This window comes from Humulus lupulus, chromosome 2 (assembly GCF_963169125.1).
Source record: "Humulus lupulus chromosome 2, drHumLupu1.1, whole genome shotgun sequence".
NCBI classification, from domain to species: Eukaryota; Viridiplantae; Streptophyta; class Magnoliopsida; order Rosales; family Cannabaceae; genus Humulus; species Humulus lupulus.
In genome coordinates this window covers 31,676,328-31,748,416 of record NC_084794.1, presented here as the reverse complement: position 1 = coordinate 31,748,416, position 72,089 = coordinate 31,676,328, and the positions used below count along the sequence as shown (strand labels likewise).

The window sequence follows — 72,089 nt, the reverse complement described above, 5'->3', positions numbered from 1 at the left end:
ATTTACATAACTTTTAATTTCAATAAAATCATATTTTTAGCATTCAAACTAACAATACTAATTTTAAATAATTAAACTACAACATATTATAATAAAATATCTATAAAAACATATAAAAATCTAGAAAACTACAATAAGACTAATAAATTAAAAATTACATAAAAACTTAATAAGTTAATTAAAAACTCAAGAACTAAGCAACAATTAGCATGTAAAATATGGTAAAATAACTCTATTTTGTAGAGTTATCACCAACCCGAATGCAATCCTTTTTCCCAAGCCTCGCGGAAACCCTAATCACAACGTAAATGATACACTTATTGATAACTCTACAAAATAGAGTTATTTTACCATATTTTATATGCTAATTATTGCTTAGTTCTTGTGTTTTTAATCGATTTATTAAGTTTTAAAGTAATTTTGAATTTATTGGGTTTATTTTGATTTTATATATTTTTGTGTGTTTTTATAGTTATTTTGTTGTAAAATGTTGTAGTTAATTATTTGAATTATTGTTGTTTAATTTGAGGTAAAAAAAAATATTGTTTTAGTGAAACTAAATGTTTAATTAAATTAAGTTTTAATTAATATTTTCAATAAATTAATATGATTTATTTTATAATTGAAAATATTTGATTTTAATTTAATTTATGTTTATTTTGTAGGGAGTATGTTGTATTTTTTTGGGCTTTGAAAAGTAAGGAAAAGAAAGAAAAAATGGCAAAATTGAAAGAAAATAGCAAAAAAAACTCACCAGCTGTTGGGCCCGCCTGCCTCTCCAAGCCCACCACGCAGCCCATCAGAAGCTCCTGCCTAGCCACATATTGGGCCTTCCAGGCCCACACGCTCAGCCAACTTACCAGCCTTTTGCCTCAGCTCCCCCAGACCCGAAGCCACCCAAAGGCCCACTGTTTCTCCTCCATCCCATGACACCCATGTTCAGCACTTCCCCAAGCCAGCGCCTGCTGTATCCACCAGGCCTGCGAGCCCAACAACTTTCTCCACGCCAGGCCCGCCAGAGCCCAACCAGCTTCCCCTCGCAGCCCACCAGACACGACCCAGACCGAGCCTCTGCTAGCAGCCTCCTCCCCTGCTTGGCCCAAACACCAAAACCCAAACTTTTTTCCCTTTTTGAGCCCAACAAAAGCACATTGTCCCATTTGTCCAAAAATATCTTTTTTTTTACCCAAACTTTTCTACACATTTCACCCCAAAATCATCATTACACCCTAAAATTTACCCCTATTTCCCATAATATTATTAATTTAAATTGATTATTTTAATACTCTCATTTTGGCTATAAATAGGGAATTTTCAAGACCATTTGGTGTGCTAATTTTAGGAGATGTTACATTACAATTTCTACACTTTCAAGACCCTCCATTCTCTTCATCTTTTTATTCTTTTTGGTCATTTTTCTATGAGTTTTTAGAGGAAAAATTTGGGGGTTCCTCCTCCAAATTTTACTATTTATGTTTGTAATTTTTTGGTTTGCAATTTTTATTCTAGTTATGTGCTTCTAATTTTTTTCAAAAGATTATTAAGATCATGATGAAGCAACTTGTAACTAGATAATATTTATGTTGTATGTTGATTGTCCTTGTAATGCAACAAAGTTTATGGATTTTTCTTCTTCATATTATGTCTTTCATCTTTAATATCTTATATTTTGGATTGTTAGAAAATATGCACTTTGTTTTTCATTTTGCAAAACATAATATTCTTTGTGTAAGATGTATCATTAAATTATACACATCCAATGCTTAGAACAAAAATATTATGTTTTGCCTTATAAATAATATTATTTGATTTTTTGTTGTTTCATTAGGTTGATTCACATTAAATCATTTGAAATTATACTTTTTGAAAAGTGGAGAAAAATCCTATCTTTTTAGAAGTAATTTGTGCTTAAAATTATAAATCTATTTGGAAAATGATAGTTTGATTTATTTTAACTATCACTAAAACTTGGGAATCAATATACTAATAAATATGATTAAACTTACATTTTGTAGAGTCTAGTATCTTAATAATCTTTCCTTTTAACACTTATTTTCAAATCATTATTGGTTTATTTTCATTCTCTTAAATAGCTTTATTTTATGTTCATAACATTAAAACTCATAAATCTTTGGAACTAAGTTAGAATTCATTAATTTTGGTTTAAAATAGTTTACTTTTTTATTTTAGACAACTCCTTTGGGTTCGATCTGGTGCTTACACGAACACTATACTTTATATACGATTCGTGCGCTTGCGAGTTATAAATATTTAAAACATACCCGTTTTGGGTCTATCACTTATCATGGATTAAATCCAGATCTCGAGTTCCAATCCAAACCCTAGCTCTCGGAACTACTAACTCCAGTCAACGAGGTGATGGAATTGTCTCCCGAGCCCTTAAGTGGGCCCCCAAAACAGACCCTAGGAGCCTCAAGTCTTTTTCCCAAAAAATACAAAAGACCAACATTTCTGGGCACATGTTGCGGTCACGCCCACAAAAATTTGGGGCTATTTGGGACGCTAGTGCGGTTGCGCTGGTAGCCTAGAAACCCAAAATCAAACTCGAAAATTCCCTGGTTTTTGGGACATTAGCGCGGTCGCGCTAGGTCGCCAGAAACCCAAAACGAGCCAGAATTCAAGTGTTCTTTCCCAATGCGACAATTGCGATTTTCCCCTGCATTTCATATCCAAATTCAACCCAAAAGTCAATTCCCAGTAGTTTAAACACATATTAAAGACTTCAAAACACTAGCATAATTAATATATAACACTATAATACCCAATATTTACCAAAAACGCATTAAAATCACAATTTGTCATCATTGGGGTTCAAACTCAACTGCTATCCCAAAAATCTGACAATCCCAATTAAATTCACAGAACCAATAGTAATCAAACCTCCTAACAGTTTATAAATTATTCCTAATTCTCAAAACACCCAACTAAGCCTTTTAAAACCACCCAAACTCAAAATTTAGAATCAAAATCTCTAAAACTCAAGAAAAATCCAAAGAAGCTTACCTCTGAGTTGTAATCCGAGATTTTGTTCCAAGATTAACCCCTAGCAGTTGCTAATCCCAATCTTGATGCTCAAATCCTTCCAAAATCCCTAAGAATTTCCAAGAAATTGGCTCCTATCTTGCTAAGTGTATGAGTTCTTAGGATGAGCTTGAGAAGAAATCAAGTAAAGAGAGAAAGTAACTTGAGTTTGGCTTCCCCAAGGGTTGTTGCCCATTTACTTAGTCCTTTGGTCAAATGATCATTTTACCCTCCCCTTTGAATTCTCACCTCAGGGTCCCATAAGGGCAAAATCATCATTTACCTTTATTTCCCACTAAACCTCAAATTTTACCTAAAATTTCCAATTAAATCATCTAATCTTCCAATTACAATTATTTCCCCCAATATATATCATTTACCACTAAATCCAAAAATATATGAAATTACCAAAATAGCCCTTAGCTCACCCCGAGCTGAGTGTGTAATGCCCCACGTCACTATGGCTGCTTCCTGGAATGACGACTGGCCCTGCAAACCAACACGAGTCTTTCCAGCGTGCTTTGTCCTCACTCGCACGCTTCCTGGGAAAACTTCTCAGGAGGTCACCCATCATGAGACTACTCCAGGTCAAGCACGCTTAACTTTGGAGTTCTCAAGTGATGCATCTTGTTGGCATAGGTAGTACCCATCAATCCATTTAAGCCCTCTTCAACTATGTAGTCCCATACCTACACAGTCTTAGAATCATCATGCTTGATCTTCCACAATCGGTGTGGGATTGCACAATTTTTACTCGGTCTTTTCCCCTTGCGGATCACGGGATTCCGACTGTCACAATCACCCTCCCTTAGGGGTCCGACGTCCCCGTCGGCCACACTTCTAGCTGGGTCAAGGCTCTGATACCATTTGTAATGCCCCACATCACTATGGCTGCTTCCTAGAATGACGATTGGCCCTACAAACCAACACGAGTCTTTCCATCGTACTTTGTCCTCACTCGCACGCTTCTTGGGAAATCTTCCCAGAAGGTCACCCATCATGAGACTACTTTAATTCAAGCACGCTTAACTTTGGAGTTCTCAAGTGATGGGCTACCGAAAAAAAGATGCATCTTGTTGGCATAGGTCGTACCTATCAATCTATTTAAGTCTTCTTCAACTGTGTAGTCCCATACCTACACAGTCTTAGAATCATCACACTTGACCTTCTCCAGGCGATGTGGGATTGCATAGCTTTTACTCGGTCTTTCCCTCTACGGATCATGGGATTCTGACTATGACAAGCGTGTGAGTGAGGAAAAAGCATGCTGGAAAGACAATTGTTGGTTTGTAGGGCCAGTCTTCATTCTAGGAAGCAGCCATAGTGATGTGGGGCATTACAAATGGTATCAGAGCCTTGACCCAGCCAGAAGTGTGGCTGATGGGGACGTCGGACCCCTAAGGGAGGGTGATTGTGACAGTCAGAATCCCATGATCCGTAGGGGGAAAGACCGGGTAAAAGCTGTGTAATTCCACATCGCATGGGAAAGGTCAAGTGTGATGATTCTAAGACTGTGTAGGTATAGGACTACACAGTTGAAGAGAACTTAAATAGATTGATGGGTACTACCTATGCCAACAAGATGCATCTTCTTTTCGGTAGCTCATCACTTGAGAACTCCAAAGTTAAGCGTGCTTGACCTGGAGTAATCTCAAGATGGGTGACCTCCTGGGAAGTTTTCCCAAGAAGCGTGCGAGTGAGGACAAAGCATGCTGGAAAGACTTGTGTTGGTTTGTAGGGCCAGTCTTCATTCCAGGAAGCAGCCATAGTGACGTGGGACGTTACCGAGTATTTATCCTTGTTTTGAATTTTCTGCTAAATTGCTCGAAAGGACCGAATCATGCCGAATATCACAGATATCCACATAATAATGTGGTCACAAGCACATAACACATAAAAGTTATAATTATACCATTAACGAGTCAAAATTACGAAAATGCTTTTTGTTGACCCAAGATTTGGCCAACTGACACGGAGTCAAAATGTAATTGATGTGGATGAATGTATAGAGAAGAACGTATGGCAAAAATAGTAAATCACACAAGAACTTTTATAGTGGTTCGGCCCCAGGATCTGGTAATGACCTACATCCACTTAGACTAATATTGATATAAGAATCGGAAGAGTGATCAAAGAACTAGGGTTCAATGAGTTTCACCAACCTCTGAAGAACAATACAAGTTTACTAGGAGGATTACTATAGTTTCGAATGATTCAAAAGCCAAAAGTCCCTCCCTTGAGCTATCTCTTGCTATATATAGGCTCAAGGGGGGTTACAAAAGATTGTTACAGATATTCTCCCCTGAATAATCAGGTACTCAGGAGATTGAGTGAGATAAATGCGGGATTACAAAGATCTTCCCATAAATATTGCTTTGTCCACGGAACCATCGACCAGACTGGTCGTGGGTAAGACGGGCTTACCCTGCTTCTACTATGCCTTCTGGTCGATACTCTAGCAGACGCTTCCAGGTGTCAGCCACGTGTCAGGGATTACTTGCCACGTCATCAATGCTAATTTATTGGATAACATTTGCCCCCCAAAGTTTATTTACTACGAACAGTAAATAAACTTTTGAACAAACGTTGCTTCGGTAACCCCACCTGACGTGTCAGAACTCTTCGTGTGTTCTTGAAAAAAGCAACCCACTTCTGTCTAATCATGCCTTTTCAGTTCCCCAGAAACGATTTCGACGGCCATCCCGTTTCCCCATACTTTGAAAAAGGAAAACTAATGATTACACTTTTTTAATATCAGAGACAAACTTATATAAGACCGTCGAAGCCTCCCTTTTCTTTTTACGCACGCCATTGTTTTTGCAGAAAAACCCTAAAAACCAGAGCTTTAGACTTCTCCAGAGACCGTTTTCCTGCACTTCCAAGACTCAGACCGTGAGCTCCTTGATCTCCGAAGACCTTTCTTCCACCTCCACGATCACTCTTCTTGGTAAGTTTTCGAAATCCCATGCTTCTAATTTCTCGTGGTGCATGCTTCTGATGGTGGACTATTTAAGTTTTTCTGTTTCTGGTTTAAGGTGCTTGTAGACAGAAGGTTTTTTTTAGGCAAAGTAGAGTTACGAGTTAGTTTAAAATCCAGGATCATGCTTTTTAGGACGTAAAATCGAAGTAAAAATTCGATCTTTAAGCCAGTTGAAAAATAAAATTTTCCCGCCCTAAGGGGAGTTGAAAAAGCTTTCCCAGAAAAACTTTTTACTTTCACCCTTTTATCCGTTTTTCAAACTGTTCGTGTAGAAAGATTTAGCTTTTTGTTAGAATGTTGTTGTATAAAAGCCTAACTTTTATACTCGACCAGCGTTATTCTAAAAAGCTTTTTAAAGTTTTACATCCTCACCTCCCCATTCTTCTGTTTGCAGACTTTAATACCAGATTTTTGGGGAGGTGAAAGACCCATCGACGATGACCTTCTCGCCCAGCTGCTCGAGGGAGAAGAACAACCAGTTGAACGTGTCCACGAGATTCCTTTCTCGCGATCCTCTTCCAGACCCCATCCTTCCTCTCCAATGGCCCGCTCCAAGTCTACTGGCAAGAAAAGACCTGAGTCCGAAAGCAACCCAAATTCTCCTGCCCAGCCTGATTCGCAGACTAGGGTTCCCTCAACCAGTGGTCGAGAAAATCTCATTCCTGACCCTAATATCCAAACTAGGGCCCGCCCTCGCCATCGGAATCCGCCTGATGTCGAGTGGTATACTTCCCCAGCCAGTCTAGTGACCCCTCGAATGGTCGCTAACTGCTTCAGGAAATTCCCCTTCACGGGGGTTACTATTATACGCCCTACCGCAGACCAGAGGGCTAACCTCCCAGGAGGTGCGAACAGCGCCTGGTCCCGGTATCACATTGAGGCGGGAGCTTACCTTCCTCTTCATCCCTTTTTTTGTGGGGGTGGCCAATTATTTTGGTGTCGCCCCCTTCCAAATAACTCCAAATGGATATAGGATGCTGGCCGCACTCTATATCCTGTATAAACTTAACAAATGGCCAGAACCTTCGCCCCACGAGGTCAACTATCTTTTTGACCTCAAATCTAACCCACAGCACAACGGGATGGGCTTCTTCCACTTCTGCCACCAGGAGACCAGTCGGACGTTCCTGAGTGACACTACCCATATATCAAACATGGGGCACTACAATAAGGAGTATTTCCTTACTCCAGACATAACCAGCAACAATTTGGCCTTCGTACGAGGAGGTAAGAACTTGCCTTTGACTGGTCGATACTTTAACCTGGGGTGTCTCCTTTCATTTTTCTCAGATTGTAATCTGTTTTTTTAGGCCCTTGGTTACGTCCGACCCCAACACCAGACATGGTGTTGAGGTCTAACACTCTGGCCAGGACGTCTGACGCAGCAAAAAGTGTCAAGACCCTGATAACCGAAACAAACTTGAGGCTGTCTGGCCTCCTGGCTCCTCGCCATGAAAATAGAGGGTCCGTGGTGGACGAAACCACTGCCAAGGGGGTTCCCGAGCAGCAACCTCCTGTGCCTCCTCGGAGGAGGAGGCCAACGGGGGTTACAATCAGGGAACCCACGGGTAGCCCTTCCGCAGATTGGCCTTCTGCTCCCCAAGGCAAGGGGAAATAAAGAGCCTATTGTTGACTTGGGTGAATCTTCTGACGATAATGGTAAAGTTATTTCGCTTTTAAATGGTTTGCCAATTCTTTGTCACTTGTTTGACAGGGATGGTAACTTTACATATGCTCCAAATCTAGGGCCAGACTTCTTCATGCCAGATAATGAGTATATGACTAATAGAGTCAATAGTGTAGCGACCAATAGTTGTAGCTCGGGTATTTACTTTGTGACCTCCTTTCAGTTGTATAACATACTTTCACCTGCCTCTTTTCTTATTAACTTGCTGTGTTTACCTACAAGCAGATATGTCTACTCCCAACATCTTTGACATGTACCAGGCTGAGGATGAAGAGGAGGTTCCTCAACTCCAACGGAAGCCTAAGAAGAGAACTGGTGAATCCAGCCGAGGCCCTCCAGCCAAGAAGGGTCGATCAGAAGACCTTCCTCAGGACGCGCCAACTGGGCAAAATCCTGCACCAACAGGGCAAACTTCTACCCCTCCTCCAGTTCTTTCCGAGCAGCAGACTACCCCTGCCCCGTCGAATCCTTCAGCCGCGCCTGCCAGAGAGCAGCCTACTCGTGAAGAAGCTCTTGGGGCCAAACTTATGAGTCGTACCATTCGATCTGCCAGGGATCGTCTCGATCGCATCGGCAAAAGCGACCGTGTTAGAGGTGCAATGGTCGAAGCTGAAGACATGCCCGTCGATCAGATCCTGAACAGGACTCTGAACGAAATCTCCAGCGTAAGTACTTCTTTGTATTTCAAGCTTTAGTCTTTTAGTCCTCATGATAAGTTCTAACTCCTTTTTGCTTTATTTACAGGCCTTGCTGTCTGCCACTACTGCTCGTACCCGCGCCCAGGCTTACCTCGATCAGGCTAAGGCAAAGGCCATCGAGAGGTATCAAGTGAAGGCGGCCGAGGAGCTTTCGGCTGCTGAGGCTAGGCATGCTAAGGAGTTGGAGGCCATGGTCCGAGAAAGGGATGCGGCGGTGACCAAGCTGTCAGAGGCTGAAGCTGCAAAGAATGCCGTAGTCAAGTTGAGGCAGGAGTATCGAGATTTCAACCAAGCCCATCTTCACGAAATCAAGCATTTGGGAGAAGTAATCAAGTCCAAGGATGAGGCTATTGTCATTTTCGGGGGCAAGGTGAAGCAGTTGGAGCTTGACAACTCCAAGAATCTGGAAAAGTACAAGAGGACGACACTCCGATGTTTCTACAATTTCTGGAAACATAATCAGGGTGCTGACTTTAGTTACCTTTCAGAGGAAGTCAGAACTGCTGAGTTGGCTCGATGCGCTGCCCAACTGGCCGAAGAGGAGGCAAGAGCTGCAATCCTCGCCTCTCCAAGCGTCGCTGGTGAAGAAGAGGAAGTTGTCGAGGATGCGGCCAACCAGGATGCTGCCCAGGACCCTCCGGCCCCGAATGCCTCTTAGAATTTTCTCTTATATTTTTTCTTTCTTTTTGGATATACGACCCACGGGTCGTGATGTAAAGACAATAGTTTCTCTTAAACTTTGCTGCATGGGCAGTAAATCTTTTTTCTTTTACTTGAACAGTTACATCCAAGCAGTGGTGCTTGTGGTGTAAAAGCTTAAATCTTGATGCTATAATATCTTTATTTATAACACTTGTCCGTATGACCGAACTTAGCATAGTACTTTGGCATGATTTAACAAAACCTAAATTTTGAAAAATACTCTAAGTACTGTAGCATGCTTTCACTCATTTTGTTCATGTGTTTACATACCTTGAGAGTATGCTTTGCTATCGATGTGCCTTATATGCCCCCCAAGTGATCAAGGAGCTTTAGGTCCTCGGTCACTTGCCTTGACCGTGGCCTGTTTGAACATTCCTGTTCGTGTAAAAAATGATACTTGTAATACAGCAAAACAACACACGTAATGAACAAATATTTGCAAATGTAAATTCACAATGGTTGGCAAGAATGACTGGCTGCGCACAGTCCCTTATAATCTCGTATTAAAAATGGACTAAACATGTCTTTACGAGTGATTCTATAATAGAACCTTACATATACGAGAAGTTAGCCATACAGCGTGGCTAACCCTCTTTGCAAAACTTGTAAAAAATTGTAAATCTTTACACAAGCCAGTCCTTTAAAAAAGACTGTTTATTGATAATACTTGTGCAGGTGTTCTCCATTCCAGTAACGTGGAACGAGATCTTCGTTTAAGCGTGCAAGTTTGTATGTGCCTGGGTGAAGGACTTCTTCAATCTGGTAAGGCCCTTCCCAATTAGGTCCGAGCACTCCAGCGGTGGGGTCGCGGGTATTTAAGAAAACTCGTCGTAGCACTAAGTCACCGACGTTGAATTTTCTTTCTTTAACTTTGGAGTTAAAGTACCGGGCGACTTTTTGCTGGTAAGCAGCAACTCGGAGTTGAGATTTCTCTCGCATCTCATCGATTGTGTCTAGGGAGTCCATCATTAGCTGGTTGTTCTGATTTTGGTCGTAAGTTAAGCGTCGATGTGAGGGGGATCTAACTCGACAGGCAACATGGCCTCATATCCATAGGCCAAGGAAAATGGGGTATGTCCTGTCGCTGTTCGGTGGGACGTTCTATACGACCATAGGACTTCAGGCAGCTGCTCTGGCCACGCTCCTTTAGCTTCTTCAAGTCTTTTCTTCAGGGTGTCTTTAAGAGTTTTTTTCACAACTTCGACTTGCCCATTCGCTTGGGGGTGTGCGACTGAAGAAAAGCTTTTAATAACTCCATGCCTTTCACAAAAATCGGTGAATAAGTCGCTATCAAACTGGGTCCCGTTGTCTGAAACTATCTTCCTGGGCAAACCATACCGACACACAATGTTCTTGATGACGAAGTCAAGAACTTTCTTGGTCATGATGGTTGCGAGTGGTTCAACTTCGGCCCATTTGGTGAAGTAATCAACTGCCACAACTGCGTATTTTACTCCGCCTTTCCCTGTAGGCAGGGATCCAATAAAATCTATCCCCCATATTGCGAAAGGCCACGGGCTCTGCATCTGTTTTAGTTCATTCGGAGCTGCCCGTGGAATCTTGGAGAACCTTTGACATTTGTCGCATCTTCGTACATACTCCATCAAATCCTCGTTCATTGTAGGCCAGAAGTAGCCTTGCCTTAGAATCTTTTTCGCCAAACTTTGCCCCCCAGCGTGATCCCCGCAGAAGCCTTCATGCACCTCCTTCATGAGTTCCTTAGCTTTTTCTAGTGTAACGCACCTGAGTAGTGGCATCGAATATCCTCTTCGGTACATAACACCATCGACCAGTATGTACCTAGCGGCTCGCCTTCGCAGAGTTCTGGCTTTGTTTCTATCTGCTGGCAGTGTACCATTCGTCAGATACTCCAAGTAAGGCGCCATCCATGTATCTTCTAGACGAATCTCCATATTGGCTTCGGCCGCTTCTATGCTCGGCTTATTCAGTCTTTCTACTAGAACTATGTTCAAGGTGTCTGCATCTTTTGCGCTCGCGAGTTTAGCCAGGGCATCTGCATTCGAATTCTGGTATCGCGGAATCTGCTGGAGGGTGTACTTTGTAAACTGGGCTAGCAAATCTTTCGTTTTATTCAGGTAGGCCATCACCTTTAAGCCTCGTGCTTGATATTCTCCCAGGACTTGATTCACGACTAGCTGTGAGTCACTGTAAATATCAAGCGTCTTTATACCCATATCTTTGGCCATTCTTAATCCAGCGAGGAGTGCTTCGTATTCCGTTTCATTGTTCGATGCGGTGAAGTCAAACCTGATTGCGTAGTGAAATCGATGCCCTTCCGGCGTTATCAATATCACTCCCGCTCTAGCGTGGGATTCGTTGGATGAACCATCCGTGAATAGCTTCCACGAAGGAGTTTTGTCTTGAGGCATGGGCGCATCAGGTTGTTCGCACTGCTCACTGTCTGGGAGTTCGGTGAACTCCGCAACAAGATCGGCCAAGACTTGTCCCTTTATTGCTGCTCATGGTGAATAAGTTATATCGAACTGCCCTAGTTTGACTGCCCATTTTAATAATCGCCCAGCCGCCTCAGGTTTTTGGAGGACTTGCCGAAGGGGCTGGTCGGTTAGAACTGTGATAGGATGGGCTTGAAAGTAAGGACGCAACTTCCTGGAGGCTAGTATTAAGCAATATGCTAACCGTTCGATTGGAGGATATCTTAATTCTGCACCGATTAGCTTCTTGCTAACATAGTAGACTTCTTTCTGTACGCCTTCTTCTTCCCGTACAAGTACCGCACTAGCAGCAACTTCAGTAATCGCCAGATAAATAAACAAAGTTTCTCCTTCGATTGGTTTTGACAAGATGGGAGGTTGCGCCATATGAGCTTTCAAGGCCTGGAATGCTTGCTCGCAATCTCCCGTCCATTCAAACTTTTTATTGCCCCTGAGTAGATTGAAGAAAGGACACATTTGTCAGTTGATTTCGAGATGAATCTACTCAGGGCAGCGATCCTTCTGGTCAAACTTTGTACATCCTTGATCTTCTCCGGCGACTTCATGTCGATCAGGGCTTTTATCTTGTCAGGGTTGGCCTCGATTCCCCTTGAATTTACTATAAACCCCAAAAACTTCCCTGATCCGACTCCAAAGGAACATTTGAGGGGATTCAACTTCATCTGGTACTTGTTTAACACATCAAAGCACTCTTGTAGATCCCTCACATGTCCTTCTGCCTTTTTAGACTTTACCAGCATGTCATCCACATACACCTCCATGTTTGCACCGATCAGCTCCTTAAACATGTGGTTGACTAGCCGTTGGTAAGTCGCACCTGCGTTTTTCAGTCCGAAGGGCATGACTTTGTAACAGTATAAGCCCGTATCGGTCCGAAAGCTGGTGTGATCCTCGTCAGGGGGATGCATGCTAATCTGGTTGTAGCTCGAATATGCATCCATGAACGAGAGGATCTCATGTCCTGCAGTCGCATCGACCAGCTGGTCGATTCTTGGGAGTGGGAAGCAGTCTTTTGGGCAGGTTTTATTGAGGTCCACTTGCCGTTAGGCTTGGGGACCAGCACCGGATTTGAGACCCACGATGGATAAAATGCCACCCTGATAAACCCATTCTCCTTAAGTCTTTCGACTTCTTCTTTCAAGGCTCTTGATCTATCTTTATCGAGCAGCCTTCTTTTTTGTTGCACGGGTGGAAAAGTTTTATCTATGTTCAAGACATGGCTGATCACCGCAGGATCTATCCCCACCATGTCTTTGTGCGACCAGGCGAAAACTTCCTGGTTCCTTCGCAAGAATTCCACCAGTGCATGCTTCGTGGTAGGTTCTAAGTTTTTCCCAACCTTCACGACTCTGGTCGGGTCTTCTTCGTCGAGTTGGACCTCCTCCAGGTCCTCAACGGGTCCAACGTTCTCTTCAAAATCCCCAAAGCGAGGATCCAAATCTCCATCCTCCTTTGGGCAACACCCTATTTGGTGACTTCACCACCTGATTGGGCTTGCGTATCTACCGCCATCTGCAATTGGTCTGGGGTAGTGCTCCTTGACATTCCACTTTTTGCCTTCATGATCGAGGCGTTGTAGCACTCCCTGGCTTCCCTTTGGTTCCCTAAAACGCGTCCTACCCCCGCGTCTATTGGGAACTTCATGGCTAGGTGCCACATAGAGATGACGGCCCGTAGATCAACCAGTATGGGCCTTCCGATAACGGCATTGTACGCCGAAGGACAATCGACCACTACAAAAGTGGCGAGTAATGTCCTTGTTGCAGGCGCTGTACCCGTCGTTACCGGAAGTTTGATCATTCTGGCTGGGGCGAGTCCTTCTCCAGAGAAGCCATATATCATCTGATTGCAGGGCTCCAAGTCCTTTACGGACAATTTTATGCGTTCCAATGTTGACTTATACAGGATGTTCACTGAACTTCCTGTATCGACTAGTACCCTCTTTACCATCATATTGGCCATCTGGATGTCCACGACCAGCGAATCGGAATGTGGGAACCGGACGTGTTGGGCATCGCCATCAGAGAAGGTTATCTCACCTTCTTCTGACCGAGCCTCTTTTGGTGCACGGTCCTCCACAGTCATCATCTCGATGTCCTGGTCATGGCGCAGAGTCCGAGCATATCGTTCTTTGGCCTTTTCGCTATTTCCCGCGAGGTGCGGGCCTCGACAGATGGTTAAAAGTATTCCAGCCACGGGGGCAGGCTGTAATGGTGGCGAGCGTTGGCGTGTGGACGCCTGCTCGTTGCCACCTGGAGCTTCTCGTTGGGAATTTCCCGAGGCCCGTACGTATCTTCTCAAGTGTCCTTGTCTAATAAGGAACTCGATTTCGTCTTTTAACTGGTTGCACTCATTAGTGTCATGTCCGTAGTCATTATGGTAACGACAGAACTTGGTAGTGTCTCTTTTCGAAATGTCCTTTCGAATGGGTCCAGGTTTCTTGTAAGGCACACTAGAGCTTGTGGCTTGGTAAACCTCTCCTCGAGACTTAACAAGGGCAGTGTAGTTAGTGAACCTAGGTTCATAACGATTACCCTTGGCTCGTTTGTTGTCGAAGGTGGAAGGCTCGTTATACGGCCGTTTTCCACCATTCTTGCCACTACCGTTGCCGTTTCCATTGCCTTTGTCGTTGCCATTAGGTTTGGAACCATTGGCGGCTTTGGCGGGCTCGGCGACCTTCTTACCCTTGTTCGAGGGCTTTCCATCATCAGCAATGGCCTCTTCGAGCTTGATATAGCGATCAGCTCGGTCCAAGAACTCCTGGGTTGTTCTAACTCCTTCCTTTCGGAGACTATTCCAGAGGGGAGAGCAATGTTTAACCCCTGTGGTAATGGCCATCATCTTGCCTTCGTCTCCTACAGTTTTTGCTCCAGCTGCCGCTCGCATAAAGCGCTGGACGTAATCCTTCACTGACTCTCCGTCCTGCTGGCGAATTTTGACTAGCTGGTTTGCTTCGGTTGGGTGCACACGACCCGCGTAGAACTGTCCGTAGAACTCCCTTACGAACATTTCCCAGGAAACTATGCTTGCAGGCGGGAACTTAAAGAACCACTCCTGCGCTGCTTCAGAAAGTGTTGCAGGGAAGATCCTGCACCGAGCGTCTTCGGACACTTTCTGAATGTCCATCTGAATCTCAAACTTATTCACATGCGAGACTGGGTCCCCATATCCATCAAATTTTGGGAGCGTAGGCATCTTGAATTTGCTGGGAGTTTCGGCGTTAGCTATCCTTTGGACGAAAGGAGTGCCTTTCCTCCTATCGTGGTCGATGTAAGAAGTCCTTCCTCCGACCAGCTGCTGAACAGCCTGGTTGAGTGCGTCTATCTGGGCCTGCACTGCGGTAGGAATCGCGGTAGCCTCTGTTGCTGGGGGGACGTTCTTGCCGTACTTCTCGCGACGATCATTGAGTACATCTCTCAGGTCCTCTTCTCTTCTTCGTTGCTCGCTACCATCGAGCTGGTTGAAGACATTATTTTGTCTGGGCTGCCCCCCAGCATCCTGTCTATTTGGTTGGTCATCTTGAGGTACTTGGCTCCTGCTTTTACCTCTTTCTCCATTCCTCCCACAGGCATTTCCCTTGCCTGAGTCAGCCTCATTGTATCCGTGGCCATCTCTGAACCTTGAATGGCTATGGTGAGATCGACTGTTCCCTCGATGCCCGTTCCTGGCTGAACCATCCCGAGCGTTAGAGGGTGGTCTGCGCTGGTCGTGGTGTCCACGTGCACCATCGTGCCGTGGGGGGCCTCGGACCGCAGAGCCTAACTCTGAGTCTCTCCTGTTGCCAGGAGGGTGCTGACCTCTGTTCGGTAAGTTTGGCCCATCATCCCTATGGCGTCTAGGGCTGCGAGGCTGATGCTTGGCCCTATTCTGCCTCTGTTGCGGGGGATTACCCCGAGCAGCTTGGGATGGTGGCTGCGCCTCAGGATCCTGTGGGACATCGTCATGGGGCATCTGAGGCTGCTCGGGCCTTTGCGGACTCGAAGGCTGAATCGGTGGGCTCGGATTAGGACCCCTCTGGGGTGGCCCATTCACCGATTGGTCAGGCTGTGAGGCAGGTGCAGCCTGATTTCTAGCCAACAGCAAGGCTGCCTCAAGGGCTGCCATGGCTTCACTCTGGCGGAGGTCAACCTCCGCCTGCCTTTCGCTCAATTCCGCGCGCTGCCGTTCAATCTCCTGCTGCTGCCGCGCCATAACTTCAGCGGCAGTCTCCTGACTGGCCCTCAGATTAGCCAGCTCTTCCTGCAACGCGCCCAGAGTACTCTTCAGCGTCGCATCGTCCATTTCCTCCTCTTCAAAGTCCAGTTGCAGCTCATCTTCCGCCATGCTTACAGAAGGAGGAGGAGGTGGCGGGTCTGACGGTGCAGCGGCGGTCGCCTGCCCAGTCTTCCTTCCTGCTTTCGCCATTAGTTTTCTTATCAGCAGTAAATCAATCTCTCAATGAAAGCACCAAAATGTTGACCCAAGATTTGGCCAACTGACACGGAGTCAAAATGTGATTGATGTGGATGAATGCATAGAGAAGAACGTATGGCAAAAACAGTAAATCACACAAGAACTTTTATAGTGGTTCGGCCCCAGGATCTGGTAATGACCTACGTCCACTTAGACTAATATTGATATAAGAATCGGAAGAGTGATCAAAGAACTAGGGTTCAATGAGTTTCACCAACCTCTGAAGAACAATACAAGTTTACTAGGAGAATTACTATAGTTTCGAATGATTCAAAAGCCAAAATTCCCTCCCTTGAGCTATCTCTTGCTATTTATAGGCTCAAGGGGGGTTACAAAAGATTGTTACAGATATTCTCCCCTGAATAATCAGGTACTCAGGAGATTGAGTGAGATAAATTCAGGATTACAAAGATCTTCCCATAAATATTGCTTTGTCCACGGAACCATCGACCAGACTGGTCGTGGGTAAGACGGGCTTACCCTGCTTCTACTGTGCCTTCTGGTCGATACTCTAGCAGACGCTTCCAGGTGTCAGCCACGTGTCAGGGATTACTTGCCACGTCATCAATGCTAATTTATTGGATAACACTTTTTTTTTTATTTTAAAAATGGGTCTTTAAACACATTTAATATATATAATCATGCATACTCAATCATATAATCACATAAATCAATTAATCAATACATAATTACCCCACGTGTCATCTCGACATGCTAATCAAAACACTTAATTCTATTCGAAGTTTCGGGATGCTACACATATTCCTTAAAAAGAAAAAATTATAATTATACTTCAAAATAAAAAATATGCATACTTTTTACAAACAAAAAAAAAGCATAATTTCGTTTAAAAAAAACACAAACACACACATTAACTTTCTTTACACAATAAAAGATTATTTGTGGCAAAAATACAAATTTATTTATTCATAATAGTTATAGTTAAGTACCAAATTATTTTTTTAGGGCAATAATACAAAATATTTGCTAATAGTTACACTTAAGTACAAAATCAAATATGTTTATTGCAATAATACTAAATCTTTACTAATTTTTTCACATAAATACCAATTTAATTATTTTCTATAGTAAAAATAACTTAAATAAGTATTATTAAAAAATATTTGATATTATTACTACAATAAAAAAATAAAAAATTGATACTTAAGTGCAACTATTAATCCTATAAAAAAATTTAGTTCATTTTTTTAATAAGAGATGTATTTCATCGCAAAGGCTAAGAGTCAACCATAACAAAGTAAGCAATCACACTGGGAAACAGACCAAACATACATGATCATTGTCCATAGAGAGAGCTAAAGAGACCAAAGCATGAGCCACCCCATTAGCCTTTCTAGGACGGAAACTAGAAATAGTATCAAGGAAGTATCAAGGAACGCATTACAACTAACGTTGATATCATTAACCACAACCCCAGCTAAAGATGCATCTCTACTTCGACTATTGAGGAAATTAATGGTGACTTGGCAATCAGACTCTAGTATCACCTTCTTATATCTCAGTCTGAGTGCCAGCATTGCTACAAAAAGTAAGGATTTTAACTCATCAACCTTGGGTTCAAATGTGGCTCTCATGGGGCAGGCAAAGGAATCAATAACAATACCTCTACTATCACGGAGCACCACGCCAAGACCAATGGAATCATTATGACTATCAATAGCAGCATCTGTGTTTACCTTGACAAAGTCAGATGGAGGGGGAGACCAAGCCTAGCATTGTCATTGAATAGGCATACTTCGTGGAGCTTGTTGATTATCCATACGAAACTTTTCCAAACAATCCACTGCCCAATCCAATACCAGATTAGTTGGTGGACTTATAGCATCATGGAAAAGATTATTTCATCGGTACCAAATGCACCAAATAATGACTAAGAACAGCTCAAGCTCCAATTGGGTAAGAGTCTCCACATATTCAAGTAAAAGTTCAATCCATTTTGTGTCTGCAGACCATTTGTTTTGAACCGGAACCAATCTTGCCTCGCAGAGTGCTTGAAGAGAAGAACATCCCCATAGAACATGATAGTTAGATTCATCTGCTAGATCACACAAGGGACAGACTCTAGTCATTGGCATGCCATGAGAAGCAAGGTTCATTCTACATGGTAACCAATCACAAGAAGTCTTCCAAGCAAAATGCTTAATTTTAGCTGGCAAGTTAAGCTTCCATAACAACTGCCACCACTTTTATCGACCTAAGGATGATGATGATTGTCCCAGCCCCACTCTTCCAGTAGCAAGCCAATAACCACTTTTGACTCAATACCAACCTGAAGCACTGTGGTGCCAAACTAGTCTGTTAGGAGGAGCAAAATTAATTTAGTTCTTAAGTGTAACTATCAACAAAAATTTAATATTATTACCGTCAAAAAAATTGATTTAATATTTAATTATAATATTTTAAATAAAGTATTTTGTCACAAATATCCTACTATAAATTAAGGAAAGTACATAGGCTTATTTGGTTTTAGTTTTATAAACAATGGCATGTATCTAATCTAATAGACAATATGAGATTATTTGCCTTGAAGTTTTCAAAATCAAAGGAGACTTTACAATAATATACTAATATAGCAACATAATTACTTAAAAACAAAATATAACCAAATTTATTAAATGATATTAAATCAAACCGAGTTTACATAATAAAATTAAATATCACAACCCACAAATCACCCGCCTTACAAATATAACACTCACCCTTTCTAGCATACTTCCAAAAAATACGAACTTGAAGCCAACAACGAAGAAGCTGGAAATCAGATCATTCCTTCAAAAATAATTGGTAGATCCAGCAATTGTAATTCTTGAAGGAAATTCAAATTTAGGGAAAAATGACTAACATGCAAAAAAAAAAAAAAAAAAAAACCCTTTACCTTCAATATGTCTAAAATGAAGCTCGTCAATAAGAAAATGCTTACCAATCAATTCTCTCAATGTCATTTGGTTAAACATTGTTGTGTTAGTTCCACTTGAGTTAACTTCAAATCAGGAGTCTTGTTGGTGAATTATTAGTTATCGTCGCTTGTTTCTTATTCCCCTCTATAACGTATGTGTTAAACTGTCACTTCTTTACACTTTTTCTCAATGTGACTCCACAAGGTATTAGTCTCACAATTCTTAGTATCGGGTGCATAATCAGCCTTACAATAATTACACTTTACTCTCTTTATCTCTTCTTTTTGACCTATTTTTTTTTTGTCAAAAACAAAATAAAATGATCCCAAATAGATGATGTTTTTCTCCTTGCCTCTTCCTTTTCTATTGTTTCACAATTTCAGCGGGCCCTTCTTCACTTTCTATATATTTAATCCACTTCTCATCCATATTTTTATCTTCATTTCCCCATATGTAATAATCTGTATAAAAATATATCATTCACATTCTAATCTAAATATATATGGGTGAGACCAAAATTAAGTCCTCAACTACTAGTACTACACTATATTGAAACATTCCAAATTTTCAAACAAACAATTATGCTTAATTTTTTTTATATATATTCTGGTAGAAGGTTCAATATCTCTTAATCAATTTAATTTTTTCCCTTTTTTTGCTGTAAAAATCTGCCTATAGCTAAACATACAAAACTTAAGAACCAAATACCTATTTCAGCATTCAATCAATTCAATAATAACAACCAAATAACAGAGAAAAAATTGAACCAAACGATTATGCTTTTTTTTTTTTTTCAGTAGCTCTAAAACGCTCCTTATAAGATTGCGACCAATATCATATGCACCTAACCATTTCATGCATTTTGTCTTGTATGTTATACCTGAAAAATCAAGGATATATTTGTAAAGATAGATATTGTCCCTCCGTATAAATTGGAAAGGAATAATCCAATACAAAGGGCTGTATTTTTGTAACGCTAACCACCTACAAGAAATATTCCATTTTCATGTTCTCTTGCTTTTATAATCCTAACTTGACATTTGCTCAAGAGAATCACCTTAGCTTCCTAACTATCCATTATCCTTATCTAGTATTTTCTTTTTCTTAGGCGAGTTTTAATCAATTAACTAGAAAAATCTGGAATATCATTATTATTCTAATTAATCAAAAGTAAACTCACAATCTTCTACATCAATACTTACTTATTCTTATGTTTAGTATAATTGGGAAATTTAAGTTTTTTTTTTAAAAAAATCGCACATATTTTGCACATAAAATAGTTGTTTATTCACACTTTCCCCAAAATACCATTCCCATAATTTTTCCTATTCCTCCTTTTTTTTTTCTCTCTCTATTCTCTCCTCTCATGGTCCTTCCACCACGGCGGGCACAAAACCACAATAACAATCTTTTTTTTTACAATTCAAAACTTAAACTCAAGAAAATATTCAGTTTATACACTAATATATTCATTTCAAACAGATTTGGGTATCATTTTTTTTATTTTTTTCACGATTTTTTTAGATCTAAAACTTTAAAATTTACAGAAATTCAATGGTGATCGATGCCAGCTCGATGGACCTCAAAAATCAAGTTTCTTATGAAAAAAAACATTTTTTTTTTCTCAATGGTGCTCGATGCCTACTTGATACATGCTCGATGTAATTCTTACAAAATGCATAATTTTTCACTCAGGTGCTTGTTTGGGGTGATTTTTTTTTAATCTGGGTATTTTTTTGAGATCTAAACGTTTGAGATATGTATATACACATTTGGGAAGTTTAAAGCTTGAAAAAATTAAAAATAATACCCCAATTTTGGTCATGTTGTAAAGTTTAACGCTTCCCAAAATGTGAATATAAACATTTCAAACATATACATCTCGAAAAAAATACCCAAAATAAAAATAAATTCACGTCAAACAAACACTCGAGTAAAAAATTACGCATATTCCAAGAATTACATCGAGCGATTTCGAGCAACTATCGAGTGCCATTGAGCTTCATCAATTTTTCCATCAAAAATCATATTTTCATGCCCAACTTGATGCTCCTCAATGCCAACTCGACAGGATCTTAAAAATCAAAAAATTTCATGAAAAAAATTGACTTTGTTCAATGGTTGCTCTATACTACCTGATGGTTTCTCAATGGGGCCTTAAAAATCAAGTTTTTTTATGGAAAAAAAAAACATTTTTTCTCGATGGTGCTCGATGCTTGCTCAATGGTTGCTCGATACCTACTCGAGAGTGCTCAATGCAATTCTTGCAAGATGCATAATTTTTCACTCGGGTGATAGTTTTGTTAGAATTGGTTAAAATACAAAGTCAAAGTGTTCTTACACAAGCTAGGTGTAAAATACCAAATGGTTTCGCATAGTGAAGATGTGAAATTTGAGTTTTTGTTGTAGGCATTTCAAAATTGTGTTTTTTTGGGTCCAAAGTGATACATTAAGGTATCTAAGGATGCCTAAAAAGTTTGGGACCATTTGGAGGAGTTTAATGTCAATTTTGATAATTTTGACCTACCTAGATTGCGTTGCATCGCCTAAAACCCTAAGGTTTTGGCGATGCCCAACATGCGATGCTTCGCCTGGTACTAGGCAACGCATTGCCTATAGACAGGCGACGACAGACACATGTTTTAAGCTCAAAATGACGTGTTTAAAAGATCTAATCCTATTATTGGTTGGACTTAATGATGATGCCTACACTATAAAGGGTTTTTTTTAGAGTTTTGATTGACTTGGTCACTCTCTTAAATCTCTCTCTCTCTCTCTCTCTCTCTCTCTCTCTCTCTCTCTCTCTCTTGTCTAGCTCTCAAGATCATAAGTTTTCTCCAAGAAATTCATAAAGAAAGTGCTTGTCTTTATGAATTTCAAGGCTTGTTCAATCCCAACTCCCTTTCATACTAGAGAAAGCCTCAAACATCCATGAAGGGCTAGAAAATAGAGAATTTGGACAGCGATACTCCTCGTGTATAAGCTTTATTTTTTATTCTTATTAAAGAAGAAGAAGTTTCAAGTGGTGTTCTAATTAGGGTTTAAAACTTGCAAGAAAATCCAAGAGTTTGTTTTATAATTAGGGTTTGCATTTCTTAATCTCATTCTTTTATTGGACTCTATCAAGGATAATTGTGTGTAGATTCTTATTATTGTGGTGGTGTAATCTCTCTCTCTCTCTCTCCCAACACATTTGGGGTGATTTTTTTTTTTGAATAAATAACATTTCCCCCTCAAATTATGACAATTATATGATCGTGCCCCTAAAATGATTCGCCATGTTAAAAATTTCCCCTGAACTATACACGTTACTGAAATATGAAACGTCTCTTAGATTTCGTCCTAGGTGGCTAACTGATTGATGATGTGGCATTTTTCTGTTGATGTGGCAGTACCATGTGTAGAATAATTAGCAATTTTACCCCCCGATCGTGCCCTTGATAGTGGTCAAAGTTTGGGGGGCAAAATTGCTAATTATTCCACACATGACACTACCACATCAACAGACAAAATGTCACATCATGGGTCTGTTAACCACCTAAGACGAAATCTAACAGAAGTCTCATATTTCAGTAACGTGTATAGTTCGGAGGAATTTTTAACATCGCGAATCATTCGCCGGGGGGAGGGGCACAATCATATAGTGGTCATAGTTCGGGGGGCAAAAATTTTATTTACTCTTTTTTTTATTATTTGGGTATGTCTACCAAAACAAGTCTTAAACATGAGGTATTGTTTGCATTTTTTTTATTTTTTTTTTCTAGTTTTATACTTCTCAAATGTGTATATACATATTTCAAACATGTAGATCTTGAAGAGATACCCAAATTAAAAAAAAATCATCACAAACGGACACCCGAGTGAAAAATTACACTTCTTGTAAGAACCGCATCGAGCAAAGTTATTTTTTCATGACAATCTTGATTTTATAGGCCCCATCGAGCTGGCATCGAGCACCACAAGCAACCATCAAGCAAAGTAGATTTTATGCAGATTTCGGAGTTTCACATCTGGAAAAAAAATCGCAACAAAAACCCAAAAAATCATGTCCAGTTTTGTTCGAAATATATTCCCTTTGTTTAAGTTTTGAATAATTAAAAACATTAAAAAAAGCTGGAAAAAAGTCTAATAATGTCAAAAACGCTAACTTGAAATGGTGGTGCTTCATGAATGTGGTTGGTTTTGGGTTTAGCTGATGAGGTAGGGTGTGGTTGGTGCTATAGAGGAGAGGGTTTTGGGAGTGAGATTGAGAGAGAGAAGAGAAAGGTCGTGAAAGAGAATGTTAGAGAGATGGGAAAAAAATACTTAGGGCAATTTTGGAAATAAATGAAATAATAGTATAAATATATGATGAGTAGATAAAATAGCATATTTTAGATTTAAGAGTCACGTTATGCATAAAAACTCAAATTTCCCTATTAATTTCTTAAAATTGAATGCCAAATCTTATGGAAGTGCTTTACTAAGGTTATGTTTGAAAAGTACAATTAAATTGAATAATTTTTATCATATGATTTGAATATGAATACACCTCTAGTATGAGATTATTTAGTCTCATTGACATTTGGGATACTTTTGTTATATATGATCTTCATATTTTCATTGGTAAATCAAAATTATATAACTTTATATCCAACTTATTTTCTCATGATTTATGGTTTGAAAATGATCAAATCATTCTTTTTATTTATTATATACTATTACATTTTAGTCTAATACAATATTATCATATCCAACTCATCAAAACTATAAATGTATTAAGAGAAGAATGATTTAAGAAAAAAAAGTTTTGTGGTTTAAAAATTGTATATTTATAAATAACTAATTAACAGGGTAACAAGAGATAAAAAAAAATAGATACCAATAGAATTACCATTATTTATTATTAAATATATTTTATGTCATTTACTATTTTTTGCCATTTGACAAGATATTGTAATTTAAAAAAAAAAAAAAAACCAACCGAATTTTGTTATAATCCGTATTGTATTTCTCGTGATTTTGAATCAATGACATATACACATTGCCGATCAGGATTAGGAAAGAAGAAAAAATAGACGAGAGAGAGAGAGATGGAAAAGCCCGTCACTTCATAGAAAAAAGTTATATACTCCAAAAATAAACTATGAACTAAATTGCACTTTGTTCTTACAAGAGTGTAAAATGAAAGGGAAAAAAATGGCAAAAAACAAAGGGTTGAAATTGGGAGAGGGAACTTATGGCTTTTCAACACATTAAAAATCCTTTGTTACCTTCATATGGGACTAGGTTATACTATGCAAAAAATGTCAAAAAATGAAATTGAAGCTTCATATTTTGTTGCCTGCTTAACCAAGTCTTCTTCTTTGTCTCCATGCAGCCAGATTTCAAGCCCCTCCTGAAATATATGCAGCAAGAAAAAAACAACATTACTTATTATCTGCAGTTGCACTAAAATCCATATTGGGTAGAAATTTTAAGGCCAGTTTCAGTTGTCATTGCAGATTTTGTTTGTCTTAAGCTGACTTTTCTGTTACACTAGATATCATTAATATCTCAATTTATAGTAATTATAGCATTATTTCATTATGTTGCTTCTTAACAGGATCAAGAATCTGCTTCACAGTATTTAAAAGTTTAGTTCTTAATATTCTGATATATGGTGGAAAAAGGAAGAGAGATCCTAAGCTTCTGTCTCAGAGAGCTAACACACCTTCATGAAGTGAAAATTAAGAAGATTTCCTGTCTTCATCAGAACTAGAATCCTCCATTCGCCGTTCAGCGATGGCTGGAAATAGTCGCTGACGAACATCTGAGAGCGAATGAGTAGTTTCTGGAGATGTAGGCTTAGCTGGTGCGTCTTTTCTTGAGTTGGAATTCTTTGTAGGCTTTGCTGATGAAGTTTTAACCTCTCTACATACTTTATCTAACATGATCAAGAAATCACGTACAATCACAAACAAATGCAGGCCTTCATCTTTACCTCCATTCCCATGAAAGTAGTCTGTTGTGCTCTTCACAAGAGCCATTATCCTCTTCTCTTCCTCTAGCAGCTTTGTTGAATCAGCTTCTGCTTGCTCAATGAAACTAGCGAGAGTTCGATAGAATTCACTGTCATCATCCGTACTATTCAACTCAGAATTTATAAAAGTTCTTGTCTTTTGCAATGATTGCCCCATTTTTGTTATAGAAGATGTTAGGCAATCCACATCTACCACTGCTGCCTTTCTAACATCTTCAAGCTCATTGCTTAAACCCGAGACCACCTCTAGACCAAGGCTACGATAGTGCTCTGCGGATGCTCCCTCAGTGACATCCTCTGCAAAATCCTCTGTTCTCACACTAGACATGCTCCTGCTTCCACTGGCTGTTCGAGCAGCTCTGACACCCTCTGAACGGATGATCTCCTTCACAACAAAGTGCAATAGTGTTGTCTTTCCATCAGTTCCTTTAACATCAGCCAATTTCAAGAGCGTGTCAAGCCTAAAAGCTTGTGCTCCACCACGGTAGGTACCATCATTCATTCGATTGCCAGTTTTAAGAACTGCTTCTAGAAGCTTTAAGAATAGCCTGCTGCTCCTGAGTTTATTGCAAGCAACCTGCCAATTCAAGAGTAGACAAAAATAAAAATAAAAAATTCAATAAAAACACTAGTTGCTTCAAAAAAATGGTGCTATCACTAGTTAAAATGACATGGTATCTGAAATACTACAGCTACACCAACAAATGGTAATTTCCAAAAGCATATACATGTCATGATGAAGGAGCCATCATATTCCAACCCTACTTAGTGAAATGTATAAGAGTCTAGTGGTTATATCAGAACCCCCAAGCAATTAACATACAATTACATGCTTCAAAGTTTGTAATAAACGACTATTCTAATGTCACCTCTAAAGTTTCCAAGGATTCTTTGACACTAGAGACCTCCTCTTGAAAGGAGCACAGGAAGAGCAATGACTCTAATCTTTTAAAAGCAAATGGAATGTCAACCAAGATTTTGAGGAACCGCTCAGCAGGGCCGAGTAATAAAACGTCACCACTATACAACCTAAGCTTCAGCTCCTCTTCAGATGTTGGTTGGACCTTCAAGAGAGTTTGGAGAAGATCAACCGGAAGCTCATTACCTAATTCATAAATTAATGCAAATTGATTTCAATGATTGGCCATGTAAACGATGAGTTTTTCTTTTCCTTATTTACAAACAGAAATTAGAAACATAGAAATAGAGAGAACAAGGTCTCACCTTCTTGAAGAGCATCAATAACTTCTTCTGTTGTCACATTCAGTGCTCGTAAAAGAATCGCTAGATTTTGTGCTTTCTTAGTTTCAATTATCTGAATATACTGAACAGGAGCTTCTCCATTTGATGACTCTTTTTTGCGTTCATTTCTGTTTTTGTCATTGTTATAGCCAAATAGAGTCTCTATCATCTCCTCATTAAACCTGAAAAGTTTTAGATAAAAGTGAGTAGTTACTGGTCTGCCATTTTGGGTTCTTTGGTCACAGCAAAAAAGGAAAAGAAAAAGATACTTAATGTAATGGACTTGAATGCTTACTGGAATGATCCTGAACTGATCTCATTCCAAACCATTGATTGATCAGGATTTGTGAGAACAGTCTTATCCCAAAAGAAAGGCTTTAACTTGGCCTTTTGTGCTCTAGATTCAGCATCGCTATCATCACTGTGTGTTTTGCGATGAGGGGGACCTTTGCCAGGGATGTCTTTAGGTGGAACAGGTGGAGGGCGAGACCTGGGAGGTGGAGGAGGGCGGGAACTAGGGGGTGGCGGCGGCCCAGGAGGTGGAGGAGCCGGTTTCCCTGGAGGGTGTTTTAGTGAAGATAGTGAAGCTTCATTTGATGTTGCTTCAGCAAGTGAGGAATCAAAATTTTCAGATTTCATTGACAAATTGATAACAAACTTCCCGCTACTAGTCCTGAACTCTTTATTACTGGAATTTCCTATACTAATTGATTTCTGTGATGAATCTGCAATGGAAAAATGATCATCATCATGTCCCTCAAAATTTGAAGATAACTTGAGTCTCAAACAAAAGAAAAGATAATAAACAAACTCATACCAGCAGAAAAATCACTTGAGGCCAAGGTGAGAAGAGGTTTCTCATCCTTTTTATGTCCATCTCTGGTACTCTTCTTGAAACAGCAGCACAGAAGCATGGAGAAGACCAAAAGTATTACAGCTGCAGTTCCGAAATAAATGATTCTCTTCAATGAATTCTCATTATTTTTCTCTGAGTGAGAAGGAGGAGCATGTTTATGAGGTGGTGATGGTGGAGGTGAATCACTAAAATCCAGTGGGGGGAAGACCTCTACTGGAGCCTTATGTGGTGAGGGCTTTGGGGGAGAAGTTGATGGCGTTAAATCAATAAGATCTTGCCTAGAAAAAGGATCTGGAGCCTCAACTGGGGGTGGTGAAGGTGAAGGTGCTGGACTATGTTTTGGTGGTGCTGCTGGTGCCACATCCTGCCGTATTGAATGGCCTTGTGATATTACTGTTCTCTTTGGAGAATGGGATCGAACTATTGTTTGAACAGCCGTGCTTGTCAAATATCTTCTAGGAGAATTTGACCAACCTAAGAACAGCTCAACGCACTTCAAGAACCACGCTAGGATGGCCTCTCTCTCAGAAGCATTAAATATAAGATTTTTCTCTCTCAAGCAATCGAAAATTTCTTCTTTTCTATTTGGAGGAAGTGCAATCATTGCTTTGTGAATACTTCTTTTTGTTAAGAATTCTGAGTTTGAAGCACTACTTGTTTCTTGTGGGGTGGTGAAGTCCCAATCTTTAACTGCATATTTCCTATCAATCAGTTTCCTGCAATGGATCCATGCCTGTTCTGCCTGTAGTCAAAATGTAAGTCAAGATACATGAAATCATTTTGCTATTATGTGAAAATGAACAAATATCTATGATTTCAATATGACAGAAAACTTTAGTCCTGCCCCTAAATAAACTGCTTGTAGTTGCTTCTTTAAGACATCCAAAAGGCAATTTTACCCCAAATCCTGCAATTGGTGAAAAGAAGAATCTTTGGAGATATACCAATACCACTACTGCAAGTAGTTATCTTTAAAGGTACACCAATTAAGGATTAATAAATATAACACAGTGTATTAGAGCTGCTAACTAAATCTAGCAACCTGCACACAAACATCATACATATAAGGCATGTCATTTGCATAAACTAAAATTGGATATTGACTAAAGTTCACCCTTTTACACCAACTAAAATCTGGAAGCTGTTTTTCTAATGGGAAAAGCTGGTGTTGCTTTTCAACAGAAACACGCTGCAGAAAAGCAACATGTTTACAATTTATTCATGTCATATTACCTGGTTTAACTCTCAAGTGCTCATCAAGGATATTGATCTCCAAAAGAAGATTAACTCATCTCTTAAAATTTCTCTAATTTTTACTAGCACCAGTGAGAGCAAATAGAAGAAACATATCCAACTCAAATAGAGAGCAAGTGGAGAATCAAGGAAATTTTCTTTCTTTCTTTTTTGAAATGAAGAATCAAGGAGATTTTCTTTCTTTCTTTTTTGAAATGAAGAATCAAGGAGATTTTCTTTCTTTCTTTTTTTAAATGAAGATTCAAGGAGATTGTTACTATGCAAAAAAAAGCAAATTTGGCCTACTCTGACTAATATATTTAGCGAAGCAAAGCAAAACTATATACCATTTTTTAATTGAAGAATCCTCAAAATGGTATAAATATAATCCTTAATGTCCTAGCCTATTCAATCACCAATGTGCAAAAAAAAAAAAAAAAAACTATTCAATCACCAAAGAAAAGAGCGAAACTATAAAGGAAATGTCGAAAAGGATTAAGAAATATTTTCAGATTTGAGTATTATTCCCCATACCATTTTTTCGTGCGTTTCCTGCGTATCAAAACCATCTTCATTTCTGTGAAATTTTTCAAACGTTTTCCTGTTATTTTCTGAGTCCCCTATTACAAATGCGCAAAGCAGAATCACACAAACAATCACATAAAAGGCTCTTCTCAGTACCATGGCTTTCGAAATCACCAATCCGTCCATATATTTCTCTTCTCATTTCATCGAAATGTGGAAGATTACGGAAAATCCTTCAAAATTTCCCAGACCCCAAACAGAAACTTTTCTCAAAGGAGCCACCTTTGAGAGCTTCCAAAAGTATGTATTTCTCAGCTTTGCCAACAACCCACCTCAAATTCATCCACTTTAGCCAAATCCCACCTAAAATTTTCAACTTAACGCAAAACCCACGAATTATTCGAAGCCAATGGCCTCGAAAACTTGAATCCAATATTAGAGCCTAGAAAATAACCATGCCAGGTTAATGTATAAAATATATCTTTCTTTTTTGCTACAACATGTATAAAATATATCAAAGCAATGCGTTCATGACATGAGTCAACGTAAAACTATTATCAAAATAAAACCAAACAGAAAGACATGCAAAGCTCTAATAAAATTCTCAGATAAAGCCTAGTATCATAGTACTGACAATGTTATTATATTAATATAATAATATTTTAAGATTTGAATTCTGAGAAAGAAATTGTTTTCTGTTGGGATATTTTTTCTCGAGAGTTTTGTTGATTCAGGTGCTTCTTGTTTTTCGGAGTTGGAGGGAACTAGAGAGAGAGAAAATATATATGACGCGTATTTAGAGACGTGAGGAGAACAATGTGGGATACCCATTATTGTTTTGGTGTGTGTTGCACTTATGCCCTGTAATTTTTAATCCTTTGTGACATTTTTCTATTTACTACATTATTTAATTTAGGAATAAATTATAGGGATTTTTTCATAAATATATATAGGAAATTTGTTTGGTAGAGCCTTCAAAAAGAGCCTTAGGACTCTTTTGTATTTCTCAACCTTTGAACAGTTTTTGGCGCGAATTTTTGTTATGACCGTGTATATTGTAGTTATTTAAAGCATCCTGCAAATTTTCATAAAATTTTGAATAATTTACAATGCTGAAAACTAAGTTCAAACATGCTCTTTTCCACGCGCATAAAAAAATTAGCCACGCGTGCAATAATCTATTTTCGGCACTGTAAAGTATTCGGAATTTTCTGAAAATTTGCAAGATGCTCTAAATAACTACAATATATATGATCATAAAAAAAAATCACGCCGAAAACTATTCACGGATTGAGAACACAAAAGAGCCTTACCGTAGGACTCTTTTTTAAGGTCTTACCATAGAATTATCCTATATATATATTAGATAGAAACAACTTTAATTTTTTTTAGATTTATTTATAGAATTTATTAATTATTTTTATTAAATTTGTATTAATAACATATAAATTTTAAATAAATAAATAATATTATATAAAAAAAAATGACATAAACATATTAAAACTAATTAAACTAAAATATTGTTTATGATTTTTAATATATATATATATAATATGATGATAACCTTTTTAAATATAAATGATATTTTTTTAGTAAAAATTAAGATTATGTATTATATATTATTGTTATAATAATATTTTAGAAGATTTAAATATATTAATATAAGTATTAAATATTTATTTTTGTATTAAATATTATTATAATAATATTTGAATACTATTAGTAAAAAATTAGGATTATATATTATTATCAAAATAATATTTTATAACATTTGAATTTGAATTTATATTAATATAATTATTAAATATGTAGTCTTATATTAAATATTATTATAATAATAATATTTTATAATATTTTAATTTATATTAATATAATTAATTAATATTTATTTTTAATTAGTTTTAAATGTATATTCCGTTAAATATTTATAAAATTTCGATAAAGTTAACAACAAAAACTGTTAAAATCAAGAATTGTCGTTATCTATACACTTTTTATATAAAGAGATATTTTTGTTTTTTTAATATCTCATATTTTTTTCAAAAAAATACGGTGTCAAGAAAGCAACTAAAAAACAAGGATTGGACAACAAATAGACATCAACTACTACAAGAAAAATGATTTTTATCTACCAAGTTATTAGCTACCAAATATTATTGGTAGTAAATATATTATTTTGCTACCAAATTTTAGTAGTGAAATGTCTTAGTAGTAAATCTAAAAAAATAAGACCAAATATTTCTACACCAAAATATTTAGTAGTTAGTTTTCCCTTTTAGCCACCAATAATTTTTGGTACCAAAATATTAATTTTTTTGCTACCAATTTAGCTATCATTTTTCTTTCGAAGAAAAAAAAAAAATTTAGCTACCATATTTCTTTAGTAGCAAAATATTTTTTTTAACTACCAATTTAGCTACCATTTGCCTTTAGTAGTAAAATAATTTGCCTAGCTACCATTTTATTTAGTAGGAAATTATGTTTTTAGCACCAACTTTTAACTTCCACATTTAATAGTAAAATAATATTTGTTAGAGACTAATTTTTTGTAGTAAAAACATACTTAATATTTTCTAAAGTATTTTACACTAAATATTTGAATTGTAGCAAATAACGTATAATATTTGTATTAGTCTCTTATAACTTCTCCCATATATATAGATTTGTTATGAATTTCAATGAGGCTATTTTTTTCTTCTTAAAATTTACCAACATTACATTCATCAATTTAAGTGAAAAAAAAAACTTGATTCTGTATATTTAAGTTGATTAAGACAAATTTAATATACTAAGAAAAATAAATGAGTCGGAAAGAATAAGATTAGGCAAGTGTCACTAAAAAAAGTTGGCAAGTAATGCAAAAAAAAAAAATCATCATTTGAGTCTAACACCATTGAAAATAAAAGGGTTGCGAAGAGTACAGTTATGAACTTCTCACATAGGGAACCTATAGCATATTGCCTCGTTAAAATCTTGGCCGAGCAAAATCCTAGGGAGAAAGCTCAGAAAAGGAAAAAGAGTATAACACTTTACATAATAATATAAATAAAACAACCAAGGAATTATATTATAGCTCATTTGTTACTCCAAAAAAATTTGGTAACATATTAAATCAATTCTATGAATGTGTTGGCTCATTCCACTCGAATTTGATCAATTTCTTCTTTTGTGTAACTTTTCGTTCTATGGTTGCACTGACAAAAAAAAAAAGCAATGATAATTATTAGTGAACTTAAATAATATATTGAATGTAATGTATTTAAAATAAGGATATATATATATATCTTACATGAGTATTTAACCAATTGATAGGTCTCGGATCCATGTAGAAATCCCTCATGTATCTCATTATATAATATCTGCATTTGTCATTCGATGGTTGTTTAGGACACTGCATATTTATATAGATGTATAAAAGTCCTTAATTTTTTAAAAATATTTGTGGAATACAACTTAAAAACTTATTATATATTATGAGATATCTATTTAACTACTTATCTCTATGGATTTCCATATAATACCACTTGACTTTTCCAGCATTTGATGTAAGATCCTGAATACTATTATGGTACCAATTAGAATAATGTTATTGAGAGCACGATATAAAAGTCATAGGAAAATTTTCTTTCCTAATATAAAATGATATACAGGGAGCTTTAATCTCCACCATCGTGCCGAAATGAATTACATCTCTAGGTGCAATATGCAAATCTTCATCATGTCCCAAAATATTGCGATCCATTTTAATAAAAATTTTGTTTAAAGGATCACAGAATTGAACACTTGGAAATATAGTTTTTATGCTCTTGGGAATGTTCTAAAGCATATCAAACTTAATTGGAGACTTTTGCACATTCTTTCAGCTTGTTGTAGTCTTTTAAGTTGGCATGTGTGAAGATGAGTGTTCATTTTTTTTGCATATTTTTTATTGCAGTAATGGAAAAAAATAATTCTAAACAAATTGAACTAAATAATGTTTTTTTTACCTCATAATCGGCAAAAATGATTAAGTATTTCGGTCATGGAACAAAAATTTTGACAACATCTTTTACAAAGATTAAATCATCTCTGATGCGAACAGGGAGATGAGCTTTTTCATTCAAACATTCAAGTACATGTACTCGTACATTGTCTTCTGCCAATTTTCTTCGTCTTCCAATTTTAATCTTTATTTTTTGTCCTACAAAAAAAATATTCATATAAATTTAAAAATTAATAAAACCATTGATGGTGGAGTTGTCTATGGTTGTGCTGGATTTGATCTAATTTGATGATTTGTCTCTTTATTTGATGATGATTGCAAATCACGTCCTTCCAAGAGTTTTCTTTGTAATATAACCTATGCTCCCTCAATCGTTGTAATACCAAACGTAGATGCTGCTCGTGCTCTGTCTCTGACTGAGAGTACACCAGTATGTCATCAATGAATACAATCACAAACTTGTCCAAATAATCCTTGAAGACCCTGTTCATCAAATCCATAAAGGCTACTGGGGCATTGGTTAATCGAGAGGACATAACTAGGAATTCATAGTGTCCATACCTCGTGCGGAAAGCGGTCTTTGGTATGTCCTCTTCTTTAATCCTTAACTGATGGTAGCCTGACTGGAGATCGATCTTAGAGAATACTGGCTTCCCCTGAAGCTGATCAAAAAAGTCATCGATCCTGGGTAGTGGGTACTTGTTCTTAATGGTCAACTTGTTCAACTCCCTATAGTCAATACACATCCTTAAGGATCCATCATTCTTCTTGACGAATAATACTGGAGCTTATCAGTGCTGGAATAGAAGTGGTTGTAGGCAAGCTGGCTAACTTGTCTATCCAATCGAATCTGCTAGAAGACATACGGAATGGTCAGAGCCACGATGATTCGCTAGCAACGCACATGGATGCAGTCAGAGAAGGCAAGACTACAGATTTCTCAATATCCAGTCAAGGTTTATTGAGATATAAGGATCGGGTATGCGTGCCAGACGATCAAAGTATTAAGAAGACGATCCTAGAAGAAGCGCACAGCACCCCATACTCGGTTCATCCAGGGTCTACCAAGATGACTCATGACATCAAGGCAGTCTATTGGTGGCCAGGGATGAAGAAGGACATAGCGGAGTATGTATCTAAGTGTCTGGTATGCCAGCAAGTGAAGGCGGAGCATCAGCGACCTGCAGGATTATTGCAACCGCTTAGCATACCGGAGTGGAAGTGGGACGATATAGCCATGGACTTCGTGACGGGTCTACCAAAGACGAATAAGCAGCATGATTCTGCTTGGATAGTCATAGATAGACTAACCAAGTCGGCTCATTTTCTGTCTGTTAAGACTTCTTATACGGCAGACCAATATGCAGACATCTACATCCAAGAGATTGTACGATTGCATGGAATCCCCAAGACGATAGTATCAGATAGAGGATCAGTGTTTACGTCAAGATTTTGGAGAAGCTTACAGCAAGCCATGGGTACTAAGTTAAGCCTTAGTACAGCTTTCCATCCTCAGACAGATGGGCAGTCCGAGCGTACGATTAAGATCTTAGAGGATATGCTACGCGCATGTGTACTTGACTTTGGAGGATCGTGGAACAAGTACTTACCGCTGATCGAGTTCTCGTACAACAACAGCTACCAGTCGACGATCGAAATGGCACCTTATGAGTTGCTATATGGAAGAAGGTGCCGATCACCGTTGCACTGGGACGAGGTAGGAGAAAGGCAGCTTCTAGGGCCCGAAGCTGTTAGGCAAGCTCAAGAAGCAGTAACGCTTATTAGACAGCATATGCTTGCTGCTCAAAGCCGTCAGAAAAGCTATGCGGATACCAAGCGACGCGATGTGGAGTTCCAAGTTGGAGATCAAGTCTTCCTGAAGATATCTCCTATGAAGGGTGTCAAGCGGTTCGGGAAGAAAGGCAAGCTCAGTCCCCGATTCATAGGTCCTTTTGAGATATTGGACAAAGTGGGACCAGTTGCGTATAGACTAGCCCTACCGCCAGCACTAGCCGATAGTCACAACGTCTTCCACATCTCGATGTTACGCAAGTATGTGTCAGACCCATCTCACATCCTCAAGTACGATACCATAGCGCTCCAGAAAGACTTAAGTTACGAGGAACGACCGGTTAGCATCCTAGATAGGGGGATGAAGCAGTTACGGTCCAAGAGCTTTCCTATAGTTAAAGTCCTATGGAGCAATAGTTCTGAACGCGAGGCAACATGGGAGTTGGAAGAGGACATGCAGAGCCGGTATCCGGAGTTATTTGGTAAGTAAATTTCGAGGACGAAATTCTTTTTAGTAGGGGAGAATTGTAGAGTCCAAGAACTTTACTTAGCTAATTGTTTAGTAGTATTATAGTATGTTTAGTGTTATCTTTGTTACTATGGATTTTTGGTTCAGACCGGGAATTATTTGGACACTCATAGTAGCACTTATAGATTTTCTAAGTTTAACCTATAGTTTAAGAATATTAAGTATAACCTAAGGTTTGATTAATGTAACTGATATTAAGGATTATATTATTATATTATAAGGTTTAGACATCAACCAATAGGATTTTAAGCACATGTTTTGAATGGTAATTAAGGATTAAGTATTTTTGAGGATTAAATTAAATAAGGGTAAAGTTTGAATGTTATAGGGTCAGTCAGCAGCTTTGAGTACGTTGAGGGCTTAGTCAAGGCTGTTTACTCCATTCAAACTTAGCTAAAAATGTGTAAATTCGTGTTTAAATATTCAGCGTATGCCGATATCTCGCAGCTATAGGGGGCGATATATCGCAGCACGTAGATACGGAAAACACGAATCGATGCACGGTCGCCTCGGGAACAAAGGTCCAGGCGATATATCGCCTATAGGGGGCGATATATCGCCTCCACCAGCATGTTTTCAAATACTTTTGAATTCTTTTCCTTTCAGCCATTCAAACTCCTTCAACAGTCCAGCATCTTCTGAACGAGTCTTCAGCCTCTGCTGAACGATTATTCAAATGATTTTCACCTAAAAAGCCATTATTTTTATTCAAGTAAAATCAAGATATTTTCATTCCCAAACTCTATAAATAAGACCTAGTACCCAGCCATTATTCACCATTTGCTCTAAGTTCAGAGGCTGCTAGTGTTAAGTGAGTGTGAGAGTGTAAACACTTGGTTTGGGGAAAAACTATAAGCTTAAACATCATAAGCTTATCAAACACTTTGGGAAGTGAGTTCTATAGTATTTCGGTGAACGTTAGATTGATCTTGCAATCTTTGAGGTAAACCCAAAACTCTAGTTCCTTTCTGTATTTTATGTTATTTCCTTTCTCAAAACCTTCTACTCAGTCCCCTAACCTTATTCTTATTTTGGTTAGGGAATCCAAGCTCTTAAGCATATAAGTCGGTAAGTATGTTTTTTTTTTATGGTTTAGTCTTTCCATCTCTTTCATTTCATCTCCTTTCTTAGACTCACTCTTTCTTATGGTTTTAGGAGTGTTCCAAAAGTCCCAACTCAGTCCATAATCCCGGTAACTTTGGTAAGGAAAATAGGCTAGAATCTATATGTTATGTGCTTATGTTATCTATATGTTTTATGTTATTAAAAGTGTTATGATATGTATATGTGTATGTTTGTAGGCTTGGGCATATGACCCATATGACTAACAAGACCCCAAATGGGTTATGGGCATATGACCTACTTAGCTAGTATGACCCCACTAATCCCATGGGCATATGCTTGTTTAGTCTATGGGACCCCAAGTAATAATGGCCATTATAATAAGTGTATGTTATATGTATTATGTTAAGTCTTTATGTTTTCTTATGAAATTATGTATATGACTTTGTGTTAGATTTTCCTTACTGGGCATTAGGCTCACTCCTTTCTGTTTATGTGCAGGAAAATAAGCTTAGAGGCGGAAAGATTCGTGACGCTTGGAGGATGTGTATCGATGATGAATGGAGTCAAGGGGCCGAGCGTTATTCGATTCGAGGATGTAGTCTCCTTTTATGTTTTTATGGTTTTTATGTGTATTTTCCGCATTATTATGTAATGTCTTTTATTTTAAATTATGTTTTATTTTAAAGACAATGGGATCCCAAAATCCTTCTTAGTATTCTGTTTATTTGTAAATAACTCTTATTTTTCAAGTTACTCAATAAATTATGGTATTTTCGTAAAAATGTAAGTTTTATGTATAGTTTCGATAATGGTCCAATTAGTCTAGATTAGTGGGTCATTACACATATCAAAGTCATCCGTTGCTAGCTCAATCAGATTCACAGACAACTCCCTACTGTCTATCTCTGTTGGCAATGCTCTAACCCATCTCCTAGAGACTACCAGTTCCCCAGTCGGCAACAAAGTCTGAAATCCCCTAGCATACAAATCACTAGGTCTACACAGCTGATCTATCACTCTAGCATAAATAAATGAAAGTATAGCCCCCTAATCAATCAATGCAGTAAAAGAAGAATAAGCACTAGAAATCTGACATGTCACGACTGAGGGGCTAGCCCCAGCCTTAGTCTGGGTCAAGGTAAATACTCTGGCAGGAGCAAGACTGTCACTCTATTTCAGCTCTTCCTTCCTGGCTTGTGGGCAATCCTTCCTCAAGTGACTGATACTCCTACAAGTAAAACAGGCCCTGATCCTGCACTTTCCTTGACATCGTTGTCCGCACTGAGGACACACTGGGAAACTCCTCCAATTGTCTCCCCCGCCCTGACAGCCACAGAAAGCACCCCGTGCCCTCCTATCTAAGCTAGGAGGAACAAAAGAGTCTGGGGCCTTTCTCTTCTACTCACTAGGGCCACTACCCCGACTAGATCCAGTGAAAGGAGGCACCGTCCTCTGAGCATCGCGCCTAGCAACGCCCTCTCTCCATATCTGATCCTCGGCCCCCTCAGCTGTAAGGGCCTTGTCCACTACCTGTGCATATGTAAAGTCCTAGAATTTACTTAGCTAGTAAGATAGTAGTAGTAGTAATAATAGCTAGTAGTAGTTATAGTATGTTCATTACTGTGGATTTTGGTTCAAGCCGGGACTTAGTTGAACACTCGTAGCAACACTTATAGATTTTATAAGTTTAACCTATAATTAAGAATATTAATTATAACATAATGTTTGATTAATATAGTTGATTGTAAATATGTTATTTATTATACTATAAGGTTTAGATAGAATTAATAAGATCATGACACTTGTCATGTGCAGGTTTATTTAAGGATTTAATTATAGTTTAATTAAAAGAAAGTTAAAGTAAGCACTAGAATCTTCCAAGACTAATAAGAGCATGACATTTGTCACAACCTTGTTTATTTGAGGATTTAAGTGGATAATTCAGAAATAGAGGTTTCTAGAAGCTCTAGACCCTTCCATAACCTGCTGGAATCTCGTATTACTCAGTTAAACTTGTTTTATCATTTCAAATTAACCTGATAATGTGCAATTACGTGTTTAAAATATTCACGTATCCTGATATATCACAGCCTAAGAGCCGATATATCGCCACACGAAGAATACGAAAAACACGTGAACTTCGCACAAACGCTTCGACGAACCCTCGGGATATAAGCTCGGGCGATATATTGCCTACAGTGGGCGATATATTGGCTCTAGGGCTATGTTTTCAAATGTTTTTGAAACCGAGCTCAATTTAACACTCAACCTCTTGATAAGCCTCTGAACGTTTTGACCAAGTCTTAAGCCTCTGATGAGCGAATATTCAAATATTTTTCAATTAATATTCATTATTTTTATTCAAGCTAAAAGAAGATCTTTCCACACCTTGAACTTTATAAATAGGAACTAGTACCCAGCCATTTCTCTCATTCTTCAAGCTGTGTTCAGTGCCTTCAAGCTGCTAGGTTTTCTATGGAGTGATAAACACTTGGGTTGGGGTATAAGCTTTATCATCTTAAGCTTTATAAATACTTGGGAAGTAAGATAATAGTGTGTTTTTCTATATCGAGGTGTAGTTCGGTTCTAGTACATCCAAAGGTATTCCTATTCCTAGTTCATTTCTGTATGTCTCTTTAGTTTCTTTTAGTTTTCTTTACTCAAATCCTAACTCGTTGTTTTCTATTCTTGGTTAGGTATTTAAGTTCTTTGAACTTAAGGTTTCTTTTCGGTAAGTTTCATTTTGGTGGTTTAGTTCATTTTTTATCATCTTTTTCTTTTAGAAATGCTCACCTTCTTATTATTGGTTTTAGGAGTGTTGCAAATCCCGTCCTTGTTCTCATATCCCAGTATTGGTAAGGAAAATATGATAGAATTTATATGTTTATATGATATGTTATGCTATCTTATGTTATGTTATCTTATGTTATGTATAGTATGTTTATATACCTTGGGCATATGACTTGTATAGCTAACAAGCCCCAGTAAATTATGGGCATATGACTTGCTTAGCTAGCAAGCCCCACCAATCTATTGGGCATATGACTTGTTTAGTTTACAATCCCCAAGTAGTATAATGGTCATTCTAGTAGTATATGACATATGTTTATAGTATATGTTCATGATCTAGTTTATGTGTATGTTTTATGTTTTTAGTAGATTTTCCTTGCTGGGCATTAGGCTCATTCCTTTATTTTTATGTATGTAGGAAAATAGTTATGGCGGCAGAAGGATTCTTGGCAGCTTAGGGTTGTGTATTGAGGAAGAATGGATTCATTGGACTGCGTGAATGATTCGAGGACGACGTTATTTTTAGTCTTTTTAATTATGTTTCTATGTGTTTTCCACACTTGGTTTTGTAAACAATTTTAATTAAGTTAAAGTTATATTTTATTTTTCAAACAATGGGATCCCATACCCCGATTTATGTATTTCAACATTTACCTTAGAGTTTTTAATAAAGTTATAAATGTTTCGTATGTATGTTTTCTTAAGAATAGTGTCTATGTATAATAGTTTTAATGGTCCAAAAGTCTTAGAATTAGTTGGGTCATTATAGCATAAGTGGTAGTCCCCGGATCCAAAGTTATCTTGACATCATGGGCGATCATAACATTCAATCACTGCACAAACCGATCCCTCTATGCCAGATCAGTCGACACCAAATCTGGAGCGAACTTCGCTAGCCGGTCAAACTTTAGAGCATACTCGGTAACCGTCATTCGATTCTGAGTTATGTTGGTAAACTCATCAACCTTCACAACTCGAACTGCGACACTGTAATACTTCTCATTGAAAATGTTCTTGAACTCTTCCCAGGTCATAACTACAACATTCCTTCTTTGCAACACAACATCCCACCAGATGTGGGTGTCTTCTGTAATGCCCCAAATCCCTAATGCGGTTTAGTGGCTGGATTAGTAGGCCGGGAGGGCCATAACTGTTTAATTATGCCAATTGAATGAATATATGCATGTTTATGTGAATTATATTATAATATGATGTTATATGCATGCATGTGGGTCCACATTTGAATATTATGATGTTTTGATAATTTGGCCCACTGAGGGCAAATTTGTGTGTTTGGGTGCATAATGTGATTTGTGAATGAGATTCCATTATTATGGAGATATATTCGAGCTGTTCGGCATGAGACGGTCCTATATAGTGGATTAGCGGTTTTTTCATAACGGGGTCAATTATTGGGTAGTAAGAATGTTTATTTGATGATAAATTGGGAGTTATTGAGATCAGGATGAAATTCTGGAAGTTTTGACTATAATACCCCCGAGAGTGTTTTTGGGACCCCGAGCACTAGGTTTTATTTGAGGTTACTTAAGCTTGAAGAGCTTGTTAGATAGAACGTACGATAGAAAACATCTCGTTCTTCCCCGTTAGCTCATTTTCACCGTTAGAAGCGTTTTCGAAGATATCATGAGTTCTAGGAGTCGAAATCAAGCGAGGATCGAGGCATAGCGATCCTAGGAAAGATTAGAAGCTTCTTGACCGAAGGATTTGATGAGAAAGAACCCAATCGAAGGTAATATAAGTTTAAAGTTTTGAGTTTTAGAGTTTCTAAGCTTTGGATTGGCTTTTGTGAATTGTTGAGTTTTTGGTTTGATTGAACCTTGGGTTTTGATGGTTTTGGATCATTGGGAAGCTTGGGAACTTTGATTTGATGATTTGGTAATGTTTAGGCATGATTTTGGAGGCTTTGGGATGTTGGAGAATGAGTTTGGGTGTGTTCTGGGTTGGGCGCCGCAGCCCTGTTCTTGGGGTGCCGCGACCCTAGCTCGAAGAAGCAGGTGGGAGGATTTGTGCTTGTTGGGCGCTGCGGCCCTTGATGTTGGGCGCCGCGGCCCTTGCTTTAGTGGTGGCTGGGGGCCGCAGCCCAAGGTGCCAGGACCGCAGCCCTTGAGCAGGGTTGAGCCCGTTTGAGTGTTTTGGCCCCGGGAACATGGTTTTAGGCCTCGGGATCGTTCCTACTACCTGGATTAGTGGGGATTGATGTCCCGGAGGCTAGATCCTGGTTTGGGAACCCTTGATTATCATTTTATTGATGGTGTCCCATATTTGGTTATGATTAGGTGACTGCTAAAGGACTAAAAGCTAGACCGTTCTCAAGGGTCGTTCTTCTATTCATTCTAGCTCGAATCAGAGGTAAGAAAACTGCACCCCATATGTGACATGCATGATTATTCTTGAGGCATGTTGATTGTGTAAATGTGGACATGGATTGATTATCGAATACTTAGCAAAACTTTCTCACTTGTGTATGGTACTAACTAATTAGTCAGATTTGTCAAAGGTGTCAGTATCAACTGTGAAGCTGTGACTCATTAGTCAAGTTCGGCAGTGGTACTGGGCACTGGTCACATAGTGCTGACTCATAAGTCAGGATGACCTTAGCGTGTTCAACGCTAGACAATAAAGATTAGATATATCGATATCTGCATTGGATGACTCAAAGAGCATTAATGCCGAACCGACCTCAAGTTCGATGAATACTATAAGCACTTGTGTGACTTACCCATCAGTCACTCATCTGTTAAGTTAGAGACTTACCTATCAGTCTGCCATCTATTTAAGGCTAGTGGCTTACCTAGCAGCCACTCTTCTGTTTAAATTAGTGAATTGCTTGCCAATCACTCAGTATGGTTTTCTAGAACCTCAAGTGATATTCACTCATCTGTTTAAGAGCTATAAGCTCTGTGTGATTATAATGATAATCATTTGATAATGCTTATATTTAATGCTGTGTTTTCTTGCTGGGCTTTGGCTCATGGGTGCTATGTGGTGCAAGTAAAGGGAAAGAAAAGCTCACCCAGCCCTGAGTGGAGAGCTTAGGTGGTGATGTGTACATATGCGGCCGCTTGACCACCACGGCCAAGGAGTTCTCAGAGGAACTAGGGGTTTACCCTATTTTTGCCGCTTAGGTCGGCGGGTTTGTAATTTTGAAACAGTAATGACCTTTTTGAGTTGTAAATAACTTGTAAATGTTCTTGTGGGCCCATGAATAGTTTTATGTATTAAATAAAATATATCATTTCCTTTTTATTGATTTTCCACCTTAGCCTGTTAATAACACTTAGAACACGTTTTTAACAAAAGGACTCGGGTAGCAGGTCATATTTCCGGTTCACCGTTCACCGTAACGGTTCTAGGGTAACCAGAGCATTACATCTTCTCTCAACATGTAGTTTGTAACACTTTACTACCCAGGGACCATTACGGTGTGCATTTTAAACGGTGCTAAACTCGTTAATCGAGTCATTTGGCCAAAATCATGTAACTAAGTATGATTAATAGTTTAGGGTTAAATATTTTGATTAAGATACAACGTTTCACTAAAACGTTTATTATATACATTGGGATCCCAAAATATAATTTAAAGGTTAATTACGATAAAATATTTATAACTAGCCGACCTAAGCAACAAAATAGGGTTTAACCGTAGTTCCTCTTTCAACCCTCGATTGTGGTGGTCGAGCAGCCGTATATCTACACTTCGTCACCTAAGCTCTCCAACTCAAGGATGGTCCAACTTTCTTTTGCCTTTACCTGCTCCACATAGCACCCGTGAGCCGAAGCTTAGCAAGAAAACTTAATATGCTCATGAACAGGTAATAACATGTCACTGAATCACAATAAGCATGCCTAATAGTAATAACCATACTCATGCATGCAGGTGAGTACAAATAAATGTTTGTGGAGTCCTGCACTTTGTGTAGATGACTAATAAGTCTCTCGCTCCGAGGTAGATGACTAATAAGTCCCTCTGAGGTAGACGACTAATAAGTCATACCCTGTATAAATGACTAATAAGTCATACTCTGTATAGATGACTAATAAGTCTATCTCCGTATAGATGAGTGATAAGTCTGTCTCTGAGTAGTTGACTAATAAGTCATCCTCTAAATAGATGACTGATAAGTCTATCTCTTGTATAGATGACTGATAAGTCTATCTCTGAATAGTTGACTAATAAGTCACTTTCTGAGATAGGTGACTAATGAGTCACACTCTGGATAGGTGACTAATGAGTCATACTTTGGGCTATGCACCCTAATCAGATAAGTGACTAATGGATGAGTCACGAACTTGGGCTCAGTACCCACAGCCATGTGACGTTGCAGTCACCTGAGCCTTTTGGCCCTAACTCTAAGTAACTAGACTTTAGACTAGACAAGCGCTGTTGTTTTCATCAAACTTAAGGTCGGTCAAGCATTTCATGCTTATGTTGATTAGATCTAATCTTTTCGGCTTGCGTAATACACGCTAATACCGTTCTTGACTCATAAGCCAATACCATACAACCAGTGCTTAGTACTACTGCCGAACTTGACTAATGAGTCACAGCTTCACAATCAATACTAACACCATTGTCGCTCCCTGACTAATAAGTCAGTGCTTCCTCAATGAGGTAATGCAAACAGACATGTATCATATGTCAAATATTCAGATATAAGGCATTTAGCATGCTTAATAAATAATCAGAAGCATAATTATAATCATGCACAAATACAGAGACTCAAGCTCTGATCAATCTCATTTTCAACATTCATGCCATGCCCTAATCTCATGTATCTTATGCATCGCATGCATCACATACTGGGTGTAGTTTTCTTACCTTTGGTCCAAGCACAGGTTACCAATGAACAACTCTCGAGCACGATCCTATTTCCAATCCCCTAGCGATAACCTAGTCACAACCATAAACGATATTTCAATGAGTTCAAATTCCAAAAACCCAATCCCGAGACCAAACTCGCGCTCTCGGGACCTCAAATTCCACCAAACAGGGTGGTGGAATCATCCCCCGAGCCCTCGGGTCAAAACCCCAAAAAGTACCCAAAAAAACCAATTCTAAAGATTGTGTAGTGCTACAGCGCTACCTATGGGCTCTACAGCGCTACAAGCAAAATCAAAACCCCCAAAATAGAGCACCTAGCGTTGTAGCGCTACCAACCTAGCGCTACAGCGCCCAAACCAGAACTTCAAATTTCTGGGCTTCTCTCTTCGTGTTCTTCACGCTTCAAAGCTCCAAATCCGGCCCCAACCTATCCAAATCTCAAAATTCAAGTTCCCAAACATCCTAATCTCCCGAAACCAATAAAAACCAAGCTTCAATTCATCCAAAAACTCATCAAAACATAAAATCAAAGCTTAAAAACTTTAAAAACTAAGAACTTAAAACTTGGATTACCTCTTATTAAGTTGTTTCCCAACTAAATCATCCGGCTAATAAGCTTCTAATCTTCCCTAGAATCGCTATGCCTCAATCCTCGCTTGAATTCGAGTCCTAAAACTCAAGTTTCCTTCGAAAATGTGATCGGGTGACGAAAAGGTAACGAGAGGAAGAGAGAACATTTTGAACGTTCTTTTTATGTTTCTGACAGGTTACTTCAAGCTTAAGTAGCCTCACGCAAACCCTAATGCCCAGGGTCCCGAAAAACGCCCCCGGGGTAAAATAGTTAAAATTCCCAGAATTTCCCCCTGATCTCACTAACTCCCAATTAATCATCAAATATTTATTCTCATTGCCCAATATCTCGGTAATGTGCTAAATACCCAAAATGCCCCTTGACTCACTTCGAGTCAAGTATGAATCCCGTTGTGACTTTCCCACTAGCTTGCCTCCTAGGATCATCTCATGCTGAGTAACCCTAGCATAACCAAATAATAATAAAGTACCACACATATACCCCATATATACCAAATATACCTGAAATGACCAAAATATGAAAATTGCCCAATTAAACAGAAATGGGCCCTCATGCATATTTAATACACATAAACATGCATATCTAGTCATATTATAATATAACTCACATATTCACATAATGATACACATAAATATCACATAATCATATAATTCAAAAATAGCCATTCTGGCCCCCTAATCAAGACCCTAAGCCTTATTAGGAAATTTGGGTCATTACAACTATCCACTCCTTACATAATTTTCGTCCTTGAAATTTACCTAAACAACTCGGAATATCAATCCGCATAACGGATTCCAGTTCACAGGTTGCTCCCTCAACCTCACTGTTTTTGTATCATACCTTAACTCAAGGTATAGCTTTGTTCCTCAAAACCTTGTTCCTTCTGTCAAAATCTGAACTGGCTGTTCCTCAAAAGATAACTTAGCCTCAATCTCCAGATTATTATAACTCAACGAACGAGTCCCCTCTAACCCATGTCCTCAACATGGAAAAATAAAATACATTGTACACAACCGACAGTGCCAAAACTGATGTCAACCCAAAGGCAACCTGACTGATCCTTTACAAGATTTCAAACAGTCCTCGCTAATCTAGAGCTCAACTTGCCCTTATTTCCTCACCCCTTTCCATGGTGATATTCTAAGGAAGATACAGTCTTCCACCTGGAACTCCATGTTCCTGCATTTCAAATGAATATAACTTTCCCATTTACTCTAAGAAGCGAGCATTCAAGCTCTAATCTTTTCAATAACCTTCATGGTCCCCTAAACTACCTTAGGATCCAAATATAACATCTCTCCCATCTCATTCCAATGAATGGGTGATATACATTCCTTACCATAAAACATCTCATACGGTGCTTCTCCAATAACTAGATAACTCTCTTTTTGATTTATCATCAGTCTGAGGATAATAAACTGTATTAAATTCAAACTGTATACCCATCGCCTTCTGCAACCTTTCCCAAAACTTGGAAGTAATAATAGAGTCTTCATCTGATAAGATAGACCTCGAATTCTATGAAGGCGTACCACCTCTCTCACATAGAGATTTGTATACTGATCAATTGTATTACTCATCCTTACTGATAGAAGTGGGCTCACTTTAAATACTGGTCCATAATGACCCAAACCAACTCATGTTGACCCACTATCCTGGGCAGCCTCACCACAAAACCTATCGCGATGTTTCCTTATTTCCACTATGGAATACTCAAAGGCTACAATAGCCTTACTGGTTTCTGATACTCTATCTTGACCTGCTAACAGGTTAAGAACTTTGTCATGTATTCCATTGTGTCCGTCTCCATCCCAGGCCACCAATATAAAAACTTTCAGACTCTGTTACATCTTCATGATGCCTAGATGAAGAGAATAAGAGGGTAATATGTGATTCATCCATAATCTCCCATTTAATCCCAGTGTCCATCGGATCTCAAGTCCGATCCTTATACCATAATAAAATCATACTTAACAATGCACAATCCTTAGCTAATCCAGCTAAGATATTCCCCTCATTTCTCCCATCTATGGGTCACTTAACTGTCTTTCCTTTGATCCTTTCTGAAATAATAATCTCAAGTATAAAGCTGGCCACCTGGCCCACCAGTAACTCTACTCTAGTCCTGGTCATATTCTTCAAATAACATGATGCATAGGCAATCCTTTTTCCCTATCACTGAGGTTTCATAACAACCTACTAACTGGTTCTGATCTGTAAGAAGACTCAGAATTCTTTCCCAAAACACATATAACTGTTGGAAAAAACTTATACAGGATCTTTATTTATTTTCATGTATATCTAATATTAAACAAATTAATACGAGATAGCCTAAAACATGTTTCTAAAATTGAATTCAAAGAGAAACAAAAATAGAATACTTACAGTATACGCAGCGGAATTAAGAGTCCTTCCTTCAGTTTCTCTAACTCTTGTATCCTCTCTGTCGCAGAGTATTATCAAGAAACTGAACCGATCTTCTATTTTCTTCACGATCTTCCAATGTATCCTTAGAACCACCTAGACTAGTGTGGGCAATTCTCAACACATGAGATAGATATAGAGAGAAGAAGAGAAAATACAAAGAGGCTTAGAAAAGGACTTGTGTTTAGAGAGAATATAAAACTATCAGAAAATCTGACTTATCAAAAACCATTTTTTTGACTTCTCTATAAGCACTCCTTTTATAGACTCAATTAGGCCATTTAATTTAATTAAAAAATCAATAAAATAACAGCCATTTTGAAGCCCTAGGTCGAAATTATCATGGGCTATAGGCCCGTGAAATTTCCCATTTGATTATAAGCCCATGGACTTAAAATCAAGGCTTGTATTATTTTCTATTGATTTAATTAATTAAATAATTATTTAAATCCTTTATCAAATTAATTATTTATAATTTGAACCTTGATTTAAATTTATTTATTAATTTAGATACCAATTTATCTTAATTAATAAATCTGCCATAATTTCTCTTTTCTTCTCAAAATTACACAACTCTGTGAAACTATCCAAAATTGACCTGGTCAACTTTGATAATTCTAATTGATGATTAAATCAATTAATTGAGACTATCTAGATGATTTTATCCAAGGTACAATGGGGACCATGGGCCTATGAAATCAAGCTCCAATAAGTTATCATAAATCTAACAAATAAATTTACTAACTTATTAATTCCTCGTGACTCCACTATAGATTTGGAATTGCACTCTTGAATTCATAGAACGCTCTATAACAAATATAGATACGCTATTAATTATCCATTGTTACAACCATAATTGTCACTCAATCCTCTATAGACGGTCTACAATGAGATAGGACTAAAATACCGTTTTACCCCTCATTGTATTTTATCCTTAAAACACTTAGTTCCTTGTAAATGATATTTCAGTAAACTAATTTAATTACTGAAATGAGATCTCTATCATTTAACACCTTGAACCAAACTAAAAGGAAACCATCGTTTCACTTCTTCATCAGAAGCTATAGATGTTCATATCTATGATTAACACTCCCACTCAATTATACTACCGAGTTCCCAAGACGTAAGTATGGGCTAGTCCGTAGGGTAAGCTGGTAACGAACAAGTCAAAGAACTCAAATAATACAATCAGTTAGAATACTAACCACTCAGAATTGAGATTGGATTGACCTATGGTCAACTATATGATATGACTAGAATAGATAATAACGGTATGTTTACTTATCTTATCAACTGTCAATATCGGTCCTGTCCGATATAACAAATACATCCGATCTTATCTACTTTGCTAATGTTCTGGAAAGAACATAACACTGTAATGTGTAAGTAGATCATATCGTAGATTGGCAAGTCAGTGTAAATCTGGTCCACTGACTAATCTTAGGACTAACTTATTTTTGAACATATAATCATATTTATATTCCACTGTGATTACGTCACTATAAATAAGATTAGCTATATGCTCGGGATTTAATAGAAGTTTATTTTAAATAAATAATCATGAAAATAAAACATGTGAGCAAAGTGATTGACCAAGTCAAAAAATGATCTCTATTCTTTTATTGATAATAAAATGAGATTACAAAGAATTTGGGTTTTAATTAGGGCATAAAACCCCAACAATAACATCCTGCCCGTCCAAGGAAACTCCTGCCCCTAAGGCGTTCCTTGACCTTGTGAAATCTCCACAGAGAATATACCACAATACCATCGATTAAGACGATCACAAATCCAATTCATATAATCTTTGAATATTTTGTTCATCTAATCCATCAGAACATAACTTAGCACTCCTAGTGCCCATATCTAATATAAAAACAATCTTCTGTTTATCCTTCTCCTTGATCTTCAATTGGCACTAACCAGATCAAAGATCCACCTTGGAGAATACCATCTTACTCAATAACTGAGCCTTTAGTTCTTATAGCTTTGCTGAAGCCGTTCAATACAGTGCCCTAGACCTAATTCCATCCATGGCACCAATCCAATCACCATTTATCTCTTTGTGTAAATGTAATCCTAACAAATCTCTTGGAAGCACATCCAGAAACTCACAGACTAATCTAGTCTGTTCTGATCCCACTGGCACAACCTAAGTGGTATTCACCACACTAGCTAAGAGTTCTATGCATCCTCCTGCAATAGATCTCTAGCTCTAAATACAGATGTCATAAGCATACAAAATCTATGCATAGTGCCAACTACCACCAGGGTTTCCCACTCTCAAGCCCCAAGGGTCACTATTCTTCCCTCGCAATAGGGGTGTTCATAAAACCGCCCACATCGCACAAACCGCCTACACCGCAACGCAATTTACGATTTAGAACCCTTCGCGATGCGGTTGCAGTTTGTATTTTTGCCAAACTGCATGGTGCAGTGCGGTTTGCAGTTTTAAATTTTATAAATACGGTTCAAACCACACCACACCACATCATTATATATATTAACTTTATATATTATTTTTTTTAATTTTACTACATTTAAAGTTAATGCATAAATATTTATATAGTATAATATAATATACACATTATCTAGAAAAAATATATAATGTTTCATAGGATGCTAATACATATTCTACTTCAATCTAAATATATTCCTCCTTAATTAAAATAATATTTACTTTTATATTACATTTTTTCTTTGTTATTAGTTTGTTATATTTTTATTATTTTGCTTAAAGTTTATTAGCTTGTTGTACATTTAATTATTTTGTTAAACACTCTATGGTTATGATATTTATTATGAATCTTTCTTCATTATAATATTTAATTGTTAAATTATTTGGTGATAGGTATAAACCGCCCACACCGCATTTTTGCAGTGCGGTTTATGCTGTTTGAGATCTATGCGGTGCAGGTTGCGATTTGGAAAATTGTTCAAACCGCATATGCAGTGCGGTCCAAAAAATTAGAGAAAAACAGCACCACCCGCACCACAAACACCCCTACCTTGAAATCCATTATGGCCCCAAACTTGGCTAACCAATCTATATTCAGGATCATACTGAAGTCAGTCATAACCAACTTTATCAGAACAACTGATGAGTCCTTTCCACCGTAATCTACCTCATCTCTTAAAATCACAAGTAATGTATCACATTCTCATCACAACGTAACCATGCAATCTGCATAACAACTCTATGCTTCTCTAGATGCAACAAACAAAGAACAACATGGCACCAAAACTAGCCAGCACAATACAAAAATCAGAACTAGAAAGCTGACCTGCCACCACTGAGGAACCAGCCTCAGTCTTAGTCTTAGTCTTCGACTCTGACTCCATCGAAACGAACACTTGAGCTAGAGTCGAGCTGTCCACCCCCTTTTTCTCATCTATCCCTCACCTTGGGGAGTCCCTCATGAAATGCCCAACCATTCCACATAAGAAACATGCCTTTGCTCGACTTTCTCCCAGATGACGCCTCTTACACCGAGCACATTTTGGATAATTCCTCCAGTTCTTATTCTTGCTCGAACCAATAAACATAGGTGTCACTACTTGAGTACTACGCTCTCCAGCACCCTCCTTTATAATCTTATTTCCTGTGCTCTCAACAGCAAGAGCCTTCCCTACCACCTGAGTGTAGGTAGAAATTTCATGCACTGGGGCGACTCTAACGCCCTGAGCTATTCTGGGATTCAATCCCTGGATAAACCTTTCCTTCCGAGCTACATCTCTGGGTACCATATCAAAAGCAAACTTGGCCAACCCATCAAATCTGTTAACATACTCGGTTACTGTTGCATTTCCCTGAACCAGGTTTAGAAACTCATTCATCTTAGCAGTCTTAGCTGCATCACAGTAATATCTTTCATTAAAAAATTGCCTAAATTATTTCCAGTCCATCACATCTATATCTCGTGTCTGGGATACCACTTCCCACCACGTCCGGGCATCATCCCGCAATACATATGTAGCACAAATCACCGTATCATGACCTACCATCCCCATTGCTCAACTCTTAATGGATCTAGGCCTCCCTCAAAGACTGGAGGGTAATAATCCTAGAATCTTCCACAAAGAAAGTCCCACCTGTTCTCAACCCTAGGCTGAGCCAAAACTAGTGCCACTCCTGGCATAACAAAGGAAGAGGTATTCCCTAACAGATTCTGTTGTTGTTTCAAACACCTAATCTCTTCCTATTGCCTCTGTAATATGAATTGCATATCTGTAAACACCTAGTGGAAATTCTGAGGGGCAGGTGAAGAACTCAAACCCTGGTTGTAATCCCTAGCCCTGGTATAACCACTACAAGGTCTCATTATCTAGATACATATCTGCTGATTGAATCTACAGTCAATAACTTGACCCATTAAACATGATGAGCATATTCAAAAGCCTTCCCCATGGGATCAATCATACCACACTACAATCACAAACCACTTCAGTGCTAAAAACATGCCCATAGCATTTGTTTATCAATTCATAACCCCTGCTCTTCCAACATACACACCATGCTTCCAACTCCAGCATGCAATTATCACATTCATATATATATATATATTCACGGAGCAAGTAATCATATAATCATATTAATAGTCAAGAGTCAGGCTCTATCAAAATCTCATGCTCCCTAGTACAATATGCAGATAAAGCATTTACATTCAATTTAAGCAGTTAAGCACATAACCACATAAATAGTTACCATACCCTGAGTAAAGCTATCTTTAGTGACAAGTATACATGCCCAGCTTGTCTTCAGGAACCCTTAACCTTGGCTCGCTCTGATACCAAGTTTGTAACACCCTACTACCCAGGGACCGTTACGATGTGCATTTTAAACAGTCCTAAACTTGTTAATCGAGTTATTTGGCCATAATCGTGTAACTAAGTATGATTAGTAGCTTAGGGTTAAATATTTTGATTAAGATACAACATTTCATTAAAACGTTTACTGTATACATTGGGATCCCAAAATATAATTTAAAGGTTAATTACTATAAAATATTTATAACCAGCCGACCTAAGCAGCAAAATAGGGTTTAACCCTAGTTCCTCTTTCAACCCTCGGCCGTGGTGGTCGAGTAGTTGCATATGTACACATCGTCACCTAAGCTCTCCAACTCAAGGATGGTCCAGCTTTCTTTTGCCTTTACCTGCACCACATAGCACCCGTGAGCCGAAGCTTAGCAAGAAAACTTAATATGCTCATAAACAGGTAATAACATGTCACTGAATCACAATAACCATGCCTAGTAGTAATAACCTTACTCATGCATGTAGGCAGGTACAAATAAATGTTTGTGGAGTCTTGCGCTCTGAGTAGATGACTAATAAATCTCTCGCTCTGAGGTAGATGACTAATAAGTCTCTCTAAGGTAGACGACTAATAAGTCATACTTTGTATAGATGACTAATAAGTCTATCTCCATATAGATGACTGATAAGTCTATCTCTGAGCAGTTGACTAATAAGTCACTCTCTAAATAGATGAATGATAAGTCTATCTCTTGTATAGAAGACTGATAAGTCTATCTCTGAATAGTTGACTAATAAGTCACTTTCTGAGATAGGTGACTAATGAGTCATACCCTGAATAGGTGACTAATGAGTCACACTCTGGATAGGTGACTAATGAGCCACACTCTGTATAGGTGACTAGTGAGTCACACCCTGGATAGGTGAATAATGAGCCACACTCTGTATAGGTGACTAATGAGTCACACTCTAGATAGGTGACTAATGAGTCACATTTTGGGATATGCACCCTAATCAGATAAGTGACTAATGAATGAGTCACGAACTTGTGCTCACCACCCACAGCCATGTGACATTGCAGTCACCTAAGCCTTTTGGCCCTGGCTCTAAGTAATTAGCCTTTAAACTAGACAAGCGCTTTTGTTTTCATCGAACTTAAGGTCGGTCAAGCATTTCATGCTTATGTTGATTAGATCTAATCTTTTCAGCTTGCCTTAAACACGCTAATACCGTTCTTGACTCATAAGCCAATACCATACGACCAGTGCTCAATACTACTGCCAAACTTGACTAATGAGTCACAGCTTCACAATCAATATTGACACCATTGTCGTTCCTTGATTAATAAGTCAGTGCTTTCTCATTGAGGTAATGCAAACAGACATGTATCATATGTCAAATATTCAGATATAAGGAATTTAGCATGCTTAATAAATAATCAGAAGCATAATTATAATCATGCATAAATACAGAGACTCAAGCTCTGATCAATCTCATTTTCAACATTCATGCCATGCCATAATCTCATGTATCTTATGCATCGTCTACATCACATACTGGGTGCAGTTTTCTTACCTTTGGTCCAAGCACAGGTTACCAATGAACAACTCTCGAGCACGATCCTATTTCCAATCCCCTAGCGATAACCTAGTCACAACCATAAACGGTATTTCAATGAGTTCAAATTCCAAAAACCCAATCCTGAGACCAAACTCACGCTCTCGGGACCTCCAATTCCACCAAACAGGGTGGTGGAATCATCCCCCGAGCCCTCGGGTCAAAACCCCAAAAAGTACCAAAAAAACCAATTCTAAAGACTATGTAGTGCTACAGCACTACCTATGGGCTCTACAACACTACAAGCAGAATCAAAAACCCCAAAATAGAGCACCTAGCGTTAGCGCTACCAACCTAGCGTTACAGCACCCAAACCAGAACTTCAAATTTCTGGGCTTTTCTCTTCATGTTCTTCAAGCTTCAAAGCTCCAAATCTGGCCCCAACCTATCCAAATCTCAAAATTCAAGTTCCCAAACATCCTAATCTCCAAAACCAATAAAACCCAAGCTTCAATTCATCCAAAAACTCATCAAAACATAAAATCCAATCAAAGCTTAAAAAATTTAAAAACTAAGAAATTAAAACTTGGATTACCTCCGATTAAGTTGTTTCCCAACTAAATCCTCTGGCTAATAAGCTTCTAATCTTCCCTAGAATCGCTATGCCTTGATCCTCGCTTGAATCGGAGTCCTAAAACTCAAGTTTCCTTCAAAAATGTGATCGAGTGACGAAAAGGGAACGAGAGGAAGAGAGAACATTCTCAATGTTCTTTTTATGTTTCTGACAGGTTACTTCAAGCTTAAGTAGCCTCAAGTAAACCCTAATGCTCGGGGTCCCGAAAACGCCCCTCGGGTAAAATAGTCAAAATTCCCAGAATTTCCCCCTGATCTCACTAACTCCCAATTTATCATCAAATATTTATTCTCATTACCCAATAACCCGGTAATGTGCTAAATACCCAAAATGCCCCTTGACTCACTCCGAGTCAAGTATTAATCCCGTTGTGACTTTCCCTCTAGCTTGCCTCCTAGGATCGTCTCATGCTTAGTAGCCCTAGCATAACCAAATAATAATAAAGCACCACACATATACCACATATATGCCAAATATACCTGAAATTGCCAAAATATGAAAATTGCCCAATTAAACAGAAATGGGCCCACATGCATATTTAATACACATAAACATGCATATCTAGTCATATTATAAGATAACTCACATATTCACATAATGATACACATAAATATCACATAATCATATAATTCCAAGATTTGCCATCTTGGCCCCTTAATCAAGACCTAAGCCTTATTAGGAAATTTGGGTCATTACATAGCTGGCACAAGCTATTCTCTCTTTTCCTTCCACTCTCATAAAATCTAGAATGGAAGAAATCATGTTCATCCACTGCCCTGCCCGCAGTGGGTCTGGTCCACCCTCGAAGGTGGGAGGATGTTGCTTCCTAAACCTCTCATACAAAGGTTCCCATCTATTTTCCACGGCAGGCTGGTTGGAACTGGTACCGCAGCCTATGGAACCTGCAACCCAATGCCCTGAGGAGGGGCCTGCTGCCTCAACTGTCGAAGCTCTTCTTCCATTCGGTGAAGTCTAGCTTCCATCTCAGCAAATAATTCGGTGGGGCAGGTGGAGGGTCCTAACCCTGGTTGTCACCCTTGGCCTTATTGCCGTAGAGTCTAATTGATCGCTGAGGCAGTCTCACAATATGCCTGCAATCAATGATGCCGCTTATCAGGCATGATAACAACATCCAAAACCACCTCCTAATTAACATCAACCAATCACACTCAGCAAAACCACATAACACAGATAACATACAACAATCAAGGGGGCCATTCCCTAGCATCGTGCATAAGTCAATTCATTCATCGTGCTCTAATAAAATATTTAGGCAAACATGGAATTTTAGCAAACAATCAAGCATATAATTCAATAATTACCAACCAACCCTGAGTCGAGCTTGTCATTGGCAGCGAGCGTACATGTTTCGTCGATCTCCAGGAACCATAAACCTTGGCTCGCTCTGATACCAAGTTATAACGCCCTACTTCCTTAGAGCCATTACTAAGTGAGTTTAAAACATGCCATTGACTCGCTAATCGAGGTTTCAGTTAAAAGTGTGACTAAACAGTGATAAAAACCTGTTCCAAAGTCATTAAATATAAAAAATTTGGTTATTCATTGAAATCTCATAAAGTTTTACAATTGGGATCCCAAAATTCTGTTTAGAAAATATATTACATATCAAAATGTACACATGGTTGACTTAGGCGACAAAAAAACTATTACAGTATATTTCCTTTTCAAAAAATAACCCTAGTCGTGGCATCCAGGTAGGCCGAACATGTACCCGTCGCTACACACTCTCTGTACTCATGGTTGGTCGACCTTTCCCTTGCCCTTACTTGCACCATAAAGCACCCGTGAGCCAAAGCCCGGCAAGAAAACTTAATACAAAACAAATAACATATGCATATCTAGGAATATCACATAACAAAACAGCCAATAGGCTAAACACATAGCGACCATGCCGTCCCAAGCGCTTTACCAGGCTCTGGGTTTGCAGTCTTCACCGAGAGGATGACTCCAGCATCCTAGGAGGGTCTTGCCCTAACGGCTTGCACTCCGCGTGCTCAATGCCGTTCCCAGCCCCTTGCCGTACTTGGCTCTGCACTCCGCGTGCTTAATGTCATTCCCAACCCTTTGTCGTACTCAGCTTCCTGTCGTTCTCGACCTTCGCGCGTACATTCACAAATATGCACTACATAGCATAACATCAACAAATATTTAAACATATACTAAACATAAACAATAGGGCTACACCCTGCAATCCAATCAATATGGATAGGCCCTGCAATACAAACAATAGGGCCACGCCCTGCTCTACGGGTACAACAGTTTTCTTACCTGAGTCGCAAGCTTCCTAAGCACCGCAATCCCGAGCACAATCCTCTAACCCGAGCCTCGTTGAGAACCTAGTCACAACGCATTCATAAAAGCCATCCATCAAGTTCTAATCCATTAAATAACTTCGGAATATAACACTAGCCTTCAGGACCTTGGATTCTACAATCCGGGTGGTAAAATCCTTCCCGAGCCTTAACATTTGGGTTTCCGAGCTAAAAGCCTTCAAACAGTCAATACTTTGAATTTGAGACGCGGTCCAGCCCCTTAAGGGCTACGGCGCGCTCAAGTCAGAGGCAAAATGGCTCACTGTTGAGGGACATTGGCTGCGGCGTGCCTGGGCAGACAGAGGCTTCCAGCCTCTTCGACACACACGGGTCGCAGTGCCTGAAGAACAAGGTCATGGCTCGAGCCTCCAAACCCAGAAAATCACCAATCTTTCTGCGTTTTCTTCGAGCCTAAATGTAACGCCCTGGCTACCCCAGAACAGTTACGGAGAATGGTGAACCGGAAATTTGACTCGCTACCCGAGTCCTTTGGCTAAAAACGTGATCTAAGTGTTATTATCAGGTTAAGGTGGAAAACCAGTAAAAGGAAAGGGTACATTTCATTAAGTAAATAAACTGCTCATGAGCCTTTTAAAATGTTTACAAGTAGTTCGTATTACAAAAGAGTCGCTACAGTTTCAAATTTACAAACTCCGCCGACCTAAGCGGCAAAAATAGGGTAAACCCCTAGTCCCTCTGAGAACTCCTCGACCGTGGCGGTCAAGCGGCCCTGTATGTACATCACATCGCCCAAGCTCTCCACTCAAGGCTAGCCAAGCTTTTCCTTTCCTTTACCTGCACCACGTAGCACCCATGAGCCAAGGCCCAGCAAGAAAACACAATAAGATACGGTATAATATCAACAACGATTATAATAATCATCCAGGACTATCAGTCCAACAAATAGGTGACAATAGCCAAAAGTCACAGTAATGAGCATCGCTCCCTCTAGCCATGTGACGATAGGGTCACCAGGGCTTAATCGATAAGTGTTTCATTCATAAGTTTGTTCAGGACAGGTGCATGGTGATTGGTCACCAACATAACCTTCCTCACGACTCTAGAGTCGAAACTATGGACAACGTCTCTTAGCCACGTGACAAACGGTCACCGGGGTCATATACCTTGGCTATAGTCATCTGGTCGTAGACCAGGCAAGCGCTTGTAAGTTTCTTCGACCTTAGGTCGATCTCGCATTAATGCCATAGAGCCACTCAATGCGTAATCATCGACTTTAGAGTCGGTCCCTGACTAGTCAGTGTCTTAAACAGGTGATTAGCAATCATTAGCATTTGATATGCAATCCACGTTCACATATAACAAACAACATGCCTCAATATCAAACCATGCATGTCATATACCTGTACAGGGTGCCACTGTGTCCATACACTGTTTTCTTACCTCAAGTTCGAGCGAGAAGTATGATAAAGACGACCCCTGAGAACGATCGATCTTTTAGTTCCTTAGCGGTTACCTAATCACAACCAATTATAACCTCCATTAATGAGAATCCACAATAATAGGGTCTTAACCTAAGCACCATCCTCGGGACCTCGAAACATGCCCACACGGTGAGTAGAATCGATCCCGGGCCTTAAGGATTGAAACCCCAAGTCAAAAACCCTTAAAAACACTCAAAACGGGGTTTGGAATGAACAGGGTAGCGCTACAGCGCTCAACCCCTAGCGCTACAGCGCTAAACACAGAACCGCCCAAGTGCCAGAAACCCTCCTGAGGAGCGCTATAGCGCCCTAGGGTGGGCGCTGTAGCGCTACCTCCAGCCCAAAACTTCCCTGAACCGACCTTCTTCATCTCCTTCGATTCTAACTCGATTCCCAAGCTTCCAAAGCCTATTCTTGATGCCAAATGAACCCAAAAACCATCCCAACACATCCCAAACATCACAAGCATGGGAACCCTAGCCAAAACTCCCAACAAAACCCATGAATTCACCCTAAACATTTCAGCTGCAAAACAAAACTAAAACAGAGCAAACCAGAGAAACTATGGTTAGAAACTTACCCAAAGCTTGGCTTACGAAGCTCTTCATTAGTGGAACACACTCCCAAACTCCCAAGGCTTGCTTCCCAAGCTAGAATCCTCAAAGTTGGCTCAAAAACCACAAAGAACAGAGAGAAAAAGAAGGTACGGGAGAACTCTCAAAGATACTCTGTTTTTCCATCACCTTTTTCAGCTAAATAAGGTTATATCTATCCTAGGGGTGAAATGACCATTTTACCCCTAGGTCAATTAATGGTTTCTAAAGACTCCCAAGGGCATTTTTGGTACTTTCTTCCTAACTCGTTAATCATAATTAACGCTCTCCAATTCCCGTTATTCTCAATAATCTCAAACACCAATAATTCACATCCCGTTACCCCTTTATCTCCCGGTAACGCTCTAACCATCAAAATCACCCAGAGACTCAAACCAAGTCCCGACACTTAAACCTGTTGTGACTAAACCGCTAATCAATAACTACGATCGTCTCATGTCGAACAGCTCGAACAAACCCACATCATAATGTGGTCTCACATATATCATCGACATGCATACAATTAACATTATATTATAACATAATTCTCATAAACATGCATAAACACGTTAAATGGCAAAATTAAACAATTATGGCCCTCCCGGCCTACAAATCCAGCCGTTAAACCACATTAGGGAATCCGGGGCATTACACTAAACCCCAATTCTCATAATTCAAACATCAATTAAACTCATAATTAAGTCTAGAATTTATATTCCCATTGTCTAACCATCATAACTAAACCTCTTAAACAATTTATACTCTCACATGACACCCAAATTCAACTCAAATACAGCTAAGAAGATCAAACCCCATGCAATCTTAAGTTCTAATAAAACCAGTAGAATTCAACCTTAATAATCAAGTTAAAGTCTTACCTCTGCAATATCCACACCCTTGAGCTACCTTCCCAAGTTCTGCTAGCCTCTAGACTTAAATTCCTAGCTTAGATCCTTTAAAATTCCCTCAGCCTTCAAGAATCCAAAGAGGGAGGAAGAAACCGAAAGGTAGAGAAAGGAAAAGAGCCGAGAATTCTTTTTTTGTTTCTTTCCTTCTGATTTCTTCTACCAAACCCTAGAATCACAGCTGCCTATACATAAGCTTATCCCTTGCCAAAATTCTAAAATACCCCCTAAACTTATCCTTAATCCTTAAGTAACACAAGGGCAATTTAGTCATTTTCCAAATCCCACTAATTCCTCAAGTGTTCCTATAAATCCCTGTTTAATCCCAACATGTCCAAATCATTACTAAACTAATACCCATTACTCCATAAATTCCAAACACATATAACATTCCCAAAATACCCCTAGGCTCCTCCCGAGTCGGGTATTTGACCCCGTTGTGACTTTCTAGCTAAACTTCTCCCTTGGACCGTCTCGGATCGTGCATCACAAATATATCACCACTCACGCATGGTATCAATCACAATAAACACAAATATTGCTTTTATGCCCTCAACAAACTAAAATTACAAATATGCCCCTAATAACCAAATGGGGCCCACATGCATATTTAATTCACCTAAACATGCATTTCTAATCACATAATCATCAAATTCATATATTAACATAATTAAACCAATTATTTCCTTCCCGACACGCTAATCAAGGCCCTAAGCCTTATTAGCAAATTTGGAACGTTACACTACCCTTCCTTACTCCTCTCCAAGAGTATAGACTGTAAGGTGATGTTAGCTAATTGACCCACCACCAACTCTTTCTCAGCTCTGGTCATATCCTCTACCAACTTATTTGATATCTATTTTAACTGATTAGTTGTTCCGGACCTCTCCGGCTTAAAGCATCTGCCACTACATTGGCTTTCTCCGAATGATAGCGAATTCATTGTCATAATCCTTCACCAATTCTTACTAAAATCTTTGTCAATGTTGTATCAATTCTTTGTCAATTATTAAGAACCATTCCACCAACCACTGGTAATACCCTGACAGTCCAAGGAAACTTCTAACCTCAAAAGCATCCCTTGGCCTTGGCCAATCTCTAACTTCCTCAACCTTCAATGGATCCACTTCAACCCTATTTTTACCAATAACGTGACTAAAGAATGTCACCTGAAGGAACAGAAACTTGCACTTCTTGAACTTAACATACAATCTATGCTCCTTCAATATCTGTAATACCAACTAGAGATGTTGCTCATACTTGGTCTCTGACAGAGAGTTAATCAGGATACCATCGATGGAGATCATCGCAAATCAGTCTAGATAACCCTTGAACACTCTGTCCATCAAATCCATGAAAGCTTGTATGAAAAGTTGTCTTCGACCTGTCTTCCTCTTTGATCTTTAGCTGGTGATAACTAGATCAAAGATCAAACTTTCAGAACCCTGTCTTACCTTTCAACTGCTCAAATAAGTCATCAGTTCTTGGTAGCGGATACATACTCTGGATGGTCAACTTGTTCCACTATTTGTATTCAGCACGCATCCTCATTGTCTCCTCATTCTTTTCCTTCATAAACCCAAACTGGTGCATCTCATGGTGAGAAGCTAGATCTAACAAACCCCAATCTCGTATTTCTTGTAACTGTATTTTCAATTTTGTCCATTTTGCTGGAGCTATTATGTGCGATGCCTCGGATACTGGTTCTATCTCTGTGCCAGTCCCATAGCAGACTAAATCAAGTCCATTGATAACCCTCTATTAGTAATGATTTGACCCATCCCCTGGAGACTACAAATTCTCAGTAGGCAATAGGGTCCCAACCCCATAGCGTGACACTCGCATAATTTGCATAATCTATCTATGCCTCTACTAGATACAAAGAAATACATAATACCAAAACCAACCAACATAGTATAGGAAGAACAAACTAGAAGTTGATCTGTCACTACTGAGGGGCTAGCCTCACCCTTTGACTACGTCAGAGCGAACACTCGAGGTTGAGTCAAGTTGTTCACCCTCTTTGGTTCTTCCTACCTCAGTCCTGAGTGTTAGGATTAATGTCATAAAAGCATGGAAAGACATTTTATTGGTTTTAAATAAAAGTATAATGTTATTATATTTGAATGTTATAATTATTGTTTGAATTAATTATATAATAATATCAAGAAAATTCCCTATTCATTCATGAGAATATGATCTTGTATTAGTATGAGAGAATTGATATCATATATAATGAATAAAATAGTCAGTAACATATTAAAGTAAGGAATCTTTAATGAATGGTTAATAGTATGGTTTGCTAAGCATACGAGATGCAAATAATCTAGAGATTTGGATTACTGATGTGGATAGACATCTTAGTAAATGTGTTATATATAATAGAGATTATATATGACAGGACTGGTGAGAATTAGTTATCTTTATAAACTTGTCGTTTGACGTAAAAATTTAATTCTTGTCATAATAGATGATCATTTGTAGATCATTCTAAATCCTAAGTATTCATGAACTTTTGTTTATGTTTATTGGATCTTTTGATTCACTCGTTAAGGTCTCTTAGAATAATGAGGCTAATGACTTTTGTTTTGGAGATTCAATATCATGGATAGCTGGGAACATAATGTAGTGCACCAAATTTTTTTTTTAGTTTATTAAAATTTTTGTGTTTTATTTTATTTAAGTGTTAAGTGTGATAAATTGTTTTATTTAAATGTTGTCTATTTTATTAGTTGTTGTTTGTTTTATTTGATTGTTTGTTATTTTATTTAATTGTTAGAATTGTTTGTAGAATATTTTTGTGAAATTACTTGTTAAATGATATATATTTATTTTTATTTTAAAATGTGATTATGTGAGATTTGGTTGAATGCACTAAGGTGCATGGTAGGTAGTGATGCACCCTAGTGATTGAGTATGTGCATGGTTGCATGGTGTGCATGCAATAGTTTTCTACACATTAATTTCCTTTTATTGGTTTATTTATTTTTATTTAATTAAGGAATTTAAAAAGAAAATAAAAAGAAAGGGAAATAAAGAGGCTTGTGTTCACACAAGAAAAATATTGGGAAAGAAATGGTGAGGAGAAAGGATAGAGTTGTCATTTTTGAATTCCCGTAACCTTAGACCCAGCCTCAGTAAAATGGGTATTGCATGGTGTAGATATCCGATTTAGACATAACTGGTACTAATAGAAAGCTAATGAAATTATGTACATTTTTTATGAAATAGAACTTTTCCTAAAACACAACTAAAATGGGTCAAAACCCAGCCCCAAGTCACTGGACCTTAGAGCTACGAAAATTACATTTTCCTTATTAGTGTAGAAATCCAAGGAAGGAAAGGGGGGTGGACAATTGCAGCTGCCTTTTTGGGTAAATAAAAATGTATTTATTTAATTAATTAGATTTTAGAATTAAATAAATTTATAAGAAACTAACTTTTATTATTTTAGAAAAATAAAAACCTAGACACTATAAATGAAACCTTAGAACCCTAGAGAGCATTTTTGCTCATCTCTTCTCTATACCACAGCCATCCATCTAGAGAGGGTAGAGAGAGAGGGAGGCGAGATAGAGAGAGAGAAAGGAAGGCTGCCATATTTTTCTAGAGAAGAAAAAGAAAGGAAGAAGAAGAAAAGAAAGAGAAGGAGAAGGAGAAGAGGGTTTCGAACCCTAGGTAAGAATCCATCTACTAGTTTCACATATGTGCATTTGTATCTTCTCCTCTTCTCTAATCTAAGGATGATTTTGTGGTTTCTTTCTTTGGATGTATGGTGTTTGGAAATCCTCTATAGGTGACAAGGTTTTCTTGCTAGAGTGTTCTTGATTCAACAATCAAGAGAGGTAATGATTTTTCTTAGCCTATATATTGGTTTTGTTGGGTTTATCTTTGAGGTTGTTGATGGAGATGTTAATGGTTTGATTATTGTAGGATTGGTGATTATAATTGGTATTTTTAAGGGAATATGTTTTGTTTAAAAAGGGCTCATGGGAATGATTGAGAAAATGGATTTGATGGGGTTTATATGAGGATTATATTTTATGTTTATATTGCTATGGTTATTTTAAATCATTGATTTATGTAAAATGGCAAAAAAAAAAAAAATGATGATAGATGCATACTAGGTTTTATGTGAAGGTAGATGGGAATTTTGTGATGTTTTATGGTGGATCTTAAATGTTTAGGCCTAGGGGTAAAAAGTTCAATCATGTGTATTTTCTTGTATGTTTTGAAATAATAATGATTTTAGAAATATGATAAGATGTATGTTATTGCCATTGTTATTGTTTTTGTTGGATTTCATGTGTAGATTCAATGGAATAGAAAAATGAGATTTTATAAGATTGCATGTGAATATGTTAGTAATATTCTTAGAATTATGTATATAATAAGAGCATGATGAGATTTTGGACATGTATGATTTTATGTGAAATTTTTGAGATAAAAGATGAATTTCATGAGAAATTAAGCTTGCTGTTTTTTGGTAAATAATTGGGTAAAAGTTTGATAAAAAAATTATTTGCATGCATAAGTAATGTCCTTGATGTTATGTTAATTTTATGAAATTAAAAAGGGTATTTTAAGTCACAATAAAATGATATTTTACTCAAATAAATACTTACAGAATATTCATTGTATTTTTAGAAAAATATGAGGTTTTAAATTGAATATGGTGATTTTTAAAGATAAAAATGGTTGCTGGAATTTTTTTGTAAAAAAATGTGAAGTGTTTCAATAAAATGAATTTGATGAGTATTTGAAATAAAATTAATACCCTGAATTATGGTAATATTAAAAGTGGTATTTTAATATAGTATGAATGCATATTTTGATAAGTTATGATTTTTCTTTATATTGATTGAGAAAAATATTTAGAATAAATTTATTTGTGATTTTTAAAGAAATTAAATAGTGGCTGAAAGTTTGGTGTAAAAAGTTTAACAATGATTATTTAATTGTCACATATGGATTTATGTTACATAAAACTAAGTCTTAAATAATTTAAATAAAATATATTTTTCCCACACTTAAATATATTTTTTTCTCACGTCATTTATGTAACACAATTAACCAATATTAAATTTGATTTTTCTAAAGAAACATATTAATCATAGGTATTTTAATTAAATTCCAAGCTTTTGTTATTTCTTTGTAATTTGAGAATAATAAATGAAATTGTCACATATTTTACTTTTTTTTTTAAGCTAAATAAAATTATTTTATAAAATAATGTTTTGAGAAATTTAATCAACCTAGAAATTTTAAGAAAAATAAAGCATGTTATAAGTCTATTAATTTTAAAACGATAAAAGTAAGATATGTAGAATTATCGTTTTTAAAACGACACAATTACGCAATGTTCCCACATATGCATGTTACATGCAAATCCACTTTTATGTCCAAAATTATGTCTATTATTCAACCATGTGGTTTTTTTATAGAAAGATCATGCATGCAAAGTAGGTAAAGTAAGCATTATTCTTTTATGGCCTTATGTGTAATTAGGAATAATTGCATGTTGTGTGTAACTCTTATTATGTGCGCATGGCCCATGCACACATGAGTTGTATGAAAGGGAAAAAAAGTAATTTTATGAAGCTAAGGAATGTTGTTTTGATTATGGTATAGGCTCGTTGAGAGGTTGTGAATTTACTTAGCTCGGACCTGAGGTAAGGAAGTTAGACAGATTCTATGATTTTATGCTATGAATGGTAAGATTGTTGTATGAATGAATTGTTATGAATTATGAATGCCATAATGTGATGATATGTTGGCCTGTATGAATATGATATGTTTATGAAAGGATGTTAGCGTGATGAACGCGACACATCAAATGGGTTACTAAGGATATAAAGACGTAACCCGAGTTACTAAGGATATAAAGACGTAACTCCTAGGGCGGACGCGCCGAGGTTATTCAAGGACCAGAGACTCTTGTTTACCTCATAGGGTGACATGGACAACTAGCAGGCCATGCTCATCATGTATGCTGTATGATTGTGATATGATGATATGTTATGATTACGTTATGATATGCTATGATGATATGTTACGAAAACGTTATGATATGCTATGATGATATGTTACGATAATGTTATGATATGCCATGATGTGTTAGATGAACGTTAGTGTTTGTATTTGTTGTATCCTTACTTGCTTATTGTTTGTACTTCCTTACTGGGCTTTTAGCTCACCCTCTTACTTTTCCTTCCAGGTAGCAAATAGGATTTCTCTGTGGCACGCGTGGTGACGTGAGGAGTTCTATCGTCGTAGGGTGTATGGCGTGGGGTATCCTATGGACGTAATAAACGATCACTTTAGGACGCCATTTTAATTATGTTATCTTTTAAGAGACTTTCTAAATTATTAGTGGGACTTAATTATTTAATATTGTTTCTTTTGAACTTTGCATAAAAACTCATATTTTCTTTTTAAACTAATGGGCCCAGCTTGCATTGTTTTAAGCAAGTCCCCAGTGAGACCTTTATAAAAAGTGGTTTTCTTTATGGACCAACGATATGTGAATGTTTTAATAAGTACTAGTCTAGGGCGTTCTTTACAAATGGTATCAGAGACGGTCGTCCATGTTTCCAAGGACCCCCCCCCCCCCATACACGCTAAAGACGGGAAAATCTCACCTCACCGCGTCGTAAGTACTTGCTCTAAATGTTATCTATATTTTTCCTACTTTTAAATTTTGTAGATTTGTAATTGCTGTGTAGAATGTATGCCTCTAGAAATTTGGACTTCTAGAAGGAAACTTCTCCATGTGATCAGTGGGATCTCAAGGGTTCATATAGATGATGTAAACGACGGAGATGAGTCGATAATATTATTGTTTTTTATTTATTTTAGTAATGTCGAACGATGGCAATCCAATAACTATTTTACTATCACTTGAAAAACTTAATGGTGATAGTTTTATAAGATGGAAATCAAATCTAAATCTTATGTTAATCTGTGAGAACCACAAATTTGTCCTGACTGAGGAATGTCCTGAAGAGTCTGCTGCCACTGCCCCGATGAATGTTCGGGACAAGTATGATGCCTGGATTCAATCCAATAATAAGGCAAAGTGTTACATGCTTGTGAGCATGAATGATGTTCAGAGAACAAAGCATGAAACCATGGAAACTGCGTTTGAGATAATGGATTCTCTACAGGCCATGTTTGGGCAGCAATCTGATCCAAGTAGACATGAGGCTACTAGAACCTACATGACTACTAAGATGAAGAAAGGTGTTTCTGTATGTGAACATGTTTTACATATGATTAATGCGATGCATGAAGCAGAAATACATGGGGCCGTAATTGATGAGCGTACACAAGTAAGCATCATACTGGAATCACTCACTCTGTCTTTTTTGTGTTCACCACCAATTATATTATGAACAAGTTGGAACTCAACATGACCCAACTGTTGAATGAACTGCAGACATTTGAGTCTCTTAACAAATCCATTACAAAAGAGACTAAAGCAAATGTGGTAGAAGAGAAATCTTCAAACTGTTAGGAAAATATGTATTTACCTTAATGGAAATAGGTAAGATAATTACAACTCTAAACTAAATATTACAAATAAATATTATTGATTAAAAAATGTTACAACTCTATGACAAAAATTACATGTAAATATAGAGAAAGAGGTAGAAGATGATAGAAATAGAAAATACAACTCTAAGATAAAAATATACAAATAAACTAGAAGTAGTAGAATGAAAGATATAGATGAGATTACAACTCTAAAACAAAAGATACATATAAAAGAGTAAATATAGAATAATAGAAGAAATGAAAAGCAATAGAATAAAAGAACAAGAATAATAACAATGAACTAAGAACTCTCACTCACACAACCAAAGTGAAGAGTGTTGGGGATCACCAACATGAACAAGGTTTGAAACCTTTGTCCAAAAGCTTATTTCCCCTTAACTCAAGCACTAAGGGATCTCTCACAGATATTGGAAATGCTTTCTGGAATAATCAAGCCTCAAGGTGTTTCTAGCCAAGTGCTCTAATGGATAGAAATGTTGTGTCTTTCAAGTGAGCTATAAGCTCCTATTTATAGAGTTTAGAGACACCCTTTGAATTTCAAATTCCACCAACCCCCATCGTTGTTACCAATGTTTAATTGGATTAATATGGAATTAAAAATGAGATTTGGGAGTTATTTGGGTTTATTGAGCTGTTCAACAAAGATTGAAAAAACTGAAAAATTGGTCAGTTTTTGGCCTGTGGCCGTGGCCACTAGTCTTTGTCCCACAGGCCGCGGCCACCAACATTCAGTGGCTGCGGCCACCGACTAATTTCAGCACTTAAAAATGTGTTGTTTTTCCAAACGGTTCCAAACCCTCCCAAATGATTTTGTAACTCCCAAAACACATTATTAGGGTTAAAATCATATCTCTAACAGCCATTTCACATATGGCTTTATGAAATTCATCTCAATATTGTGTAACAACAAATTTACACAATAAAGGGTAATATTTGGAAGTTACAAATTTGTAACACTAAATATGTTACATTATTTGGATATATCTCATATATCTAGATATTGTAACTCTCTATTATATGTTACAATATGTGACACTCTTTGTCACATTTATTTAATCTAAAACATTATATTATAATATAATATAATATTATATTATATTATAAAATAATATAACACAAACTCTGAGTAGAAATCCAAGAAGAGAAAGAAGAACAATAATTAGGACAAAGGAAAGGGCAAAAAGTCCAATAAAGGCAAGAAGGCACCAAAAGCCAAGGAGAAAAAAATTGACAACAACTCAAAGGAGATAGAACCAAAAGGAAAATGTTTCCACTGTGGAGTTGAAAGTCACTGGAAGAGAACCTGCAAGAAGTGTCTCTCTGAGCTGAAAAAGAAAGGTATATGTGATTTACTTGTACTTGAAGCTTGTGTAGTGGAAGACGATATGCCATCCTGGGTTTTAGATTTAGGAGCCCTAACCATGTTTGTTCTTCCATGTAGATACTTGAGTCGTCAAGGGAGCTGACAGATGGCGAGGTGACCATGCGAGTTGGAAGTGGAGCGCTTGTTTCAGCAAGAGCAAAGGGAACAGTCCGTTTAAATTTTGGGAACAATTATTTAGTTTTGAACAATGTTTATTTTATTCCTGGATTTTCTAGAAACTTAGTTTCTTTATCTATGTTGCATGAACAATTTTTTTATATTTCTTTTAGTAATAATATGATTGTTATTTCAAAGGATGGTTTCAAAATATGTCAAGCAGAACATAATAACAAACTATATATGCTCAAACCAAATGAACGAACGCTCAATAATTCAGAATTATTTAAAGTAGCAAAACGAGGATGACACATATCTTTGGAATCTTAGAATTGGTCATATAGGTCTAGATAGGATAAACCGGTTAATGAAAGATGGACCTTTGAGAGAACTATGAATTGGAACTCTTCCGGTTTGTGAATCTTGTTTAGAAGGATTCGGCACGCTATTACCGCCCTCGACTTCTAAGACGAGCCCTTAAACTCTCGACTTATAAGCCGAGCCCTTTAACCCTTAACTAATAAGTTGAGTCTTTCAATCTTTGATTGATAAGTCGTGTCTTTAACCCTTGACTGATAGGCCGAGTCTTAACCCTCGACTGATAAGTCGAGTCTTAACCTTTGACTGATAAGTCGAGTCTTAACCTTTGACTGATAAGTCGAGTCTTAAATTTTGATTGATAAGTCGAGTCTTAACCTTCGACTGATAAGTCGAGTCTTAACCTTCAACGGATAGTCGAGTTCTTTAAAACCGACTATACCATTGACTATTAAGCCAAGCCTTTCATCAGGTAACATAGTTAAACCTTCAGCTTATAAGCTGAGCTCCCCCAATCAGATATACAGATCGACAGTTATTACATAACATAGGTAAACATAACACACTCAATATGTTTAACAAAACATTCTCAATATAACATTAATTCTGCACTATATTCGGGCCGAGCCCCAAACGCAGACCGGGTGCAGTTTTCTTACCTCATGTCCAAGTGTAAAGTGTATTAAGAATGACCATCGATCACGATCTCAGTTCTGAGCCCCTAGCAATAATCTAGACACAACCATAATATAGAATCCTATCAATAATGTGCAAATAAAGGCTTCTGGACCGAGTCCTTGCTCAAGACGTCGAACTCTACTAAACTGGGTAGTAGAATCGACCCCGAGCCCTTAGGTTTGAGTTTCCGTTACTCAAGACCTAAGGTGGCCAAAACAGCCCAGGTGGGCCGCGACTTGCCCCTATGGGCCGCGATGCGCCTCCCAGGTCAAAGGGCCCCTCCTGCCTGGAAACAAGACGCATGCCGCGACTTGCCCCAAAGGGCCGCAGCGCGCCTCCGAAACAGAAGCCCCACCTGGCCTTGGGTTTGAATGGGCCGCGGCCCGACCCTACGAACCCAGCTGTGATTATGTCCTCCAATTTGCAACTAATCAAGCCCCAAAGTCAAGCCTTCAATTTCCCAAGTGTACAGCCCTTAATCCTCTTAGTTCCTCAAGAAATCCTCCCAAAATTGAGAGAGAGTGGGGGAGAGAGAAAGAGTCAGTTAGGAGAGAGCTAGTGAGAGTGTTATTCTGAGTGTTTTGTTTTGTGTGTGGTTTACTTAAGGTTCAAGTAACCTTAAATTAGTCCCGAGGCTCGGGGTACCAAAAACGTCCCCAGGGGCAAAATGGTCAAAATTCTCGATATCCCTTCCTATTCTCACTAACTACAAATATATCCTCGAATATTTATTCCCGTTACTCAATAACCTGGTAAGGTACCCGATACCCGAAATACCCCTTGACTCACCCTGACTCGGGTATTGGGACCCGTTGTGACTTTCCCGCTAACTTGCTCCCTAGGATCGTCTCGTGCCGAGTAACCCAAATATATCCACATAATAATGTGGTCTCACACATATCTCACATATATCACATATATGCCAAATATACCCATAACAGGCCAAATTACGAAAATTATCCTTCTAATAAGAAACGGGCCACATGCATATTTAATACACCTAAACATGCATATCTAGTCATATTATCATGTAACCCACATAATCAGGTAATTACATGCATACACATCATATATATCTATAATTCTCATAAATTTCCATCATGGCCCCCTAATCAAGGCCCTAAGCCTTATTATGTAATTTGGGGTGTTACAACGTCAGTGCAAAATTGACGATAACGACTTGTTTGCATTAGTGGGGCATTGACTTTCCCACTAAAGCAACCAGTGATGTTAACGGCATCAGTTGGCCACTAACGCAAACTTCGCCAATTAACAGCGTCAGTGTTATCAATGATGCAAATGCCCCTGCATTTGTGGCAGTGCTCAACTGCCACAAATGATGATTCTCGGTCAACGATGCCAATCAACTGCGTTGACTGATGCGTTTGACTGACACAAAAGGGGTATTTTGGTGTAGTGCTTATTAATTCCTCATGACTCCACTATAGACTCAGAATTGCACTCTTGAATTCATAGAACGTTTTACACCAAATGTAAATACGTTATCCATTGTTATAACCATAACCATCATTCAATCCTCTATAGATGATCTACTAATGAGACAAGTGAAAATTACCATTTTACCCTTAACTCCCACAAAGTTCCTTGTAAATGATATTTCCGTAAATTTACTTACAGAAGCAGGTACTCTATCATTTAACAATTGAACCAAGCTATACAGAAATCATTGTTTCACTTTTTAAACAGAAGCTATAGATTTCATATCTATGATAAATGCTCCCACTCAATTATAGTACCAAATCTCCAATATGTAAGTATGAGTCAGTCTGTAAGGTGAGCTAGTAACAAACAAGACAAAAGACTTGAATAATACAATTAGCAGAATATTAATCACCCAGAATTAAGATTGAATTAACCTATGGTCAACGTTGTGATATGACTAGAATATATTATAACGATACTTACTTATATTGTCAATAATCAATACCAGTCCAGTCCAATGTAAGAAAATACATCCGATCTTATCCACTTGGTCAATGTCCTGGACATGACATCACACCAAATGTGTAAGTAGATCTTATCGTAGATTACCCAATCAGTAAAAATCCAGTGTACTGATTTCTTCTTAGGACAAAATTCTTTTGAACATATAATTATAATTATAATCCACTAGGACCAAGTCACTATATTTGTAACAATACATATGTTTTGTATTTTATAAATTTTTGTATTAATAATAATTAATCATGTAATAAAACATGTAAACAACGCAATTTGATTGAACAAAATAATTTTTACTACTTTATTGATAATGAATGAATTACATAAGAAATGTGGTTTTATAAGGGCATAAAACCCAACAATCAAACCGTGAGTCGAGCTTATCTTTAGCAGCGAGCGTACATATTCAGCCATTCTTCGAGAACCTTTAAACCTTGGAGGCTCTGATACCTAGTTGTAACATCCTACTAATCCAGGATCGTTACACTATGTGTTTAAAATATTGATTAACTCATTAAGCGAGTCATTGGGACATAAACGTGTGATTAAAGTTAACTAATGGTTAAGTATTAAAAATTTTGGTCAAAGAAGTAATACTTTTCATTAAAAAGTTTAAGTTTATACACGGGATCCCAAAAAGAATTTATAAGTTTAATACAAGTGAGAACAAAGTACAAAAGTGGCGCCGGACTAAGCGGCAAAACAGGGTAAAACCCTAATTCCTCAAGAGAAATCTCAGTCGTGGAGGTTAAGCGGGCTGCATATGTACACACTGCCCCTAGAATTCTCCAACTCATGGCTAGTCTAGGAACTTTTTGACCTTACCTGCACCATATAACACCCGTGAGCCAAGGCCTAGCAAGAAAACCCCATATAAACATAAACAGATAATTAACAGGATAAGAATCATAAACAACATGCTTCACAATCATAAGCAAACCCAAGCAAACATATAGCTCATCTATACGAATGAAAGCATACCGCACTCCTAGAGTGGCCCTGCCATAACGACCTACATCACACATGTGTATTGCCGATTACGACTC

General features: G+C 38.0%; 1 protein-coding gene across 2 annotated transcripts; it reads right to left on the bottom strand.

Annotated features, from left to right (window-relative positions):
* Positions 1 to 24,026: 24,026 nt before the first annotated feature.
* On the bottom strand, positions 24,027 to 29,577 carry LOC133817624 (formin-like protein 3). Of its 2 annotated transcripts, XM_062250194.1 has the most exons (8): positions 28,967 to 29,576; positions 28,820 to 28,862; positions 27,014 to 27,794; positions 26,492 to 26,921; positions 26,179 to 26,378; positions 25,824 to 26,059; positions 24,646 to 25,531; positions 24,027 to 24,330 (listed from the first exon to the last, which is right to left on the bottom strand). In XM_062250194.1, exons 2-7 carry the CDS (start codon positions 28,820 to 28,822, stop codon positions 24,662 to 24,664), a joined length of 2,520 nt encoding a protein of 839 aa, XP_062106178.1. In that variant the 5' UTR covers positions 28,823 to 28,862; positions 28,967 to 29,576; the 3' UTR covers positions 24,027 to 24,330; positions 24,646 to 24,661. The 2 variants fall into 2 exon arrangements, with proteins under 2 accessions (XP_062106178.1, XP_062106177.1); XM_062250193.1 differs by having other exon boundaries at positions 28,820 to 29,577.
* Between the last annotated feature and the right edge of the window lie 42,512 nt (positions 29,578 to 72,089).

What these genes read in the sequence shown, in the direction of transcription:
- LOC133817624 (XM_062250193.1), bottom strand. Translation starts at nt 28,996, where the DNA reads ATGGACGGATTGGTGATTTCGAAAGCCATGGTACTGAGAAGAGCCTTT. An exon ending in CTCAAGTGATTTTTCTGCTG is followed by an intron (nt 26,922 to 27,013) that starts GTATGAGTTTGT and finishes TTTCCATTGCAG; the next exon opens with ATTCATCACAGAAATCAATT. An exon ending in AATCCTTGGAAACTTTAGAG is followed by an intron (nt 25,532 to 25,823) that starts GTGACATTAGAA and finishes TTGAATTGGCAG; the next exon opens with GTTGCTTGCAATAAACTCAG.